The sequence below is a fragment of the Ixodes scapularis genome, unplaced genomic scaffold, assembly GCF_016920785.2.
Source record: "Ixodes scapularis isolate PalLabHiFi unplaced genomic scaffold, ASM1692078v2 PGA_scaffold10__122_contigs__length_95168666, whole genome shotgun sequence".
Classification (NCBI taxonomy): domain Eukaryota; kingdom Metazoa; phylum Arthropoda; class Arachnida; order Ixodida; family Ixodidae; genus Ixodes; species Ixodes scapularis.
The window spans coordinates 63480451-63552539 of record NW_024609836.1 but is presented as its reverse complement, the minus strand read 5'-3'; the positions used below and the strand labels follow the sequence as shown (position 1 = coordinate 63552539).

General features: G+C 43.6%; 1 pseudogene; it reads right to left on the bottom strand.

Moving 5' to 3' along the window:
* Window positions 1–14584: 14584 nt before the first annotated feature.
* On the bottom strand, window positions 14585–62891 carry LOC115310611 (annotated as a pseudogene).
* Window positions 62892–72089: the final 9198 nt, after the last annotated feature.

Genomic DNA, 72089 nt, shown 5'->3' with positions numbered 1-72089 from the left:
ACCATAATCATGCATTTATTTCTGTACCCATGAACAATAATTATCTTTAATATGGCACAACGTAATAAAATAATATTACTTTATTTAAAAATACCATGGAATAAAACAAATAAAGCGCCGTTTTTCTCTTTGACATTCCTAGTATCGTTCGAAATGTCTCTTTTTTAGTCTGGGGCGAATTGAGGGTTTAGGCACAAGGAAAGGGGGGGGGGGGCGGTTCTGCTAAGAGTTTTAACGCCACAAATGAGTCTGACGTGCCGGAAAAAGATTTTCCGTAAAATAAGTTCTTGTTCATATATATATCTCTGTCTCTCTCTCTCTCTCTCTATATATATATATGTATATATCAGATATCTCTCTCTCTCTCTCTCTGTATGTGTATATGTATATATATATATATATATATATATATATATATATATATATATATATATATATATATATATATATATATAGATATATAAGAAGAAAAGAACCCGTAGTGAAAACAGCAACCACGGACGATTTAATCTTCGACGTTTCGGCCGGAGTCCGGCCTTCGTCAGGAAGAACTTTTACAGATGAACGCGGGTGGTAGTTATACAATGCTACGGTCGAGTCCAATTTTCGGCGGGGTGACGGTTGGAGCTTTCGTGAGAGAGAAGCGTATTGCAGTTCTTATCTCTCTCTCACGAAAGCTCCATCTATCATCCATCATCTCTGTCTATGGTTTGTACTATATATGTTCTGCCAACGTACCTCGCTACTATTTGCTTCGATAACCATTAATGTGCGTGTATTTCGTGATGCCTACTTTGTCATACAACCAATTTTATTACTTGTATAAAAAATATTCGTCCCATATATTTTCTACGAAAATAACGATGTTTTACAACCTGAAAACAGGCTCATACAGACACTGGAAACCTTCAGTTTTGTGTTTGTCTTTAATTTGGCAGTCTTCGAGCGCTACATTAAACTGCCGCATCTTGAGCGAATCTTCAGCCATCGACAGTTTGCAATGAAACTCATCCTCCTGCTGGCTTGTCTTTACGGAACATTCGATACAAGTAAGCTCTAACTACGGTTCTAAACGTTTCATTTCCATTATCCTTCTTGACATAATATTGGATAATCCTCCTGTTACGCGAGCATTCTCAAGTGTCGCTGAGCCAACGACGCATGGCTTAATCATGATCAACGGGAAGTACACGGCGGCGCCAGCTGTCATTGAGCCGCTAACGACAGTTGCACTCAGCCTATCATGTCTATATTAGTGAAACTGAACGAACTTGAAATAACTGGATCTAAGATTGGGCCATCGGCATGCCACCGTTAGTGATGCAGTTACTGTTTCAGAACTTAGGCGAAGATATCCAGATACAATCGTAGAAACTTAAAAGCAAAGCAAAACAAAACAAAACAAGAATCTACAATGGACCATTTTCAAGAATCGACAGTTCAGGCAGTTCAGTTGTCAAAACTCGCGAGCACTTGCTCAGTCTGGCGCGGTCACCCTCTCGCTCAAGGAAGCATAATCTTTCTGCCTCCATTAGGCTCCTCCAAAGTCCCTTTCGTCTCTATTGTGGCTTTCTTGCCTCCAACACCGTGCTAAGCCATTTCTCTCTTCTCCTTCCTAAATCCACACATGTTTTTACCGTACGAATCGTCAAATCCTGTTTTCTGCCACGCGGCGCCAGTTATGTCTAAACTGGTCGGCGCCGGCGCCTCCCAGCGTTGATGCGCGTCGCTAGAGGCCACAAATCAAAGTGCGATGTGCGCGAGGCGTCGTTGTCTGCCTTGGCCAGATCTCGGCGTCGCGCCAGAAGTGGCTTGCCGCCAGGCAGCGACCAATCAGAGTCACCCGGGCGGAAGCGAGACAGGGCGCTCCCGGAGCGCCCCCTGCAATTTCCGAGTCAGTTTGCGTGCAGATGCGTGGAGACGCGAGCAGCAAGCTGTACGACAGAATAATCTCTCTGGTAAAATTAAAAGGAACGATGTTTAGTCTCTGAATAAACTTCTTTATGCAGAACTAATATACCCTATGAACAGGTGGTTGTTGCCTGTTGTCCGATCTAGGGAGCCTTCATGTAGGGAGCCTTCATGTGCGCTTTGCTAGGGTGAGGCCACCCTTTGTAATATCACTCGCCGACAAACCAGCAGCCATTTTGGTTCTCGACGATGATCTGTAGGGCTTATAACCCTCCCGGAAACAAGCACCTTATCTCACAAGTTTGGAGCAGTGTTGTGGAACCCACGGAGGGAGGATTAGCGTTTTCCCCCTCGGTTGGGTGGACCGATCGTCACAAAGGCCCCTTTCCGGCGTACGGGGAAACAATGAGAGGAACAAAATGACGGTGGAAGAGGGTGCGGGAAAGGGAAACAGGCAGTTGGCATCACTCTTTGCGAAGCGCACATGAAGGCACCCTAGTCCGATCATTTAGGCGTAGTCGATCTGGCAACACTGCGCAGCGCCCGACCCAGAGCAGTCTCTACAGAGACTTTGGCCCTTCATTGGGAAGTATCTGAGTAAAATAAGGAGACGGCATTGGCCGAAAGCGCGCTGGCCGTGTTCCAGGGCGTCTTCACAAATTCGAATGCGGCCAACCAGAAGCCGAAAATAATGCCCTGGCGGTGGTCGCGAGAAATGACATTAATAACTGCGTCGGCATAACTCTCGGAGACTGAAAATATGGTGCACGTGATGTTTAAATCACGGCCATCAAAAATCATAGTGGAAGAGCACGACTAGCGGAATGATCGACATCATCCATACGCTAGGCGTTGATTGCCCGGAAGCTGCCGTCCGAGCGGTCACACTCTATCAGAGCAAAACAGTTGAGCGGCGTATTCGTTTCTTACATCTTTTCGCATGATCATGATCGAAACATCACGTGCACCCTATTTTCAACCGTAAAGAGTTGCTACATTTGACTCTTACGAGCTTACTAGAATCACATGTCTATGATTAACACTGTTTCTCGATACAATCGCTAGGGTATAGACCTTTTCCACAAGGGCGCCGCCATCTTGAATCGTCGTCACTTCCAGTATGGGCGAAAACATTACTTTGCCGTCGCCACGCCAATAGAAGACATTCAGGATATAAGCCTAACCGTGACACATTCTCGTTTTGGCTCCCCTCTATCTTTTTACTGGTTACAGGTTGAAACGTTTCGCTATTTTGTCGTCGCCCATACTGGAAGTGACGACAATTCAAAATGGCGGCGCCTCTGTGGAAAATGTCTATAATCTTCTACTTCTCGTTGGCCAAGAGAGCATCTCAATCCCTCTTTCTGCGTCTGGTGCACGCCCTGGCTCTGTTCGCTCCTCCCATTGACCAAACTCTCTCAATACACGGCTCTGCGCCCGACCGATGCGGGTTGGCGCCGCGTCCTCATGGCGCTGGTTGCCCTTTCTCTCGTCACTGGCCGCAGACGCGGAGACACGTCGACGCCAGCGAAACGCGTGAAGGACGCGTGGATGTGGTTGGGCCTTAAGGTGAAAGAAGGTTTAGGAAAGAACGGTCAACATTTGTTTTCTTTTTTATGTCGCTTGTACCTTTACTGCTCTTTTCTTTGTCGTTTGTTTTATGGCTTAAAGTTTCTAAAATAAGAAAGCAGTGTGCCCGTCATCGTTCTAAAGTGAAAGTTCCTTTTTTTAAACTTACTTTTTGTTTGTATTATCACAACCTTAATTACTGAACAACGATTTAGATTACCCAGTTTTACTCAGATGTCACAGTGGCAAGACTAGATTAGGCGTATTGCCATTAGACTTCATTTTACTACAGGTAATACTAGAAAAAAAAAAACATTATGACCAGAGCACAGGAGTTAACAGAAATTATTAATTCGTTATTCAGCTGGCGCTTTGGTCTTTTTTTTAAAAAAAATAGGTGAAAGTGCCGTGATGAATGATCCTGGTTGTGGCTATCACAGCATTGTAAGACAAAGCAAATTTATCGTTGGAGGACATCGAGCGAAGATAGGAGAGTTTCCTTGGATGGTAAGTAGAAAGATCGTCGTTTCGGTTTTTTCTGGTTTCGTATGTCAGACAGGTGTCATTAGTCTAAACATTCGGTCCCGCACATAACTCTTAATGACTATATAATCCACTGTGGTGATTAAAAATTCTAATTATTATATTTGAATCGCTGATCACAGTTTTTTTTTTATATGTTCATGCAGCTACATACGTCAAATATTTTTAACAGCATAAAAAGGAGATTTGATTAAAACATTTGATGGTTATGAAATTAATGCTTTTATTAACGTGCGGTTGTAAACTCTATATTAAAAATTGAGTTCAACTTAAAGAATTGCAACCTTTTAGGTATTATAACTGCGAGTGATTAAAATATGATAATTTTTCAAGTTTTTAGGCTCATTCTGAACTGTTACCACCAAGGGGCACGGTCGTATGTAAGTTCCTTAATCGAAGCAGCTTCGTACACCACTAAGAGGGCATTTTGTTTTATAGCAACCAATAACCCGATATACCACTTCCGCATTATTTAGAACAAATTGGTGTTTTTTCCTTGTTTTATTTTGCCAAATTAATTCACATGTAAATTAATTTTCTCTGGTATTTTATGGGACACAACTATAACCATTAGAGGTGCCACGCGCGCCTCTGCATCAGAACAGTACCAACCTTGTACACTTGGTTGATTAGTTTCGTATCCGGTAAAAGAAAAGAAAAAAAAGAAGAAAAACGGGTGCGTGGCGATCCCCCGATCTTTTTTTTTTTAATCCTTTTGCAGCCAATGACGTCGACACCCCATTGAAAATGACAAAAATCATTTATGGTTTGACCAAGAAACATATCAAAACTTATATAAATTACTTAAGGCGCATACAAGACTCGTATAAGTAGACATATTTGGTCTCATAGCAGTATATGTTATCATTACATCGGAAGATCTGTATATATATTTTTTTTCAGAAGCCTATGAACATTGAAGAACTATAGTTACGAGCTGAGTATCATGAAAATCACGCCCTGCATTTAGGTTCTCGCTGACTGTTACACCCTGATCGAGCTCTGTAGTTTTTGACCTCTCGAAAGGCAGTTATATACAAAGAGGAAAAAACAATAATCTTTCAAAGCAAAAAAACAAAACAAAACAAAGTAACTCTGAAAGGTTGCATGGTTAGGACCGTGCGAGGCTCACAATTGATTGCTCACTGCCTTTGGAAAGTGTTAGAAAAATCTTTTCCCGTAAGAAAATATTTTTTGTGTCAATTAGCGCCTTTGCTGGGAGTCCGTCTCGGCCATTTGAGAAGTACAATGTGTCCAAACGAAACATTTCAAGTGTCTTTTTTGCTAGTTAAACTGAACTACGCATCGTTGGACGCTCAGTTTCTGATCAGAATGTAGCACAAACGGGTCCAATCAGGTGTGCCAAAGTTTCGGACCGAACGGTTTTCTCATTCAAAGCGATTATCGGAAATTTGTTTATAGCAAATTGGTTTCAAACAGAGTACGCGGATTTGTGGGGATAAATGGCGAAAACTACCGCGAGAACGGGTCCTTTTTCCCCATTGAAGTTTTTAGATAACCACTCGTAACACTTGAATAATATATCTAATTTTTCACAATTTGGCATTGATTTCGGACCGCTAGCATAAATTCGAACGCAGATTGAGCGTTGAGCGGCGCGTAAATTATTTATTCGCTAAAAAATAAAAAAATAAAATACTGAAAATGTGCATGGACACGCTGTATTAAGAAAAAAGGTTCCAACTATTCTTGCATACATAAGTTTAGTGCCACGTAACCTACAAATAAAGATGGAAAATAATTCATTAATGAACACTGAAAGAAGGGTTAGGGCACAGGCGAGCTGGTGTTTATTAAGCAACATAATAAAACCGGAGACAAGGAAAATTAGAAGGACACACTCAACACCGTCTCAGACACAGTTAAAGCGTTTTAACCACAACACCCTCCCTTTATTGCAGACAATCCTCAGCCGACGCGGAACTGGGGAAAATGCAAATGCTATTATCAGCAAAATGGGAACCACCCATTGCCTATATTTAATCACTTACAACCTACGAAGCCAGCCACAAGGAACAATTGAGACCAAAATCTAAAAACTACAACAGGAAAAACGTGCACACTTGTTTATCAAGAACAATGGAGGGAACGCTAACACGATTGCCTGCTGACGTAACCCTCACTGTTTTCTTCTTAACAGGTCTAAAAGGATTCAATTCTTGGCTAACCATCTCTGTCAATTTCCACTCTGAAACGCAATAGTTACACTCATCTAGATGCTTTACTATTTTGGAGTTGGGTTTCAAAAACGACTTTCGTTGGTAGGGTAAACACCCAAAAAAATCGAACTTTCAATTCTGACACCGCACAACGAAAAGCAAACCCTCGGAAGGGAGACCTCGAGCGTTCGCTCTAAGTGGTTTAAATGTCGCGCCAAGTGTGGCGCGCCCTCTGGCGTTTACAAATGGCGGAGGGAGATCGGAGCCCGGTTTGTTTTTCTTTGTCTTTCGCTGCTTTATTAATGTCGGCAATGTTCTTTTTTTCTTCTTGTGTGTGTGACTAGTAAATGATGTGTACCAAAATATAACTTATTGTTTAAAGTATTTCTTTTTATCGCAGATGAGCCGCCAGTGGTGCTCCTTTAGCGTGTTTCATATTTCTTTGTTATTGGTCCCAACATTTCTGTTGTGGTCGCCTAAGGACTTTTGGTCACCTCTGTTTTGCGTTTCAAGTGTATTACTTGCCCAGAAAAAGCCACGGTCGTCCAGCAAATCGTCCAGAAATAGAACTTTCAAAGGGTATCGGTTCACTTCATAGAAAATAATTAAGAAACTAGCATGACTAAGCGCAAGCTTCACGAAGCTTGGTAGGAGTGTCGGTTTTGAATCCCTCGATGTAGACGGGACGAGTACGACTTGCTTCCGTCTAATCGACTTTGATCTTCTCCGCAGCTTCTTGCAAAATGTTGCTGTGTGTAAAAAGTGCAACCAAGGAGAAATAATTATGGAAGAAGCTATTGACAGGCGAAGCGGTTTGGCATCATGCATAAATGTCATGTGCAGCGAGTGCGATGCTCACAATGTGCTCGAGACATCCAGGCGTACTGCGGCCAACGTCTTTGAACTAAATCAAATGTTCGTTTCTGCCCTTCGCACCTGCGGAAAAGGGCTGACAAATGCTCGCATCATATGTGCTGTGCTCAATCTACCGCCACTGCCAACGAAGTTTGCATCGTAGAACGCGAGGCTTCTCGACGCGACCACGACCGTTGTGAGAAATAGTAAGGCAAAAGCTGCCGAAGAACTGAATAAAGCGGCCTCCGCCTTTCCGGCTTTGATGGGGAGCTGGAATCGGCTGTCACGGTGGACGGCACATGAATGAAGCGGCGTTATTCCTGACTCCGCGGCGTCGTAGCAGCAATATCAGCTGACACAGGACAAGTGCTCGACCTCGAAGAAGAATCCAAGTTTTGCCACATGTGTGCCCGCAACCTTCAAACAGATAACAACTTGAGTGAATCTAAAAAAAGTGAAAGCCGTTTACAACTTTCTGTAACGCCGAATTGGAGCGCAGCTCTTGAGGAGGAGGAGTGGAGGGTATATTCCTCCTCCTCCCTCGTGATCATGCCTGCTGGTCCTCCTCCCCTCCTGCTCCCCCTCCCTCTCCTTTACCACCTTTACCGGGCGGGGGAGGAGGGGGAGGAGGAGGAGCGGAGGGGGAGGAGGAGGAGGGGGAGGGGCGACGCCGACGCCGACGCCGCACAGGCTGGAAACGGGTCATGTGACCCCCTCCCCCCAAGGTCACGTGACCCGCCCGGACCATACTACACAATGAGGGGAGGAGGAGGAGAAGGAGGGGGAGGGGGAGGAGGGGAGGAGGAGGAGAGAGAGGGGCGCGGTTACGCCGACGCCGACGGCGACGCCGACGGCGACGCCAACGGCGACGCCGACGCCGCTCAGGCTGGAAACGGGCCCCTAAGAGCTGCGCTCTAATAACCTACGATGGGCCATCTGGTTGAATGGAATCTGCAGGAGCTGTAAAAATCTTTGCACACTTTGTTGAAAAGCACCAAACGACGTACACAACTTACGTCGGTGAAGGGGACAGCAAAGCGTACATTGCTGTCAGAGACTCACAGACCTTCGAGAGGGTCATAGAAAAGCATGAATGTGTTGGACACGTCTGGAGGCGTAAGGGCACCCGAATAAGGAACATAAAGAAGAATGAGAAGAGGGAGAAGCTGGCAGATGTTCGGCCGCTCTCCGGGGAAGGACACCTCACAGAAAAGGAAATAGATTGTTTGGAGAATATGAGACGAGCTGTATAGGCGATATAGTTTCAAAAGCTATCAACGGATACACAGCCCAATCACGGACTCTGCCCAAAGGGGCCATCTTCATGGTGTGGGTATAACCGCAGCACAGTTGAAGGAAACCTTGAAACATACTCCCACGAAAACCACATTCCTGAGGCTGTGATAAAAGTCATCCAGCCAGTGTTCAACGCGTTGTCAGATCCAGGTTTTCTTACCAAATGTTTGCATGGATGAACACAAAACACGAATGAATCGCTCAAATAACTCATCTGGTGCCGCTGCCCCAAGACCACATTTGTCAGTGCTGACACATTGAAGAGAGCAACTAACGATGCTGTGGCCTGCTACAATGACGGTAATTCTGCACAAAAAGCTGTTCTGGAGCCCCTTGAAATTGTTCCAGGTGTGTTTTGTGACATTGTCCTAAAGAAGATAGACAAAGAGCGTGTTGAAAGGGTATAGCTCTACAACTCTGCCGAGAGCAAGGAAAGACGACTGAAAAAAAGGAACACTAAGAAAGGTTTCAGAGATAGCAGCAAGAGCGCCGGAAGCAAAATGTATTCTCCTGGGGCATTGCAGCATCCCTGTGAACATAAAACTTCACTTTTCTCGAAATTTAATTATTTAGACATTTTTTTAATACAATGTACTTCTCCTTTCAAGCTATTGATCGGAATCCAGTAAAACATTGCCACGCATGTACTTCAACCCCTCATAAATATTCTGACAAAAAAAGAATCACTGAAAACATGCAAGCTAAAATTGAAAAAAAAAAAAAAAAAAAAAGAAAAAGAAAAACTCGGTTGCTTGGTGATTGGAGTGATTTTATTCTTTTGGACATAAACTACAAGGAGGATATGATATCTCTCGAGTTCAGATGTAATCTATGGGAATACAGAATAACATTGCCTAATATCATCACATTCCTCTTTGTGGCTGCTAAGAAAAGGTGCATTGAATAATTAAACACACCTGAAATTTTGGGAGTGGGCCATAGGACGGGTGAACCAACTAGCCACAAAAAATTGTGTCGTATTATACCCAGTGGCTTCCTTTCTTGAACACATGAAATTTGTTGTCAATACATGCAGCAGTCTGAAATGCTACGTTACAACTAACATGTACAATTTACCCTACCATACTCCCTTGAGTCGGTTGACTTCCTCCTTGGGAACACATGAACTGTGTGGAAAAAAGAAGAGACATGACAATTCCTATGACGTGTTACTTTTCTTGTGTTGGGCAGACTGGCCGTTGTGTTAATGAAAGGCTCTAAGAGTAAACAAGGGGGGCAGTGCTATCAAAGTTGGGCAACTCCGATATTGTCGAGCAACTAGATGAGTGTAACAATTTCGTTTCCAAGTGGAAATTGAGACTTGTCTGCGAAGAATTAGATCCATCTAAACGTGTTATGCAGGAAACAATTAGGATTACATCAGCAGGGCATTGTATTAGCGTTCCCCCGGTTTTTCATGATTAATAAGAGCTCACGTTCTTGCTGTTGTAGTTTTTCGATTTTGTTCTTTCAATTTTTTGTTGTGGTTGACTTCATAGGCTGTAGGTGATTAGATATGGGCAATGGATGGCTCCCATTTCGCTGACACTAGTATTTGCTGCTTTTCCACATCCCCGTTGGCTCAGGACTGTTTGCTATAATGGAGGGTGTTGTGATAAAACGTCCTAGCTGCGTCTTTGACGGTGTTGTGTGTGTCCTTGTATTTAATGTCTTCGGTTTTATTATGTTGACTAATAAACACCTTTTTTTTTCGCATGTCTATTCATACTTACCGAGAGTTTAAAAGCCAATCAATCCCTACGGAACTGTCTTCTGCCGGGCAGAAAACCGGTTCCCAGTCTCCTTCTCTCCTCCTCTCCCCTCAGGAGCGGGTATCTGAGCTACTTCTAGCAAAAAGGAGGAGGTCTCCCTTTTCCCCTAATCTAAAGGAGGAATCGAAGAGGAGTTTTCTCCTTTAACTGTGGGGCGGGACTTACTGCGTTCACGTTCTGTTCTTCGCAATTTGTTTTTTGGCGGCCTTACCGGCTAATCTAGTATAATTCTCTCTGAACGCAAGGAAAATGTAGTTGGAGCTTGAAGCACACTTAAAGACCAAACTAAAAAGCCTCAGTAGAAACACGCTTGTAGTGTGAGTAAACTCTTTTATAATCCTAAAAAAAAAAAAAAAAAAACGCAATATTCGGCTTTTATACTGACACGAGCGATATAATTTTTGCTTCATTCGAATCCTTTAGTTTCTCTTTCCTCTCTAACATTCTCTTAGGAGGGAAATAACAATATTAGGGATGGTACGCAGAGACGTTGCTCCTAATTTTTTTTACTGATACTGCCAGCCTCGTTCATGGTGTGGCAGGAGCGGTACAAACACGCAAAAACAACATTAAGAATGTGCCATCGTGCAAGCATCTCGGCATATAGTTTCAATACGCGTGAAAAGTCTGTTTCTATATAAATTGTCACCCATGACATATGATGAGGCGGCGAATAACTGAAGGAACTAAATGTTTAATGCGGCGAACTTGTGACCCAAACAAAAGAGGAGCAGTTTAGCGTCGCAGGCGTCGATATCGACGAAACAGCAGGATCGAGCACTAGGGCGAACTGAGTATGGCTTTCCACGTAGAGCCCCTCTTGTACACGTGTAGGCTTCTGGAACAATCGACCTTAGAATATTCACGGATGCAGCTTTCTAACTTTCCAATCAGCAACACGGCTCTCCAATTTACCGGTACATCACATTCACATTAGTCAACAAAAATATGTACCCGTGGTCAGGAGTCGAACCCTGACTTTTTGCGTGGAAGGCAAGCACGATAACCCTTAAGCCACAAGCGCGCTGCCTGCTTAATCGGCTGCGCGCGTGGCAATATTTTGATTCTTTACATGTCTGAGCACAGTCGAAGGCACGAACGCACACCACCACGAACACAAAATAATAGCGCGAGTCCCTGGGCCGTGCCTGTACACTCTAAGAAAAAGTGAGCACCCCCCGTCGTCATCATGCGTTTTGACGGCTGTAACGACCCCACAGGCTTACTTAACGACCCACTGGGCTCATAGAGATCATACATACTAACCCTAGAGGAAAAGGTCCGCCATTTTCCCATACGTTCTGGCTGCCGCAAGCGGCGGATCATGCAGGCAGACCCTCGGGGTCCCAAACACGGTTACATCATCAGAGCAGTTTCGTGAACTTCAACAATCCACGAACTTACCGGTGGAAAGATATTCGCGTTCCTTTCGAAGCTTTCTTTTTGCATAGCGCGCAGATGTACGGCCTCGCGTTAACGCTAAACTAAACCATATATACCCGGCTTCGCCGGTGGGGCGCGGCTGGGCGCGGTTGAGGAATACGAAACTGCGCAACCACCAGGGCCGGCTTGCTCGAAGCAGAGTCTCAGTTGAGACTGCTCAAAGAAAGCGCTGCCAAGGCTCGGGCGCGCGAGCGTCTGAGACTCGGCTTGAGCTCGAGCGCTAGCCTTGACAGCGCTTTCTTTGAGCAGTCTCAACTGAGACTCTGCTTCGAGCAAGCCGGCCCAGATCTCCGAGATTTCGACAGAAGGGAAGTTAATGCAGCGTAATGACTTTATTGCTTTTTATAAGCGTTAGAATAGCTCAGAATTTAGTTTACAACGTTAAATTATCACTGTTTATATTGGTGAGAGTTTTCACTCTTCGCGTTTACCATGGCAACGTTGCTTTCTTTCTCTCGTGTTCTGTCGCTCTCTTTCACGATCGTTCACTCGGGACCCAGGATGTCGGCGCACGGGATTTGCCACTCCTCCTCACCCACCTTTACCCCCCTGACTGGGCTCGAGCCATCGAGCGTTACTACCCTGTTCGCAGGTGACAAGCATGGGGTTGTCACGTTTTATAAACTCTTGAATTGAACATTCAAGTGCATGCAGTCGTTCAATAGTAAAAGTCACTTCAAAAATCTCAAAAAGTACTTGAAACTTGTTTTCTTTGTGCCGTTGGTCACCATTTATTCAATTTTGAACCGGCCGAAACAGGCGTGGGGATCACTTCGCCTAAACTGGCAGAAAACAAACAAGTACAGGCAACCTTGGTAGGCACCTACTAAAACACGAGACAGATAAAAAGTTTCGCGGTCGCGTTGTCCTTCTTGCTTCCGTCGCGGGTTTTACCCAACGCTTGTTTTGTCAGTGGTTTTTCGGTTTTACCGTGTACGTACTACAACAGAAAACAGCTGGCAGCTGGCGTCGTGCTCAAGGAATTTAATCAAATATCTAGCAAAGCACGGGAAGCTACGCACGGGCGTGAGTTGACTTGAATGTTCGCCGGAACGAGGTAAGGATACCCTTGTCGTCTTTTATTGTACGGTTCAGTAAAGAGCGTCTTCTCATTAAACTTGTGCTCGGTCAGTTCTGCGTGCAGATAAGTTGCAAATGGCCTCCTCGGTTTTGCCGAACTTCCACGCCTGTCATACCCATTATTTTTGCCTTCAAGTGCAGTGAAGTGTGAAGCATTGAACACCACGACTGAGGCCGGACAGGACGAACGTACACAAATATCTGGGATCATGTCCGTGTATTTCAGTATTTCTCTGTCTCGAGATATAGGATTCGCCTTCACTTGCTCATTTGGCACATTTCATCGAGCACATTTGATATGTGCTCAGAGTTTTGGGACGGTTGCACGACAGGCAACATCCCAGCGTGAATGTTCGTTCAACCGGTCGTACGTTCAAGAGGTCTTACGAGAAACTCCCACATGTCTGCCCCGCACATCAATTGAATTTCTCGAGGAGGTTCCATTGAGAAGAGTACCCTATGTCGTGCACCTCGACCGAAAAGGGTGAACCAAATGCTCACGCCATTTGGGTCACCCTTTTCGGACGGCCCGTGTGTCACTGGGGAGCCAGCCCCCCGCCTGCGTTCACGCCGCTTCGCAGCGATAGTGTGCGGCTAGTAATTACAAGACTATTAGGAAGTGTCTATTCTGCCGGCAGCCGGCACAATAACCGGGGGGAAAAAGTGCCGGCAGTAGTCGCCTATTGGGTCTCGTATAAAACGGATTGTAAACACGCCTATTCTAAGCTGTGGATTTGCTCAGTGGGCAAGATGTGCGCCTCATACACATTTCTTCGGAATTTTGTTTTTTGTTGAGGTATTAGGCGATATTTACGACATCTCTCTTTTAGAATTAACACTGAAAAAAGAACACACACAAAAAAAAAACACGAATGTTGTTGACGAAACACTTCCTTTTTGGGGGTGAATGGAGGACAGCGGGGCTTGGGCCGGCCGGCACGTCGCCGCGATGCGGTGGTACTGGTGGGCCAAATAGGTCAATATATTTCTAATGAGCAGCCGCAGACTGTAGCCGCTAAAGGAGGGGGAGGGGGGGGGGGGCTATGTTAACGAGCTCCCCACTGATACACGCGCCGGAGGTGACTGCCGGTAGAATTTCGGAAAAATTATTCTGCCGGCTGCCGGCAGAATAGACACTGCCAAACTATTAACCCACTTGATCAGCAGATTGTACAGGCACTGTAGGCAAAGGGAGTTTCCCACCGCAGGTTAGCGCAATTATTTATACTGCAGTGCTTGTCTCATTTCAAATGTGGACAGCATACCTCGAAAGGAACCATTTACTTTGCCATGTAACACTAATACAATAAGCATATTTACAGGCTCTGAATGGGCACTGGCTGTTTAAAATAATACGTCATAGCGAAGACACACGTGTCCACCATTGTACAGGTCCAAGTGCTGATGTGAGGCCTCCAGTTCAGGACCCAGGGCCGGCCTTAGGGATGGGCGACCTGGGCGGTCGCCCAGGGCGCCATCAAAAGGGGGGCGCCGCCGCCCCCCCCCCCCCTTTTTTTCGAACCTTTTTTTCTGATTTATTTGAACATGGCGCCCGACAGGACGCTATATGCTCGGTCGTCGTTCGTTTTTGGGAATCGGTTCTCGTCTGACAAAATGCTCGTGTTGGCCATACCACGGTGGGCCATACTCACATGTTTACGAACAGCGTGATGTCGATAGCTAGGGGTGTATAAAGAGGGAGTTGGGGGGGGGGGGGCCGCCAGGGTCGCAGTTCGCCCAGAGCGCTTGATGACGTAGGGCCGGCATTGTCAGGACCACATTTCGAGAGTTGAAGCACCCCTGTTTTGGTCACCTCATAGGCACAGATGTGTTGGTGAAAACAGTTTGTAGCAAGTCTCTCAAGCAGTAGGAAAGCATCATTCTTTGAGACATAAATGTTCCGTACCTGTGCAAACTGGGGGATTTCTCCGGTACCTACCACCAGAATGTCTTCACCCTGTAGCCTCCGGCGTCTAGAAATACGCTTTTTGCTTCCAAGAGATCCGCTTTGCAGTCCAAGCTTTGGGCAGCAGCTGGCAAGCTAGCTTTGTCAACAGCTCGGGCACACAGCATTCTCGGGCATAGAGGGAACTTGAGATAGTTCATTTTGTAGCTCTGCAGGAGTTGGTGCCGAGTCTCAAGGGTTTTGCAAATGTTGATGAATTTTTTTACTTTTGAAGCCATGGACTTAAAGTACTGGTGCTTCGCCTCGAAACGAAGGCACCAGTACTGGCAGAGTGGTCCAAGGGCCGCAGTCAGTCTTCCGTAGTGCACCATGTAGTGCATCTTTGGGAGGACTTTAGCCAAATCAGTGAACTCTCAATTTGCCCTTTTTTATGTTTGTATGTCTGCGCACTATTCATGTTCGACGAGGGTGGCATTGATATGTCCGCATAAAGGATAAAATCGATTTCTTGGCAATAAAGTGAGAATCACCAGCACTGCAGATCTAGGTGAAAACATTTGGATGTTGCAAAGGCCCTGTACAAGCAAACAATCAGTACAATTATGAAGAACAAGGGAATCGAACAGAAGCATGTCTCTGGTGACATCTGCAGAAAACACTTGCGACTCTGGGAGGCTAGCTACCTGGCCGTGTGTTGCGATGGTCCCTTTGTTGTGACTGCGAGGTGCATTCGCGCTGAGCATTCCTGTAAATGGATTGCTCCTGAGAAAGCGTGCTGAAGAGCTTGCTGTGATTTTTGGCCTTGGCCTTGTCAATTTCAGGGAGGGCTGACTTGGTCTGTTTAAAATCCGACACACTGTTATCTTTATGCAAATCTACGGAAGAGCTGTTATCATTAACGAAGGCGTCGTCTCCGAGTAGCAGACAAAGTAGTTGCTTTAAATCCTGGCCAGATACGAAGATAGAAACATAATCAGTGAGTACGAAGATGGATCGTTTACACAGCTAAACCAAGTAAAATGTACACTCCTGCATATAGTTAAGATCCAGTGAAAAGTTACTGCATGTTCACTCAGACAATCCCAGCTGCCTCTCATCACACTGTCCTTTCTGAAAGATTTGCAAATAAAGCTTCATGAAGTTGCGCTGTAAGAAATTATCCATTTCTGCTCCTCCCCGTTTTGGATACAGCATAGTTTGGATACAAGGGGGGATGTTTTGCGCTAGGTCATGTTAGTCCGTTGTAATGAATTTTGTCTCTATGATCAACTACACTTCATTTCATACTTAAGCTACAATGTTGCCAAGGCTAGTAGCACGAGAGCTTGACTTTGTCTAGCGTCTCATTTGCATGTGGTCGCATGCGAATGAGGTACTAGACAAAGCCATGTGCTTGCACAACTAGCCATGGCAGCATTTTAGCTTAACTATGAAACGGAGTATAGTAGCAGTCATGTTCCACGTCTGTTGAGGTCTTCACTTCACAACCTGATGTGTTAGCTGCCACTAGCTGTAGCATTTTCTTGAACCATGACAAGTTATCACAATGCCCTTGCTGTACAGCTCAATGGCTGGTTGATTATGGAGGCTGTGAACATGATTATTTTCACAGTAATATACGGTTCAGATTGTTTTTAGCATTCTTACGCTATTTATACATTTAGGTAGAATGATCCAAAAATATTTGAGTGGGAGACATCAATTCCTAATCATTTTGTTTCACGTCTTATAAAAGGCTAGTATAGTCACAACTTGTCTACATATGCCAGTAACTCGGCAGTAATGTAAGTTTCGGCATCAAACAGAGAAATATGATTAATGTTAATGTGCAGCTGAGGAAACTATTATGCAGAACTCCAAACATTGCAAGAAGTCAAAGCTAGATGGTTGAAATAATAGTACTAAAATATATCATTTAGGTAACTCATCTTGTATCTCCGAGAGCAAAAAAGCATGAATAGCCTTAATTGTCATGCTATGTTATTGGACAAAAATCTTTATGAATGTTTTTGTTATGATTTTGACATATTTTAAATAAGTTGAGCAAAGTTTATTATTACAGATTCAGCAGGAGTTCCGACGCCAGACAAGGAGAGATGCCCAGGAGGGTCTCACAGCCTTCCTTGAGAGAAGCACCAAGGCCCTCTATGAGCTTTTCCGTATGAAGTCATCATCAAAACAAAAGGAAAAACAAATATTGGAAGCCGCCGAGAACTACCCGGAAGAGGGTAAAAGTAAGTAGCTGAAGAGAAAGTGCTATACCTCTGCATTAATTTTGTTTACAGGCAGAAATATTTTCTACCCTTCCTTATTTGCCTATGTGTGCCAACAGAACCAGCTGTTGTGATGCTGCTTACATTATAGCTAGGGCTCCGTGTTTTCGAATAAATCCGAAAACCTCCGAAAAACACCCGCCGGTAAAATTTTGGTCAATTCGGATTTATCCGATAAACTCCCAATGTTTATGTGCCCATGCAACCTCCCCCCCCCCCCCCCCCGCAAAAAAAAAAAATGTAAAAAAAAGTGAAAGACAGATATTCTTTTTTTTTTTTTTTACAATTTGATCAGCACGGAGTTAATATGTCCTGAGAAACTGGCACCATAATTATCTTCCAAATCTCAGACCGTTGTCAAAAGGGGTCTTGCCGCTTCTTTCGTCGAGGTTGATTCAGGGCAGCAGGTCATCGTACATTCGGGTCACGACAAAACCCAATCTTTTGGTTTCCATTTTGAGCCAAGCGATTTGTGACTTAGAGAAAGCAGAAGGTATGCTTTTCTAACAGTGAAAGCTATGCACCATAGAGATTCTATTAAATAGAGAAACGGAACAGTTGAAACTTTCTATTACCTCCTTAACCACTCCACCTCGCTCGGCCGCGGGCTAGATTGATGGAATAAGATGGGATGACTACGAGCTTCGTAGTGACTGCCCCCGGGAGTTTATTGATCTTTAAGGTATCGACGTTTATCGAAGGAACACTTTTGTAGTGGGACAAATTAATATTGCCAATGGCAATGGCACGAACGTCAAATTCATCTGAAGCAATTTTAATCGGTACAAGCGCGTTTTATTGTTTATCTGGCATACGTTTACATCCGGTTATTATTTACATGTTTATGTTGAATAGGAAACACTGCGAAATTAAACTCCGAATTTCGGAGAATTGGGAATCAACCAAATATAAACTCCGATAAACTCCGAATCTTCGGCAAAAAATAAACTCCGAAAAACACCCTCCGAATTTGACGAAAAATAAACTCCGAAAACACGGAGCCCTAATTATAACCTATGGCTCGAGCAGAACTCTTTTCAGCAATGGGGTGTATTTAAGCTCAGCTTGGGACCTATGCATTCTGGAAACAGTGCCATCTTTGTGTCCGCGAAACCAGACAACTGTGCTTGTACAGCCCCCCTGCCCAGTGATTCTTGCATGCAACACCACGCACAAGTGACAGCGACGGATGCTCTATGCAGTTGCGGTGGTGCGGTGCAGTGTATAGTCTAGGCAATGTTACGATGCTGTCTACGGCACGGGTTTCTCCATTGCTGGGCCCCTATGGTGGACAGTGGAAAAGAATGCACAGGCTATGAGGAGAAGGTGGAAATCTGCGGCGTGGATCCGTTCGCTCCACAGCCAGACGTCCAAGAGCTTAACTATGGCCACTGGGGGAAATTACTGACATCTCGAATTACCTCCTGAAGACAAATTTTGTCACGCTCAACCAAGTATTTTAAGGGGTCCAGGAGCCGTTGATGAAAGCAGCGAGTGCAGAGAGAGCGATTGTCGTCTCACAGGTGAGGTAGACTTAAGATATTCGCGTAATTCTGGAGCACGTCTGCACCTTTGCTTGATTCACTTTTAGAAGGCTAATCATTCTCCTTAAGAACTGTACAGCACGCTGTAAATTGATACTGTGAATTGTTGGCGCCATGCGAGCAACACGAGGTTGGAGTACGGGCTGTTGCTTGTCACTGGCAAGCAACAGCGACCGAAAGCTTTGAGGTTGCTGCGACTCAAAAGACGAAAACATGCTCAAGAATGGTATAATTTCTTTCAAGGCCGATTTTCCGCCTCCTCCGGTAGGAAGCTTACGTTTGGGTCTTCTCTTGGGAGTCCTTTATAGCGGCTGAACTTGACCAGCACGATAGGCCTAGCCCTCTTGAGATGTCGACATGTCAAAAGAAATAATGTCTGCCAAAAACAAGAAGTGCCACAGACGTACTTGAAAGCAAGTGCCGCGAGTTCAGTCTACTTCGCCAGATCAAAGAATGATTAAACTTGTAAAAGTAAATATTTGTAGGTCTACCTTACCTGCGAGACGACGATCGCGCTTTCCGCCATTACTGCTTTCATCGACAGTGCCTGAACCCATTAATTAGCCTGTAGTTACCGGCATTTAAGACTTCCTTGCACATAACAAAACTTGTTGTTAACATCAAGTACAGTGCTACCCACTTAAGATACGACTAGACTGGAAATGATCAGTTTCTCATTATCGTTTGAAGTGGGTTGCACTGAAGTCCTGGATGTCAGTCATTTCCACCCGCGTCTGCCACCTGTTGCCTTGGACGAGGCCATTCGGCGACAGACCGATGGGATCCACGCTGCAGATTTCCATCTTCTCGTAGTGTACATGTTCCTGTTGGCTGTCTGCCATAAGGGCCCAACGGTGGAAAACTACTTTCCGAAGACAACATCATAATATTGCCGCAACCATCCACTGCACTGTAACAACACAACTGCGTAAAGCGTCCGTCGTTTGTGCGTGGTGTTGGCAGAGAAATCGCCAGGCAGTGCGGGTGTGGCGGTGTGGTTGTCTGCTCTCGCGGACACAAAGGCGGCACTGTTCCCAAGACTCGCGTGAATACATACTATAGGTTGACATGCCAAAGCTAAAACGAGGTAATGTAGTGAACACCTGGTAAAGGTTCTAGATAGTATATGGTGATTGTATAACCATGGCAACATTTGATTGCAAAACATTATTTTCCAAGATGTTATTTTTCTTTTTTTTTTCTCCAGCTCTCCTTGCCAACGGCGCCTTGATCTTGCTGCCATGCCTGCTGAAGGAAAGAAGCAACAACCTCGTGAAGAGTCTAGTATGAATTGCTCGGCATGCCTATTTCAATTAAAATAGATATTTATTATTAGAGAGAAAAGCCCATTAGGATATTAACATCAAATAACTGGGAAAGTGGAAAGTGATAAAACTTGTTTATTAATTTCAAATAATAACAAAAGGGTTCACAGGTATATAATGTACAGAGCACGACATTTTGTGAATGAGTGATGCGCCAGTAGTTTCTTTTTTTCTTACAGAACTGGAAAGCTGTAATCAGAACAATTACTGTGGTGAAAAGTGATAATCAATGCAAAATTTGTCGTCAGCTTAAATGAGAGTAAGGTGCATAACAGGGGTGCTGTTCTGCTTGCAGCAATAGATCTTTTTCACATACCGACGGCACCAGGCGGTGGCTGCACGAACTAAAAATCAAGGAAGTGAAGTACCTGCGCTACCAATCTATAATGGGAGCCACGCTACCAGTTTCTTTGCTCTCTGAGCTGCGGCGCATGCCCAACGCAACTTTAAAGGGCATCCGTGGCGTCCACCAAAGTGTTGCGTTTATCTTTCTGTCCACTTTCTTTTTCTGTGTAACACAATTATAAATATGCTGCAATTACGTGTTCTACTCGCTGATCCACAGCCTCCTTCTGAATTTTCTCAATTTTTCGTGCAGTCTTTTGCTGCTTGGCATCGGGCGCTCGCACGTGCGCAGAATGCTTCTCGGGACAGGTCCATTATGTCGCACCAGGCGCATATTTATTTTGGGGAGAAGAAATCCTACTTTCTCATACCAACAAAAAAGCTAATCTCTAACATTGTAAACCCCGATGTTTGGGGAGGATGGGATGAAAAATAAATGCAGAGCTCCTCCCGAGCGTTGTGATGTAAAACACTACAACAATTGAAGAAATAGTACTTTTTCGCATTTATAGGTACCCTCAGAAAGAGCTTCCAACCTGAAACAAGTGATATGCTTGAGTGAACTGGGTAGATCAGTTGTATAATTATGGTAGTTAATATTTAAAACGAACTGGGTTTTATTTACTGCGAAATGCGAGCATCCGCCCATTCCACAATAAGTGTCTCGCAATTTTGTAACATTTCGAAAATATGCAAAGGCAAGTCCTTTGCATATTGAGGACCTCAGAAGCACCGATCCCCCAATTTTTCGTGATTATCCTCGAATTTTGAGTGGGCGCTTGTGCTTGAGACTACGGTAGACATTGCAAATATTTTTTTTTCCTTTCGAAAGTTGAAGATCAATCCAGCAAGTTTATATGGATACATACAACCTTTTGTGCTTAATCATTTACTTCAAAATAAACTGCAGTGTGGGACTGTTTCCAAAACTCTACTCTTGCGAAAGATATGTGACGACATAACAAACTGAACAATTACCAGGTTGTCTGTAAAGACCTTCTGAGGAATTGTTTTAATGTCATTTGTCTTGCCGAAACAGCAAGTTTTGATTTGCATATTTTTCCCAAAATGTCTGGATAAACTTTAAAAGCACGTTAGCCCAACAGCATTACCAAATTGAAAGAAGTATAAGTTTTACTTTTAATAAGAATGAAATGACTCGGGGAAAGTTTTAATTGTGCAGCGATTTGCATGTTGGTATTTTTATCGAAATGGCCTTTGTCCTTGTCACAAGAGCCGGGCGCCCAGTACATGAACCCAAGTATTCTGTACACTGGTGAGGACGTGCTCCCATCTTCAGTGTATGCGGTCACAGTCGAAGGTTTGACCATTGATGCTGCAAGCCTTACACAAGCAGTGTCGTTGTTGATGTGCCTGTTCTCGGCTTTTAACATCAAATACTCTGCTGAAATCAAAAATACACTCACCCTTCTTGAGCATGCCATCGGGGTTTCGCACACAAAAATGGGCACACTTGCATTGCAAGTCTGGAGCTGCTTGTGATTCAAGACCTGCTTTCGTTAACTTATAGTAAAGGCTGTTCATAGTGTACCATGTGTGCAGTGCCTTATAAAGACTTGTTTTTCAGTTGAACATCGTTTTAAACCTAAATCACATTACTTGATGCTATTTGTTTTTAAACGAAAGCCGTGCGATTTAAATTTGTACTGTATATTTTGAAAATAAACACATTAAAAACAGTGGTGGTTTTTATTGGAACAGGCATCATCTTCTGTATTTTGTTAGAAATTTAGAAAGTTTGCTCATACATTTCCACAAGCATTGATTAAGAAGCATGCTTCACGTTCTCACATATGTCACACTGAGAAGTATGGGATCACAATAAAAAAAAAGTTGCTCTCCTTATGTACAGCATAACTGAAAGCCCGGAAATGCCATCTTGACACCGAGACCCAGGTGCTGTTCCACTATAATTATTGTTTCGATGAAAAGGTGGTTTGTGTAGGAATGAAGATTGTTGCAGAAGGCTGGACTTCTGCTGCGTGAGTTAGTTGTCCTCCACCTCGTCTTCTCCTAAGCAGTATCTTCATCTTGTAATATTACACCCCTTCAAGGAAGCACGTCTCGTCGTGGAGCTACGAGGTCGATGGCTCGATGTTAAGGTTTGAGATGGAGCACGTGAATGGCATCTTTTTGTGTGCGACGTCTGTCATATTGTGGGTTCAGGGCTTCAATGGCATACACTGAGAACATATCAGATAAGATTCTGTTCAAACGGTAGGTAAAGGCGGATTGGGGGGGGGGGGAGGCAGGCTTGCAGAATTTCAGACGCGACTTTGACAGGAAGGCACATCCACAGTCACTCGGGCGTTCTCGAGATGTGCCATATTTCAATAGCTCATCAATGAAGCTGGGTTGGTCACGGCTGAAAGCTTGTGCAGTGCTTGGAAGCACATTGTTGGGGTGGAAGAAGCGTTCCAACAAGGCAATGCCACTAGTGCTCACATCCAGCCGATCATCATCAGGCTGGATATAGATGACACCTCTGAGAGTGACACGTCTGGTGTGGAGCCTCTGGGTAAAACGTGATGTCTTTCGACTAAGCTTTAAAGAGATACTGAACCGAATTTTCGAACTCGCAAAACAAGGCTGGACAGATAAGCGGGACGATGCAAAACCCCAAAACGTCACTCGTACAGCGATATCTCTAACGGATCGCCATATTTTTAGAAAAGAAGTGCCCGACTGAACCCGGTTGACGAGGCCGACAAGACAAGGCACGTCACGATTCGATTCCCCATTCCCTCTTCTCCTCACTACGTCCCGTGTCGAGCTGGTGAATCGAAGCGAGGCCGCTCCCCCTCATGCTCAAATTCTCCCGGAGGACGGTGATGTCAGAGGCCTCGCTTGGTCACGCCCTTCTTTTCCAAAGGTGCGGCCATTCCTTTTGAGATATCGATGTACAAGTAATGTTTTGGAGTTCGTAGAGTTTGGAGTTCAACGCTTCTAGAGCCTTATTTTGCAAAATTCAAAATTCGGTACAGTATCCCTTTAAAGAGGCAAGCACATACCCTGTACGGCTTCAGTGTCTGGATCTTTGGACCCTACAGGCAACACCCCAGACCACAGAATGGTCCTTTTAAAGAGAGAAGATCAAGAACAACTCGTGGAAGCGCCAAAGAGAGCTCCGAACTCTGTTTTGAAGCATAAATAATTCTGAAAGCCATTCGCTTGACTGACAGGCACTTTGACAAGAAGAGAGCATAACCTGTGGTAGCACGTTCCGCCCACCCTCCGAGCCTAAGCACCCTCTGGCTACGTGCCTGTGCCCCCTCAGATTTGGCGTGCCGCATTTTGCAGTTATGTGAAGGTATCCGAGCTAAATTTGTCCCGCGGAAACAATGAAGTGCGGACAGCATCCTCTGGTGCGGAGGTGAAGGGAACATTAATGCAGACAACTGAATTTTATCAGGCCCGCAGAAAATGAGTCGCTGGCAGTCAGCTTCCGAGTGAGTAATTGCAACCAGTCTTCGTCGTTTTTTCTTTCTTTTCCTAAGGTGATGCTACGGCTTGAATATATGTATTGCTTCAAATTTTGTTCAAACTTGGTGACACTCAGGTGGAAACAATTAGAAAAATTCAGCAGGCTTTCGGCGACAATGCCATGGACATTGCACAAATTAACAAGTGGTGCTACCGGATCAAAGATGGCCGCACGTCTGTGGAAAGCGACGGACGTTCCGGAAGGCCTTCAACTAGCCGAAATAACGAGGTGATTAACCAAGTGCGGACTCTTTTTGTGCAGGACCGTCGCAGCACCGTTAAAAAAACCTACAGCTGAGGTGGGAGTATGTTCCAGTTGAGTGCATTCAATTTCGAAGGAGGATTTGGGTCTACGTAGAGTGTCTGTAAAATTCATGCCGACGTTGCTCACTATGGAGCAAAAGGAACTCTGTCTGGAGGTCTCGCAAGACATGTTGGACTCCATAAATGGTGACCCCAGCTTCCTGAACTCCGTCATCACTGGTGATGAGTCATGAGTTAACGCGTACAATCTGGAAACCAAGATGTAGTCATCACAATGGAGACATTCAACATCCCGGTGTGAAAACAAGCATGACAGGTGCATAGCAACATCAAAGTGATGTTGACCATTTTCTTTGACTCTCCTGGGGTAATGCATCCCGAGTATGCACTACAAGGTTAAAACATTACCAAAGAGTACTACCTGAACGTATCTTCTGCTAGTACTCTTCACAATGCCGTGCAGCACGATACACCGGATCTGTGGGTAGCTGGAACACGACAGTGGCACCATGACTGCACCAGCTCGTTCTTTGCATCTGATTGAGTTTCTTGGCCAGACACAGCACGCATCAGGCTCTCTACTTTCCCGACGTCGCTCCTTGTGATTTCTGGCACTTCCCCAAGATAAAAATGCCGCTGAAAGGGACCCTATGTGGGTCACAAGAAGATGTAATGCGGAATATGACGGCCCAGCTGAAGTCCATTTCCAAAATGGCGTTTAAAAAATGCCTCAACAATGGCAGGGCCGCTAGGGCAAGTGTCGGTCATCCCAAATGGATGTGTGTCATCCCAAAAGGACTAGGATTTCAGTCCTTCCGGCGCGCGCTCCTTTTATCTATATAAAAGATTTCAAGTGTATTTTCAAAAATAAGGCGTTGGCAAACATACAAGTGCTATTTGTTTTAGATTTTTGCTTTAGAAAAAGTACTGCTGCAGACGCCAGCAGGTGCGGCGCAGAGAACTATGATCTCGGCGTTCTTTGATGCTTATATAATTTAACATACGTAGGTGAAGGCACGGGCCCGAAAGCGCAATTCTGCACTGTCCTCTTGGCGCGAGCGCTCGCGCATAGAACATACATTTGAAAGAAACGCGCTTGAGCAGAAACAATTGTAGTGGAAAGAAGAAAACAAACAATGCTTCGGGGGGACCGGTGGACGCGCTTCGCCAGAATCGCCACACTCTAAGCCCGGTCCCACTTAGTAAGAGGGACATTTCTTCGATTTTTTCCCACTTAACTTTAAGGGGGGCGACAGACCTCTTAATATTACATGGAGATGCTCCCTCTTAATTAAGTGAGACACCACCCCTCTTAAAGTAAGCGAGGCGGCGTCTCCCTTAAATTTGAGGTCAGAGTCCCTTAATTAAGAGGGACAGTTTTTAGATATTTTCTTCCTTAAATTCGGAGGGACGGTGGCCCGCTTAAAATGCAGGGGCATAGTCCCCCTTAAGTCGGGGTCACGCTGCTTATACTTCATACAAAATACATTCTGCAGACATGTTCCGAAACGAGTCGCCTCGACATCCGCGCTTCGTACGCCACGAGGTAACCAATCAAGAGGTTACTTTGTCACGTGGCATACAAAGCACGGATGTCGCGGTGACTCGTATTGGAACATGTCTGCAGAATGTATTTTGTATGATGTATAAGCAGCGTGACCCCGGCTTTAAGTTACCTCTGTTATTGTATCGTACAATTTCTGCTCCTTCGTGTTTTGAGTGTAAGCTGACATGCTGCACTGCACTTCTCGCACTTTTGCTGATATGGTTTAACCAAAGTATGTGTTAAAGAAAACAGTAACAATCTTTAAGAGTAGACACTGTTTTATTTGCCATGACACAAGAAAATATTTTGATATGTCTTCATCAAAATAATAATTCTATAACGATGTTCTGGTAGCTTTTACGAATAAAAAAAGACTTAGAACGACGCCAGAAATCGGCGTTTCTTGGAAGCTATCACACAAAAAATTTCGTGCTGCAGAGTGACTCATTTTGCCTGTCATAAACAACAACAATACGATCGTGCTGAAAAAAAAAACAAAAAAAAAAACTTTTTTTTAGCGGATAACACAAAAAGAAAAGTACATTCTAAAAAAAAGCCCGTGCGTCTACTTTCCCGCACAACACTTGGAAAGACACTCACCATAACTCTCGGAGGCAGCTCAGCGAATGTAGATGCCGAAACATATGATTATACCAAAAAAATGAGTTGCGACATTAAGCACAACAAGCGTGATGTTTTGCATTGGTTAATGTCACAACTCGGACTGGCTTTTTTGGTCTAATCTTATGTTTCGGCATCGTGATTCGCTGAGCTGCTTCCGTGAGTTACGGTGATTGACTTTCCAAGTGCTGGCTCGGGAAAGTAGATTCCTGTGCTTTTTTTTTTAGAGCGTAGTTACCTACTTCATAGCATTAAAAACTAATTATTCGGCGTCTCTTGCCATCAGCAGAAGCTCAGAATTTCTGTTGTTTCTGAACGGCCATAAGCGATTTTATGAGCTTCTCCGACATAAACTGAATCGAAACACTTTATTTTCAACGAGCAGACCCTAGAGGAGTCCAAGGGTTTGTCCACATGCCACGGGGTAGGAAAGTCCCGTTATGTAATACACCCATAAGCACATGACTAGTGCCCCCTCCATAGTCGTGCTAGCGGTGAGTTTCACTGACCAGTTCCCAGAAACGATCCCAAATTTCTCCGAAACGTAGAAAGTCTTGGGTCTTGGAACTTTTTCGTCAGGGGTAAAATCGTCCTGCAAGCAGCAATTCCTAAAAAAAAAAAAAAAAAATATTGCGTCAGCGTCAAACTTAGATTTCTATTTTTGCATTCGCTTTTTCACATACCATAGGTGATGAAAGAACTTCTGGCCAATCGAGACCGGAGGATGGTCTTAATGTTCAAGAATGTTGTTGGGTTGTCTCCGCAGAAGGCCCCTTTTACCTCCTCCAGGTTTCCCAGTATGGTGACGATCGTGTTATGGAACCGAAGTTGTGCATCCACCTTTAGCTGAATGAAAGACCATATTGTTTTCCTTTAGATACAGAGGGTGGGAATTAGAATAAAGGTAATGAAGCGCTTTCACCTGTTATCAAGCAGGCGATAGGAAACAAATGCGAAAATAAAGTGCAAACAGTTCAAAGATTCGGAACCCAATCTGTATGCGATGAAATAGCGAGTGACATTAGCTTATGACGCAACTTCTGCTACTATTAATTTTTGGTACGAGAATAGACTGCAGTTTTAATTAATTTACGAGAATCAATTGTTTCTGTATTACCAAGACAAAACGAAAACGCATTTTGTAGTAGATGAGCTTTAGAACCCCCATGTGCTTTGGAAAGCATGGATTGCATTTGCGGCTCGAAGCTGTAGAAGTGATCTAGCGCATGTTTTAGAAAGCAACATAATCAAATAAAAAATTACATTTCTATAAATATTTCGCCGCAAGCCATTCATTTTTTTTTCTTTTTTTTTTCAGAAGCAGTGCATATGCCAACAGAACGTAAATAGAGCCTACCTACATACCGGAATACAAAAAGTTAATAATTACCGAGTTCGTTGTGAACCGTGTGCGGGTGGCCGCAGTAGGCTCACCACTCAGGGTGGTGCGTTCCACCGTGCAGAGGGTCCCGGTAGAGCTCTTTACACGAGCAATCCGAGCGGAACCCCCGCCTGATTCCCTTCATGTCAACGTTCGTTGCCATTGCCTCACTCTGAAAACAAGATTGTTAATAACGGTCAGTCATTTAACGCCCACATCAACGCACTAGCCCTAAATCGCATAAGAAAGAAAAGAAAAAAAAAAGCAAACTTCTGTTTATATATTTTTCGCGGATGCACGACACAGAAAAAAAAATATTCAGCCAGCTACAGAAAACAAAGAGCATAATAAACATCATAAATAAAATCTCCAAAAACAAAAACATGGTCGGCGCCAAAAAAAAAAAAAAAAAAAGCCGGTAGCTGTGCCGGCACGACCGTCAAAATATAACGAACAAAACAATACGCCAAAGAAATACAAAAAAAAAAAATGTACTCCCTGGCCGCCGCTACACCCTTCCCCCAGACGCCGCGACGCCGACGCAACGCGAACACGCGAAGAAAAAAAAACCTTTATTTCTTCTTTTTGTTTTGTGCTCGTCCAATCCCCCTGCCCTTTTCACAAACATACACACACATTATGGGTTTTTACTCGCCGCCCACTTGAGAAAAAAATGTTCATAATCACTGCAACGCTAACGATGTCTACAACATAACGTTGCAGTGTAAATTGCTGTAATGAATTGTGAAGGCAAACAAACGCAAAATCGCCAACATTGTTTCTGTCAATCAACGCTCTCGGGCGGTCAACCTCAAGCATTTAGAGTGCACACCGAGAAAGAAATCGGCGAGCCAAGCTTACAAACACTGACTGCCCCAGCTAGGGTGCCTTTATGTTGGCTTTGCCTTAGGGAGGGTGATGCCATCCTTTGTAGTACTCGATGCCGACAGTGTACGCTCATGGATAAAATACCAGGAAATTGCCGGTAATAAAATGCCGGCGTAGTACATGCCAAAGTTAGCAGCTCGAGCTGGGAGAAGAACGATCGCGCGTTCGAAATTGAAAAGTAGACAAGCGTCGGACAGAAAATGGTCTGATATCACCAGCTTAAGACAGACGCGTACACATTGGGACACCCTAACCCGCTAAAAGTGTTTTGTGCGAAAGACAGCCCTGCGGCTCACGGCAGGGCAAACTATTAGCGACGCTTTGTGCTAGCTGAACGAGCAGATCCAGGAAGCGACCGCGTCCGCGGACTACAGCTGAACACTCTCACTCTACATGCAAAGCTCGTGCATCTCACAGCCAGCGTGAAAATATTGATGGCTCGTTATTCCCACCCGCAATGCACCCAAAACAAAAGCGCCAATATGACAGGATTACTCACCCGAAGAAAGTCAAACGAGCAGCATGACGCTTGCGACTCTCCGGCAACGACCGTTTCCAGCTCTCCGTGAATTGGCGCGAAGCCTTAGCACCGTCTGAACTCTTTGCCGTGGATTAGTGCGCCCGCCCCCCTCCTCCTGACCGAACTACATTGGTCCAGTTAAGAGGGACCGGTCCCCTCTTAATATGAAGGGACACGCGTGAATCTTTTTGTCTGTCTTTCCTGTTCAGAGGGACTAACGAAACGGTTTCCTTGGTCTCTCTTAATATGTTGGTGTCCCTCTAGATGTTGCTATTTTATTTTTCAATTTCCCTCTTAAAAAGGGCTGTCCCCCTGAAAGCATTGTTGTCCCCTCTAAAATCAGAGGGACAGCGTTTTTTATGAGGGACCGGTTTTAGAGTGCAGAATCACTTCCGCGTGCTCAGTGTACTCAACGTTACTTTGCGTGTACTCAACCACCGGTGAAGTCATCCGGATATGTAAAAAGAGAAAAGAAAATCCGTCAGCATGTTCAGAAAGTTTGAATTGCAGAAATTAGTTTCGATAATTAATACAACTCATTAAACAGGCTTCTGTATACTAGAAGTGTAGGCTAGCGAGAAAACGAAACCGACGAAAACGTGACGTGCAGCGACTATTCAAATTTATTTATAACCTGCAGTTCACTTTTGCAGTGGATTACATTAGAGATAAGAGCGCTTTCCTAAGGGCGGTAGGAGAAAATATTGTATACGGGTAAATCTTGCACAGTCTTTTTGTATTTATGCAAAATATGACAGTGGTCACCAGCCTAATCGGTTACAAAAAATACAGCAGTATATAAGCTGGTGGTGACGACTTTCCGTGTGTATAGGAATGGAAAGTGTCAGTGTCTTGTGTTATACCTTGTGCTGTTTGTATACGCGTTCATGTACACAATGCATATGTTACCTCTATGTCGCGAATGTGTGAAGTGTGGTGTGAAATAGGTGTGTGTCTGGCGAGGCGCTCACAATGATTGCTAGTTTTTCTTTTTTGTTAGTTTGAACGTTGTTCGTTAGGTGGCGCTTGTCGCCGCCCAATTGAAGGAGCCGCGCGTTTTTATGTCTATTTTTTAGGTGAAAAACATCCGTCAGGTGGCGCTTGTCGCCGCCCAATTCAAGGAGTCGTGCGTTTATGTCTATTTATTTGGGTGAAAAACATGGAGGCATTCCATGGCGCCACGGAGCAGCCTGCGGAGGCTTGGGTTCGGCTCTCGGTCTCTCTCTCGTCCCAGTTGGATCAGTCCAACACCTGATCCGTCCCATAGCAAGTTGAACGGGTGTTCCGTGCGGTGTACAGCTCCAAGTGCGTGCACAGACGCGGTGAGGATTACCAGGGACTTGAAAGTGGATAACGAATGCGAACAGGTGAGCGGGAGCGTTGAACGATCGAAACCGACGCCGCTTGAATCGGTGATGCTTCGCATCGGCGCTGTCAACCGAAAACGCCGAATCACTTACGGCAAGCACAGCAAGCAGATGCTCTGTTCAATAAAGACATCATTCCATTTGTCGCTGTACGATTCCTTCTTTGAATGTTTTCTGGCCGTGAAGCAAATGCAGCCGGCTAACGTCATTCGATCAAGTGAGTGCCTCCCGCGCGAAAGCAGTCTCGGACAAACCCGCGAATCCCCCACTAAGTGCGGTGCCGGTGCTTCGAGGCGCGTTTTGGAGTGCTTTAGTGCGCACGGAAGACAGCGAACGGGCGCGCGCACTTGGGAATCGTATTTTAGAAAAAAAAGCAGTCCAGCTCGCTAGGCCTTACTCGTATCGCTTTCCTGTCGCTTGCCAGCCGCCATGTTTCTTTTGGGGGTGCTCACTGTGATTACCTGTTGATTGCGTGCCGTGCGACTGCCCTTGGGGTTGCTAGTATAACGAAGGGGGGGGTAGCGATATCTGTGACGGCTTCTTACTACCCCAAAGGTCGTACCCTACGACAATCCTTTTGTTGAGAGTGTACGCGATTAGCTCAGCAGTGCCAGTGCTGGGTTAATCGTGCGGAAATATGACAAAACACCAGGACGTTGCCGAATGGGACGCTGCTTGAATGCTCCCATTGGCTGGCAGTGACGGCTGCGTCCGCACTTGGATTGAAACCAACGATAGTTGATTCATTCCATGAACTCACACTGAGGAAAGCATTTCCCGGGTACATCGTGAAAGCTCCCTTACTCAAACTGCTCTGGCTGAATTGACGCGAGATTTCAGGTGCTTCAGGGTAATATATTTTTAACGAGAAAAAATAAACATTTAACTCTGCCAATGATTTTCATAGGTGGCTTTGCGTTTCCGAAGAATGGCAACACACTTCTGTGGTGGCTCTTTAATCAATGCCGACACTGTGCTCACAGCCGCACACTGCCTTGTCCCGTAAGTGCATACTCAAAAATGACGTGGAATTACATAAAAACGTTCACGTATTTTGCTTAAATAATTTTTTTTTTTTAGATTCAAGCCAAGTCAGGTTAGAGTTGACGCCGGAATTATAGACCTACGAAAGGTCGGAGGACCTTACCACCAAGTACGCTATGTGAGTTGGGTTATTTCTGCGAAACTGCGGCCGGCTTATTGCAATGTAACTATGCTTTGTTTACCCATAAGCTGACAGTGTGGTAGAAGCTACGCGCTCGCCAGAGCCATGAGCCACCTCCCTTTCGTTTCCTGACCCCGCCCTTTCTGGGCGGGGCTATGGGGGGGCGGGATTAAGGTTGCGTGGGGGAAGACAGACGTGTGACTCGTCCAACGAGCTCGTGGCTTCCACCACGCTGTCAGCTCAGGACCGGGCCGAGTGTTCACATGAGATTCCAATTAGGCCCTGAAACGCCTGAACAGACGTGTGTCGGAGGCGAGGCGTAACAACGTAAAAACGTGTAAGGAAAACGAAAGTTGCAGACAGTATTGAAACGTTTTGTATTACACATGTACCACCAAATGGCATAGAAAAAATAATATTTTAACGTTACTTTTTTTTTTTTTTTTACACTGCGCGACACTGCAAGCGCTTAGAAGCAATCGCAGGCTATTTCAAATTCGTTTTGGGTGAAATCTCGAAGCTGTCATTGAAATAATATTGGGGGAGGATATTGCTCACTTGGTGCACTAACCTAAGGAAGAACATTCGGTGCTTGACGATAACCTTTCAAAGCAAAACTAAAAAAAAAAAAAAGAAGAAAAAAGAAGAAAAAACGGCCATGTGATTCGCTTCTTTTTTTTTCTTTTTTGTTCACGAATTTTACTTCAATTAAAGAAGCTTAATGAAAGTGTAAACGGATATTAGCTGAAATAAATTTTTACTTTTTCTTGTTCAACCCCAGAAACCTGTGCCATCGCATGCTAGCGCCATCTCTTGGCGGATTATGGCAACGCTCCCATAGAAGCAATGTATTAAATATAGAAATACGGCAATATTTGCTCAACATCACATTTTTTCAGATTTGCCATGCTACCCGTCCAATCTCTGACACGATCCAATCCTTCCGCAAAAAAGTCAAGATTACAGCGCATAAACTGCAGGTTCCTCATTCGAGTAAATTATTTGATGCATAGCCACTATGGGTGGTATCAGGTTTGATCGGTTTTTAAAATATATTATTAGGTGAGTGAAATAAATTTTAATTTTATATTATAAATACAACCCTCCCCCAATCATATGACAAAGTTTCGTGATTTGTATGATATTTTGTAATGCGTAGAAAAAACATCCTTCTGGGGCACCTCTCCCAAACGTGCCACACAAAGTGATTTTCAAACCTCCCTAATTTAAAAATACAGAAAGATACGAGATTTGCCATATAACTGCGACAAGGCAAAAACATCCAGGAAGCGTAGTGTACGCTCTGTCTTCTCTCAAACTTATTTGCTCGGGTTCCTGAGACCAGTTTGTCGAACCAGGCGCATAATCGATCAGCCAGCTGTTCAGAATCGTTTCCTGCATTCTGCTGCTGGGATCACTAAACTACCAAACAAAGAAAGCAACTATTTGTTTTTTTATTTAGAAATTTTATCATGGCTAAGAAAAGGTATAGAAATATTGTTATTAATCATTAAGAAATTATTGACCTTGGCGAAGCTACATTTAGGGCGAATAAAGTGGGAATATTGAGTGATTATTTGGCAAGGAAGCTGACTGTACTTGATGGTCTCTTCATGACACGTCAAGCACATAAATTCAAAATATCAAGTAGAAAACATGTCGATCGATCCAGCGAGGAGAACATTGGAAAATGAGAACTACGTAACGTCCTCGCTCGAACGCCTTTCCCATCGAGGAGGTTTATTTTCAAGGATATGCAGTTGTACCATGATTGATTTGATGGACTTAAATTTTATTATTTTTCCCAGTTAAAGACCCGAATGTTCTAAACAAGTTCCTTGTGGATGAGCGGAGGCCCAAATTTGAAAAGTTGGACGAAGCCGTCAAAACGGAAAAACCAGGTCTGGTTTGAAGCGGTTTTTCTCAAGACAGATTTATTTCCAAGTATTTGCCATGGCACCAGCATGTAGTAGAGGGATGAAAATGATATATCTCGCCCAAAATGGGTGCATGAGCCGTGCTCCAAAAGTTCCCTGTGAAGGCGCGGGTGCTCAAACTTTAAAAATGGGACGAAACCGTCGAAACGGAAAAACCAGGTCCACTTCGGAGCGGTTTTTCTCAAGACAGATTTATTTCCAAGTATTTGCCATGGCACTAGCATGTAGTAGAGGGATGAAAATTATACATATCGCCCAGAATGGGTGCATGAGTCGTGGTCCAAAAGTTCCCTGTGAAGGCGCGGGTGCTCAAACTTTAAAAATGGGACGAAACCGTCGAAACGGAAAAACCAGGTCCACTTCGGAGCGGTTGTTTTCAAGACAGATTTATTTCCAAGTATTTGCCATGGCACTAGCATGTAGTAGAGGGATTAAAATTATATATTTCGCCCAGAATGGGTGCATGAGCCGTGCTCCAAAAGTTCCTTGTGAAGGCGCGGGTGCTCAAACTTTAAAAATGGGACGAAACCGTCGAAACGGAAAAACCAGGTCCACTTCGGAGCGGTTTTTCTCAAGACAGATTTATTTCCAAGTATTTGCCATGGCACTAGCATGTAGTATAGGGATGAAAATTATACATTTCGCCCAGAATGGGTGCATGAGTCGTGGTCCAAAAGTTCCCTGTGAAGGCGCGGGTGCTCAAACTTTAAAAATGGGACGAAACCGTCGAAACGGAAAAACCAGGTCCACTTCGGAGCGGTTTTTCTCAAGACAGATTTATTTCCAAGTATTTGCCATGGCACTAGCATGTAGTAGAGGGATGAAAATTATATATTTCGCCCAGAATGGGTGCATGAGCCGTGCTCCAAAAGTTCCCTGTGAAGGCGCGGGTGCTCAAACTTTAAAAATGGGACGAAACCGTCGAAACGGAAAAACCAGGTCCACTTCGGAGCGGTTTTTCTCAAGACAGATTTATTTCCAAGTATTTGCCATGGCACTAGCATGTAGTAGAGGGATGAAAATTATACATTTCGCCCAGAATGGGTGCATGAGTCGTGGTCCAAAAGTTCCCTGTGAAGGCGCGGGTGCTCAAACTTTAAAAATGGGACGAAACCGTCGAAACGGAAAAACCAGGTCCACTTCGGAGCAGTTTTTCTCAAGACAGATTTTTTTCCAAGTATTTGCCATGGCACTAGCATGTAGTAGAGGGATGAAAATTATATATTTCGCCCAGAATGGGTGCATGAGCCGTGCTCCAAAAGTTCCCTGTGAAGGCGCGGGTGCTCAAACTTTAAAAATGGGACGAAACCGTCGAAACGGAAAAACCAGGTCCACTTCGGAGCGGTTTTTCTCAAGACAGATTTATTTCCAAGTATTTGCCATGGCACTAGCATGTAGTAGAGGGATGAAAATTATACATTTCGCCCAGAATGGGTGCATGAGTCGTGGTCCAAACGTTCCCTGTGAAGGCGCGGGTGCTCAAACTTTAAAAATGGGACGAAACCGTCGAAACGGAAAAACCAGGTCCATTTCGGAGCGGTTTTTCTCAAGACAGATTTATTTCCAAGTATTTGCCATGGCACTAGCATGTAGTAGAGGGATGAAAATTATACATTTCGCCCAGAATGGGTGCATGAGTCGTGGTCCAATAGTTCCCTGTGAAGGCGCGGGTGCTCAAACTTTAAAAATGGGACGAAACCGTCGAAACGGAAAAACCAGGTCCACTTCGGAGCGGTTTTTCTCAAGACAGATTTATTTCCAAGTATTTGCCATGGCACTAGCATGTAGTAGAGGGATGAAAATTATACATTTCGCCCAGAATGTGTGCATGAGTCGTGGTCCAAAAGTTCCCTGTGAAGGCGCGGGTGCTCAAACTTTAAAAATGGGACGAAACCGTCGAAACGGAAAAACCAGGTCCATTTCGGAGCGGTTTTTCTCAAGACAGATTTATTTCCAAGTATTTGCCATGGCACTAGCATGTAGTAGAGGGATGAAAATTATATATTTCGCCCAGAATGGGTGCATGAGCCGTGCTCCAAAAGTTCCCTGTGAAGGCGCGGGTGCTCAAACTTTAAAAATGGGACGAAACCGTCGAAACGGAAAAACCAGGTCCATTTCGGAGCGGTTTTTCTCAAGACAGATTTATTTCCAAGTATTTGCCATGGCACTAGCATGTAGTAGAGGGATGAAAATTATACATTTCGCCCAGAATGGGTGCATGAGTCGTGGTCCAAACGTTCCCTGTGAAGGCGCGGGTGCTCAAACTTTAAAAATGGGACGAAACCGTCGAAACGGAAAAACCAGGTCCATTTCGGAGCGGTTTTTCTCAAGACAGATTTATTTCCAAGTATTTGCCATGGCACTAGCATGTAGTAGAGGGATGAAAATTATACATTTCGCCCAGAATGGGTGCATGAGTCGTGGTCCAAAAGTTCCCTGTGAAGGCGCGGGTGCTCAAACTTTAAAAATGGGACGAAACCGTCGAAACGGAAAAACCAGGTCCACTTCGGAGCGGTTTTTCTCAAGACAGATTTATTTCCAAGTATTTGCCATGGCACTAGCATGTAGTAGAGGGATGAAAATTATACATTTCGCCCAGAATGGGTGCATGAGTCGTGGTCCAAAAGTTCCCTGTGAAGGCGCGGGTGCTCAAACTTTAAAAATGGGACGAAACCGTCGAAACGGAAAAACCAGGTCCATTTCGGAGCGGTTTTTCTCAAGACAGATTTATTTCCAAGTATTTGCCATGGCACTAGCATGTAGTAGAGGGATGAAAATTATATATTTCGCCCAGAATGGGTGCATGAGCCGTGCTCCAAAAGTTCCCTGTGAAGGCGCGGGTGCTCAAACTTTAAAAATGGGACGAAACCGTCGAAACGGAAAAACCAGGTCCATTTCGGAGCGGTTTTTCTCAAGACAGATTTATTTCCAAGTATTTGCCATGGCACTAGCATGTAGTAGAGGGATGAAAATTATATATTTCGCCCAGAATGGGTGCATGAGCCGTGCTCCAAAAGTTCCCTGTGAAGGCGCGGGTGCTCAAACTTTAAAAATGGGACGAAACCGTCGAAACGGAAAAACCAGGTTCACTTCGGAGCGGTTTTTCTCAAGGCAGATTTATTTCCAAGTATTTGCCATGGCACTAGCATGTAGTAGAGGGATGAAAATTATACATTTCGCCCAGAATGGGTGCATTAGTCGTGGTCCAAAAGTTCCCTGTGAAGGCGCGGGTGCTCAAACTTTAAAAATGGGACGAAACCGTCGAAACGGAAAAACCAGGTCCGCTTCGGAGTGGTTTTTCTCAAGACAGATTTATTTCCAAGTATTTGCCATGGCACTAGCATGTAGTAGAGGGATGAAAATTATATATTTCGCCCAGAATGGGTGCATGAGCCGTGCTCCAAAAGTTCCCTGTGAAGGCGCGGGTGCTCAAACTTTAAAAATGGGACGAAACCGTCGAAACGGAAAAGCCAGGTCCACTTCGGAGCGGTTTTTCTCAAGACAGATTTATTTCCAAGTATTTGCCATGGCACTAGCATGTAGTAGAGGGATGAAAAATATATATTTCGCCCAGAATGGGTGCATGAGCCGTGCTCCAAAAGTTCCCTGTGAAGGCGCGGGTGCTCAAACTTTAAAAATGGGACGAAACCGTCGAAACGGAAAAACCAGGTCCATTTCGGAGCGGTTTTTCTCAAGACAGATTTATTTCCAAGTATTTGCCATGGCACTAGCATGTAGTAGAGGGATGAAAATTATATATTTCGCCCAGAATGGGTGCATGAGCCGTGCTCCAAAAGTTCCCTGTGAAGGCGCGGGTGCTCAAACTTTAAAAATGGGACGAAACCGTCGAAACGGAAAAACCAGGTCCATTTCGGAGCGGTTTTTCTCAAGACAGATTTATTTCCAAGTATTTGCCATGGCACTAGCATGTAGTAGAGGGATGAAAGTTATATATTTCGCCCAGAATGGGTGCATGAGTCGTGGTCCAAAAGTTCCCTGTGAAGGCGCGGGTGCTCAAACTTTAAAAATGGGACGAAACCGTCGAAACGGAAAAACCAGGTCCATTTCGGAGCGGTTTTTCTCAAGACAGATTTATTTCCAAGTATTTGCCATGGAATTAGCATGTAGTAGAGGGATGAAAATTATACATTTCGCCCAGAATGGGTGCATGAGTCGTGGTCCAAAAGTTCCCTGTAAAGGCGCGGGTGCTCAAACTTTAAAAATGGGACGAAACCGTCAAAACGGAAAAACCAGGTCCATTTCGGAGCGGTTTTTCTCAAGACAGATTTATTTCCAAGTATTTGCCATGGCACTAGCATGTAGTAGAGGGATGAAAAATATATATTTCGCCCAGAATGGGTGCATGAGTCGTGGTCCAAAAGTTCCCTGTGAAGGCGCGGGTGCTCAAACTTTAAAAATGGGACGAAACCGTCGAAACGGAAAAACCAGGTCCACTTCGGAGCGGTTTTTCTCAAGACAGATTTATTTCCAAGTATTTGCCATGGCACTAGCATGTAGTAGAGTGATGAAAATTATATATTTCGCCCAGAATGGGTGCATGAGTCGTGGTCCAAAAGTTCCCTGTGAAGGCGCGGGTGCTCAAACTTTAAAAATGGGACGAAACCGTCGAAACGGAAAAACCAGGTCCACTTCGGAGCGGTTTTTCTCAAGACAGATTTATTTCCAAGTATTTGCCATGGCACTAGCATGTAGTAGAGGGATGAAAATTATATATTTCGCCCAGAATGGGTGCATGAGTCGTGCTCCAAAAGTTCCCTGTGAAGGCGCGGGTGCTCAAACTTTAAAAATGGGACGAAACCGTCGAAACGGAAAAACCAGGTCCACTTCGGAGCGGTTTTTCTCAAGACAGATTTATTTCCAAGTATTTGCCATGGCACTAGCATGTAGTAGAGGGATGAAAATTATATATTTCGCCCAGAATGGGTGCATGAGTCGTGGTCCAAAAGTTCCCTGTGAAGGCGCGGGTGCTCAAACTTTAAAAATGGGACGAAACCGTCGAAACGGAAAAACCAGGTCCACTTCGGAGCGCTTTTTCTCAAGACAGATTTATTTCCAAGTATTTGCCATGGCACTAGCATGTAGTAGAGGGATGAAAAATATATATTTCGCCCAGAATGGGTGCATGAGTCGTGGTCCAAAAGTTCCCTGTGAAGGCGCGGGTGCTCAAACTTTAAAAATGGGACGAAACCGTCGAAACGGAAAAACCAGGTCCACTTCGGAGCGGTTTTTCTCAAGACAGATTTATTTCCAAGTATTTGCCATGGCACTAGCATGTAGTAGAGTGATGAAAATTATATATTTCGCCCAGAATGGGTGCATGAGTCGTGGTCCAAAAGTTCCCTGTGAAGGCGCGGGTGCTCAAACTTTAAAAATGGGACGAAACCGTCGAAACGGAAAAACCAGGTCCACTTCGGAGCGGTTTTTCTCAAGACAGATTTATTTCCAAGTATTTGCCATGGCACTAGCATGTAGTAGAGGGATGAAAATTATATATTTCGCCCAGAATGGGTGCATGAGTCGTGGTCCAAAAGTTCCCTGTGAAGGCGCGGGTGCTCAAACTTTAAAAATGGGACGAAACCGTCGAAACGGAAAAACCAGGTCCACTTCGGAGCGGTTTTTCTCAAGACAGATTTATTTCCAAGTATTTGCCATGGCACTAGCATGTAGTAGAGGGATGAAAATTATATATTTCGCCCAGAATGGGTGCATGAGCCGTGCTCCAAAAGTTCCCTGTGAAGGCGCGGGTGCTCAAACTTTAAAAATGGGACGAAACCGTCGAAACGGAAAAACCAGGTCCACTTCGGAGCGGTTTTTCTCAAGACAGATTTATTTCCAAGTATTTGCCATGGCACTAGCATGTAGTATAGGGATGAAAGTTATATATTTCGCCCAGAATGGGTGCATGAGCCGTGCTCCAAAAGTTCCCTGTGAAGGCGCGGGTGCTCAAACTTTAAAAATGGGACGAAACCGTCGAAACGGAAAAACCAGGTCCACTTCGGAGCGGTTTTTCTCAAGACAGATTTATTTCCAAGTATTTGCCATGGCACTAGCATGTAGTAGAGGGATGAAAATTATATATTTCGCCCAGAATGGGTGCATGAGCCGTGCTCCAAAAGTTCCCTGTGAAGGCGCGGGTGCTCCAACTTTAAAAATGGGACGAAACCGTCGAAACGGAAAAACCAGGTCCACTTCGGAGCGGTTTTTCTCAAGACAGATTTATTTCCAAGTATTTGCCATGGCACTAGCATGTAGTATAGGGATGAAAGTTATATATTTCGCCCAGAATGGGTGCATGAGCCGTGCTCCAAAAGTTCCCCTGTGAAGGCGCGGGTGCTCAAACTTTAAAAATGGGACGAAACCGTCGAAACGGAAAAACCAGGTCCACTTCGGAGCGGTTTTTCTCAAGACAGATTTATTTCCAAGTATTTGCCATGGCACTAGCATGTAGTAGAGGGATGAAAATTATATATTTCGCCCAGAATGGGTGCATGAGCCGTGCTCCAAAAGTTCCCTGTGAAGGCGCGGGTGCTCAAACTTTAAAAATGGGACGAAACCGTCGAAACGGAAAAACCAGGTTCACTTCGGAGCGGTTTTTCTCAAGGCAGATTTATTTCCAAGTATTTGCCATGGCACTAGCATGTAGTAGAGGGATGAAAATTATACATTTCGCCCAGAATGGGTGCATTAGTCGTGGTCCAAAAGTTCCCTGTGAAGGCGCGGGTGCTCAAACTTTAAAAATGGGACGAAACCGTCGAAACGGAAAAACCAGGTCCGCTTCGGAGCGGTTTTTCTCAAGACAGATTTATTTCCAAGTATTTGCCATGGCACTAGCATGTAGTAGAGGGATGAAAATTATATATTTCGCCCAGAATGGGTGCATGAGCCGTGCTCCAAAAGTTCCCTGTGAAGGCGCGGGTGCTCAAACTTTAAAAATGGGACGAAACCTTCGAAACGGAAAAGCCAGGTCCACTTCGGAGCGGTTTTTCTCAAGACAGATTTATTTCCAAGTATTTGCCATGGCACTAGCATGTAGTAGAGGGATGAAAATTATATATTGCGCCCAGAATGGGTGCATGAGCCGTGCTCCAAAAGTTCCCTGTGAAGGCGCGTGTGCTCAAATTTGAAAAGTAGGGCGAAACCGTCAGTACTGAAAAACCAGGTCCACTTTGAAGCGTTTTTTTTTTTTCAAAATAGAGTTCTTTTCAAGTATTTGCCATGATACCAGCATGTAGTAGAGGGATGAAAATTATATATTTCGCGTCGTCTACCACTTGAGTATAGAGAGACCAAGGTTCGAGGAGATATCATAGAAACAACATCTGAGCGGATGAACACTGAAACCTTTCAGACTCGCCAAACTGCTTGGCCCATGGACAACACGACAACGCCCAACGAGCCTTCAAAGCAATTCTAAAAGCGCAACGTGCGCGCGTGCGTGCATCGTGTATGCGGACGCGAAGTGATAAGCTAAGCTATGTTTTTTTCATTAACACTAACTTTGATCTCCCCTTTCCTAACAAAGTAGCCAGACCCTCAGTCTTTGTTCAATAAAACGGTGGCCGGAAGCGTACTGCTGTAGAAAATTATGTTAGCCCTGGAATAAAGAGCATTGAGAAAGAAACGGGTATTACTCTGTCTCAGTCACAAATGAACAGAAAAATACTTCACGAACCTCGGAACCAAACCAACACAGAGAGTGCGCCACGTGATCAGACGGTATTGCGCAGCAGTGCGAAAAATGTAAAGTCATGTGGCACGCTCACCGGGCTGGGTTGGCTGGGATGAATCGTAACGTTTGCTGCGGTTCATTGAAGAGAAAAATTAGATATAGCTATAAATAAGAAATTATAAACCAAATCGTCTAGGAGATTCTCATGGAACTCGCAGCATTTTGCACCGTCTTTTATGGCGTAAACGCTTCTTCGTTAAAGGGGTGTGGAACTGTTATGGAACCTCCATGAATCTTTGTCGACTTCCGTGAGGTCCTTTATATGGCTTCTTCCGTGAGTGCTTTTTTGGAATTCTGAAGATGCTCCGGAAGGGTACTGCGGGGGGATCACGTAGTGGTCGACGGTCACGCGTGACCCCACGGATCATGGGCACTTGACCGTGCGACCAGCAGGTTCGCTATTTCTAGTGTGGCTACGTGGTGGACGGAAACCGATGGGCCATGGTCACGTGACCCCCACCCACAAACAAACGACGCTTACGCATGAACATGTGGCCAGCAAAAGTGCGCTATTATCAGTATTGTCAGGTTGCTTCCGACTCAGTCACGCGACTATGTGTGGCCATCAAAGGTGCGCTATTTCTTATGTGGTCACCTGGTGGACGGGACCCCACGGACTATGGTCACGTGACCTCAGTGACGATGGACAGGTGATCCCTTATGATCATGATCACGTGTCCGTGCGACCACCGAAGGTGCGATATCTTATGTGGTTGCAACCACCACCCCCTCGACAGACCGACCGACGTGAAAACTGAGAAAGGTTTTTTAACTTTATGATGTGTGAGGGCAGACATTAACATAAGCTCACGACGTTTTTGTTAGAGTATTTGAAGGCCTTGAGGAACACAGGCTCTAATCATTGTAGTGAGGTCATGCTATATGATCAAATTTTAACGACTGTGTCTGTTTAAAGCAATTAACGGAATAGGACCAAAGAATTCCATACTTCAGGAATATATCGCATATTTACTCGAATTAGTTTTTATACTAGACCTCGGCGTTTGGACAAAATCAAAGATTCGGGAGTTCCGCTCGTTTCAGCTGAATTTACTGTGGAGTTATAAAGTCGTTCCTAAATCCTCCGATTTCCTCTTCTTACTAGCAGGAACCAATCTCGCTCGGTGGCCGCTGTGTCAGCGGAGTAGTACTCACGCATTAGAATAAGAACGGCGTTGCATTGCACTTTTGGAACTACCTTTCTGATAGGAGTATCAGAAAGTTACGCTGGAATTATGCGGAAGTGAAAAAGGCAATATCATTCATGTTGTTGACAGAACAACATTTGTATTTTTCCACACTTACGTGTTTTTGATTATATACAACGCACATGCGCAGCAGCCTGTTTCTTGAAATGTGAATAATCTTCACAATCTCGGTGCAGCAGTCCTCACTACTGCTCTTATGTCATGCTCCAAAAACGTGGTGGCGTGTGCAAATTTCTGATAAGTACTAAGAACTCCTGATATGGTCATAACGCCGTTTTGAGCTGAATTGTGGGAGTTTGTCACGTGGGCCTGAAAGCTGAGGTGAGGTATTACATAGCGAGCGAACGTCAAAACAAACGAAGTGTCTGGTTACTCGAAAAGGCAATCTCGAGTCCTCGGCCACATATTTGTGCGAACTTCTCCCCGCCATTTAAATATTAATACCCCAAGGCGAACTGTAGGTAATAAATAAACAAAAATAATAATGCCCCAAGGGCGAACTGTAGGTAATAAATAAACAAAAATGAACAATAAACAAATGTATTTCATGCATTTCCTGACTTTCTCACGGAAAGCGTAGCCACAACTTTATTTATTCTTGAGCGCTGAAAACGTCTGCCGCGGAAGAGGTATGTAGCACTAATGTAAAAAGTGATGACATGTGAATAAGCCCAATAGTGACACACAAAAAACAAAGATACAGTTTAGAATATTCCTTCGACGGCAGACGAACGTTTTGTGATAATCAGAATAAACGTGCTTTGATAAGTAAGCCCTTGGGAGCAAGAACACAATGTAAGGGTTACAATAGCTCAACAACAGAAGAAAAAACTCAGTTTGTTGAGTGCCAGCCTGGTGGAAAGAATCTGTTAACCAGTGCACCGCGCAACTTTTTGCGATCTGATATGGTGTCAATTATTGTCGGAAAGATCGTTTGAGTTCCGGATGGCACGAGGAAGGGCTGAGGTTTTAAAAGGATGGATGCTGAACGAAATATTCGCTGGAAGCTTTCGCTGCTTTTTACGAAAATAATCCGGTGGTTCTTAATAAAATAGAAAGAAAGAGAGGCAGAGAGAGAGAGACAGACAGAGAGAGAGGGGGGGGGGGAGCAACGCTATAAAAAATATCAGAGGACGGACTTAGCCTTGCCGTTGGAGCTGGCATTGCCCCGCTTGGCAGTGGTTCCAAAAGAGGTGAACTGGACTGACCGAAGTTTTGAAGGAACCGATGAAGTAAGCAAAAGAGCGAGATTAGTCGACGAGTCTGGAGAGGATGAATGAACTTACATTGCCTAAGATCTGACACGCTAATAAATCGAGAATGAGACTATATGAATAGCGCGGTACAGTTTTAGACGGGTTCCGAATGCGTAATTCTGTACGTTTGGTGATATCATTAAGTATTGTAGACTAAGAAAAAGAAGGTGCAAGCTTTTGGAGACTAAATAGACACGGAAGAAACTAAGAAAGAGGAAGGAGAGAGCGCTCGCACTGAAAGGATCGAGATGACGATCGGGTACAGTTCAACGATACCTCCAAAATAAATAATTCATTATTTCCTTCTATTTTAACACAGTTCGCATAATTAAACCGGCTTTTTATTTTTATCGTCACCGTGGAGATCCTTCCTCAATTTACTTAATAAAGGCTTCTAAATATATTAGGCGTATTCCGGTTTCTGGGGCGGACGTGAGTACTATAAGTATGCTTCTGTGTTTTCGGACAAATTCGATAAAATCGAAAAAATACTTCCGGTAAAATATTTTAATATTTATATTTACCCAAAAAACTCAGATTTTTCAGGACCGCCAACTGCTATGAATCCTACTGGTCTTAATATTTTCCAGGGACCTTCGAACAAGTTTTGCTCTACTTCTCTATATCTAATATTTATTTATTTATTTGAAAAACTGGAGGACTTTTTCAGGCCCTCGCAGTATCAACTTTCGTTTGTATGATCACAAAGAACTTCCGTTTAGCTTCTATTTTAAAAAAGGGGAATCGTCGAACACATTTCTCATTGAAAAGGATACTTTTACTAAATTCACAAACTGCTGTTTTCAACCTTTCGTTCACTTCACCGAAAAAGCCGAAAAACTCTGTACGATGAAAGAAAGCTCCAAAGAACTCCGAATTTATGGTAAAAAATAAGCACTAAACAACACTCCACGATTTTAAGCAGAAATAAACTCCGAAAACGCAGAATCCTAATTATAAGCTGGATTTCGTATATGTTGCTGCAGCTTTTAGATTTCGTTATAACGTATAGGTAGGGTTCCGTATTTTTGTGTATTCTTTTTTAAATTTAAGGGTGTCTTTGGGTGTTCATTTTTTCAAAGTTCTCTGTTTTCGGTATCTATTTCTGGTGTCGACCAGGAATCAGGGTTTATCAGGGCTTACGTCGTAAAAGCTATTGCACATCTATCGCGTTTTTATAACACACAATGCTATTCGCGCCAGTTATCACTAAGTGGCCCATGCAGAAACAATAATTGCAGCAGAAGGAAGCAGCCTCGCGGAAAAGGGCGGTTTGTTTTCGGGGTCAACAGAAATAAAGCAATTTTTCCGGTTAACCTGGGGTTTCATTTAATTCAAAAATTTCAGTTCGGAGTTTTTCAGTTTTACCAATTTCAAGAAAAATCCCAAGAAAAAAGGAAGCCAGACATCAGCACAGCGAGTGGTCATACCAAAGAGAATATTTCGCTCCTGATGACTTCAGCGGAGGCAGTGTAGCGATACGATGGTTGTGGAGTTCATGAAAGCCTAATTTAGGCAACACAAAATATGGATCCTTTTTGTTGTAGTTTACTCGACACACTCGCCAATCTGCAAACAACTTTCCAAAAATATCGCATATGTATTGTCGGGTAGTTTTTCGAATACTTGTTCAAAATTCTTCCGCAGATCTGACTTTTTTTGCTTCCATATCGCTAGATATGAAAACGCGGAATAAAAGTGTTATCGACTTCTTGCAACCGAGAGGCGCTGATACGGCGTGCTCGTCCGCTCTTTGCGCCCGTCTTGCGTTTGTTTGCCTCAAAATGCGCTCACAGGCTGCTTTTACACTCTCCCCCACCACACGCACACACACACCCGCGCGCGTTCACACGCACACGCGCACGCACGGACGCACGCACACACTGACACACACAAACAACCCGTCTCGTCGAATTAACCACCAACACTGGTGCGGGTTTTACTGCCGCGTCAGCACGCTCTCTGCGTGTTCTTTGTGCTGTCCATCAATTGATCTTCCCCCTTTCTGTAGTACTGTTTGAGAAGCTCTGATAACGTAGCTCTATTTTCTATTTTTCACAATTTTATTCATTGCACGCGGAACGCATTTCAGTTTGGCGGGAATTTGCACACGACGTACAAGTTAAAGGTGAATACGCCACGTGTCGGTAAATAAGTGAACTAGAACAGCTTGTCACAAATTTCTGGCCATGGAAGTGGAATGTATCATAATACTATATTATAATTTATATCTAATGAGTATTATGATGCACTCTGACTTTATTGACAGAAGTGGCTACTTATTATTTCATTTCGTATAGTGGGGGGTCATAGTGTGATCTCTACGACGTTATACTGCACATAATTAAAGAAATAAAAAAATACACGACTCAAACATATGTAGAAATAACACGCGTCTACTTTCAGCATAGTGCTATCCTCTACGTTCAATATATATTGGTGAATTTTTATATCACCGGCATATTGCGGAGATAAAAATTTTAAAATAAAACGGCCGGACGCCGTTTCAGCAATTCTGTATCGAACGGGGACTTGAAGAGATTTACAAAGAACAACGGTGCTTATCATAGTTCATACAAAGAAAAGGCCTCTATTTTCAGAGTAGGTCTAGTTGTATTTTTTTACAGCTAACTTTCAATACAACTGCACACAGAGTCGCATAAACAGTAGGCGAAAGGCTTGAATCACAATTATCGTGCATAATGATGTGAAAATCTACTCTAAGATCAAAGTAGAAAACATCTATGAAACCTTTCTCGCGAACTAGACGATATGACGTAAACATAAAAGATGCGAGATGCGCAGTTGTAAACCTGCAGAACATAAACCCATGCTGTGCCTATATTTAGGAAATTAAGCGACAAAAACTTACGCGTGATATTTTCGAAGCACTTGGAAAATAAGGAAAGAAGGTAAATCGAGTTGGGGAGTGCGTCACCACTGTTTTACGATACCTGGACAGGAAAGACCCAAGGCTAGTTTCCACAGCCCGAAAATTATTATAAACCTTAAAGGAATTGTGCAGTATCGTAAACAGCACAGACGTGACACTTCATATTACGATGGGACAATTGCAGATGGTATTTTGTCGTTACCCACACAGAACATAGTTCTAATTTTCTCGATACGTAATCTCGGTGTGCGCGAAATACAGGGCGCGCTACTCTAGCTATCATCATCATTGTTTGTAACGTCACGGGTAGAACAGATTGGGACAGACCGCGCATACCTTGGATCGTTCGGCTCGTAAACCAGCTTCATGCGCTGTTTGGGTATTGCGCGGCAAATCCTGTTTCATGCGTTGTATTTATTTTGTAAAGTGATATTTGTGATAGGACATTTTACCAAAGTTTTAAGACCCACGTGGCACGTGTAGTCGTGCCAACAAACACTCTTGGCCCTGAGGTGTCGAAGCGCTTGGTTGGTGGTGCCTCAATACAAAAAGCTGGATGATGAAAGCATAATATCCAGCACTTTATTTTACTACAACATCTGCGACGAGGAATAGGAAGTATTTTCTATTATGATTCGGACAAAATAAAACTAAGAAACGCATGTCTCATCACATTGGAAGCAGGAAAGCAAAATCCGAGAACCTCCCGGGTGTGTAGAAAACATTTCAGTGAAAGTGACTCCGTGTTTGCTGTTGGCACCAATGTGTTTTGTGAGTGCTGGTCTCTTATTAGTTTCGAGCTGATTTTTTTTTTTTGATTTTTGTAAACCTGTAAACGAACATTTCCACAGACTAACTGGCAGGAAGAAGCGGTGGCTCGCTTCAGGAGTCGTTTCAAATAAATCGCTTCTTTATTCCCCCAAGTGACGCGAAATTTGTGAGACCCCCTCGCGATCGAAGTCTTAAATCTAGTAAGTCGGTCACGGTAACAATTCACCTACCCTAAAAAATGAGGTATACACCTACTATGAATTACTACCGTTTGTATGTTTAATGTTTGCGGACCCAAATGCGCAGAATGCGTGATGCGCTTGTCAGCGAGCGATTTTAAATTCGTCAGCAATTCTTAGTAAAAATAGGATAGAGCAGATGAACGAATCACCTCGATTTGTCGCGCCATGGGGGACAATTAAAGAACCTATGAAAATTTTTTGTTTTTTTTTTCGAGCAGAAGTCGTGATTTGACAAACGTTTGTGCCGCGTATTCGATTCGGGAGGAGCTAAGCAACAGTTGCTGCGTAGCATTTCTTCGGCAGCAACTGCGGAGTGTCACTTGAATAGAAGCGTCTGTATCGGCAAGCTCAATGTAGCTAAAACAAGTGTGCGGCGCTCTGCAACTCAACTGTGCGCGTGTGCACAGCTAGAAGACAGTGCGTCATTTACTCTGGCGAATGCAAAACCTTTTTTTTTTCTACAGCAGCCCCCACAGATGCAAAAAAAAAAAAAAAACAGTCCGAGGACACTTAGGCATTTCTTATGAGCTGTGAATGGGAAGGCATGCCGCCTGGGATATCTTGCTTCCGCCTCGCGTTGTCCAAAGGCCTCGTCCTCTCGCCGCCTGAGACGCTTTGAGTCGCGATCGGATTTCGCCTTACGCGTTCGAAAGGCTGTGTTCTGTCTCTTAGCGCGTTGCGCGGCTGCTCGTACCGCCCACCGTGTACTCGGAGACTTGTCAACGATAATGGATCTCGCTGCCTGCCTTCTCGCTCGTTGTGCTGCGTTATTCGGCTCCCTTAACTCGCTTGCGGTGTACTTGCGTGGACGGGCAGCTTTCGCTACTGCCGTAGTGGCGGCCGCCGACGATGTAGATGCTAGAGGCACCGCCATGTTCGTCGGCGTCGAGAGGAGCAGAAGCGGCCGACCGAGGGCACGCCACCGTGATCCTTTTACCGGTGTGCATTGCCGGCGTGGGGCCCGCAGCGCCAGGGGGTGGCGTCCTTTGAAACTACGAGAGCACCATCCCGTTGGCGCCTCCGTAAAATCGCTGCTACGGACTACAAGCTTCGCTCCATGAGAGAGCCGAATTTAGGTACCGTTCATCGCGGCTTCAAGAGCTGATAGCGCTGGTTCTCTCCATAAACAATTATTGCTTTCGCATTGCAAAAAAAAAAAAAAAAGTCAGAGAAGTTGTGAATAGTTCCGACGCACGCCGCGCAAGCTGTAATGTAAAGCTCGAAACTTGTTTTTGCACATTTAAAAAAAATCATACAAACCTGTTATTCATTAGAAGCTCACACACACACGCACACACAAAAAAAAAATGCCTCGTACGCGTTTCTTTATTTAATAGAGAGCTTTTTCTCTGCATAGATGGCAACTAACAAAGCCGCTCCGTGCTTGGACATAGCGAGTCGTCTGCTCGTGTCCTACCATGCTACGTCACATGAGGGCGCCCGCGAGGTGGCGCCACCAAAACATCTGGTCGCAATAGTTCGCTTCACAGGAGGTCGAACTGCATTCCACGGCTACACCATCCAATGGAGCCAATCGAGGAGCCATAAAAGTGCTTGGTCACGGCTCTCGTCGGTTTTGTGCGCGTGCTATCGTCGACGAAACCAGTCACGCACATCACAAAGTGCAGGATTATGGGGCATTCACTCTGCGTCATTGGTTCAGCCGGAGAACGCACGAGAACAAAGACCGTGACTATGCACTTTTTGGCGCTGCTTCATAGGCGAAGGCTGGGGTCGTAATTTCAAACAGGGCATATCTCAGCACCTCTCTCATCCATGATCTGTTGGTGTCGTCCGTACCGTCGAAGTCCCGCGATACTTTTTCTTACATATTAAGACAACCAATACAAATGACAAACCACATTCCGCTGGAGCGAAATGAACGTCATTCAGTTCAGTCTTCTGCTGTGCGCCGTCATTCGCTTCCTAAAACCTGCACCGTCACGTATTTGGCGCTTCAAAGAATGTGGCTACTTGTAGAAAGCTCTTATCCAGGAGCTTTCCGTACCGTCGTTGCAGACTCTACTAAAATGACCTGCCAAAAATAAAAAAAGAGCGCTTTTTTTTTAGTATAAACGAAACAAATTTCTACCCATTGTTCTTTTATACAGCAGGATGTATAACGTATATCTCAAGATTTTCTTCGAATAATGGACGAGTATTGACTCTTCAGGATCACGGTATACACCTGGCGATAACGCTTGAAGGTATTCTTGCATTGCTTTCACCGGCTCCTGAGTTCCACCTCGCAATTAAGGAAACCTCGTTCCTAAATATATATATATATATATATATATATAAAACAAAAAAAACCAAACAAGTAGAGGTGAATTTCAGAGTATCCTTACCCGTGAATCTGTTTATCACGTTCGTGTTTGTCCGAAGACGTAACTAAACGCAAGAAAGCACGAAAAACCTCAGACCAATTGTTACGTCATATAAGGATCTTTTGGCCGCCAAGTGCATGTCGTTCGTGTGGGCAGCGCTTGCAATTGCGAGCTTGCCAGGTAGATTCCCCCGCACTGAGACCAGTCGAGACGTATCTTTTTTACCTTTCTGAAGATGGCGAGAGTGCGCCTGCATAGCCTTAATGCGCAGTGAAGATGCTCCAGAGCGAAGATTCCGAAAACTCCTCATATGACGTCCCGCTCCGGGAAGGAGGGGCTTCGGCTGTACTTTTAAACTGACTTTATGCAACCTTCGTGCACCAAATTCGAAAAAAAAAAAAATTAGATGTTTTATATTTGTTAGACTGGAGGTCAAATGTAGGCGATTCAAGTGTTTTTATTCCCGCGCTCCGGGGTTACTATGTCTATCCTTAACCAACTCGCCTGCCTACTTGCTTTAACTTCAATGGTAATGCTTATAATTTAATATTTTGTAATATTATTAATGTTATCAAAGGAATATACGTGTCCTTGTAGCCTATCGTATGCTCCACACGGAATGAAAAAAGACTGGGTCATGGGTATTAAAAAGCCTCAGAGAAAATGCCAAATAAACACCTGAGAAATGGTAGTAGGGAGTTTATTTCCAGACACGCGTATGCCATTGATATTTGACAAATTAAAATCCTAAAGCACTCTCAGGTAGCCTGATGCATTCGGCCAGAATTTAGATTCTATTTTCTAGGAATTTGGGTCTTTGCATGATTAACGAAGCGTAAGTGGTAAAAGACGTAGAGTTCAGTGCCCGGGTATTTCGGACCTAAACCTTCAATCAAGCGCCCGAGTTAGGCTTCAGCGCCTGGTTTCTCGGGTGTCAGCTGGCGTCTTTGAGCCTCAATCTCCGAAGAAGAAAAAAACTGGGCATCGCGGCCGTTTGTTGGATTACCACCCTGCATCGTATGGTGCTAATTCCCGAGCAAATAGAAGAGTGTTTGACTTCAGTAAGAGTGAATTTCATGGTCAACCAACATCTCTGGATCATCTATGGCACTTTGTAGCTCCTGTGGCGGGAACCAGAGGAAAGCCAACTTGTTTTTTTTCTCTGGCAAGTTTGAGCATAGACAAAGTACCTTGGCCCTAACTATAGCGTCTCGGTGCAAAGCAATATTAATTCCAAGTTAGGCTCCTTGAACTAAAGAACTTAGGTGAAATTAGGCAATTTTCTTTCTAGCGAGCGCTGCCTGGGTGATAGATTTAATTGCCCTTGAAACGTCGGAAAAGAGCGTGCAAATATAGTCTCTACATAATCAAACTTATGTAGAAACTACATAATGTTGATTATGTAGTTTCTACTAAAAACTACTGAAAACAGGACCACCAAGCACTAGGAGCTTTAATGTTTCCCACATTGTTAATTTGTTTCGACAAAATGATTCATATCTACTCATTTCCGACAAGGAAGGAGGATTTGTCGCGTTATCCAAACATGTGTACCTTGAAAAAGCTCACAAGCCTATTGATAAAACTTTCAACTGCTTGAAGGGATATAAGGCCAAAACGGTGAAGGCAAAGGCACTCCAGTTATGCCACAGGATGGACTTAGACCAGTCGAGGAAGCAGATTACAGCTGCCAAAAATGGCCAATGGCAAATCTTTTTCACTGCTAAAACATCCAAGGAGGGTTGCACTTTTCGCGTAATAGTTACTGAAAAGGGTTCGTGGCAGGGATCTAAATCTCGTTTTTTGTTACGTAACCTGAGCACCCTTGAATTGAAAGACCCTTTCTTTATTTCCACTTCAGAAGCAGTAATTCAATATCTAACACAAGATGCGATGAAAGTAGAGTTTGGGCTTTCTCTAGACGTGGATGACCTATTTACTCTGTACCACAAAAGGGTATGTTGGAGGCCGTGAGCGCTCGCATCGAGGTTAATGGCAACGTGACCTTTCAAAACCAATGTGGGTTACCAGTAGAGTCCTTTCTGGAATCCTTGAATTTTTACCTTACGTCCACAGTTGTCATGTTCAACAACCTTTCATATATACAAAAGCAAGGCATTTGCATAGGATCCTGTGTTGCCCCAGTACTATGTGACGATTTTCTTTTCCCAGTGTGACCACGACATATCCCAGAACCTTTCCAACAACCTGGTGGCACGTGTCTTTAGATATGTGAATGATTACCTCATACTTCTGCATGAAAGTCCTGCCCAACTTCAGGCAGTGACAGTCAACACCATCCAGTCTAATTTCTGTAAACAGGCCAAGGGAATGAAATTTTCATATGAACTACCAACCGCCAGCAAGCTTCAATTCCTGGACCTCCAACTTCTTTTCGGAGAGAACCGTACGTGTTGGATTTACTCACAATGGTCTAAGAAACGACCTCCTCAGTTTGATTTGGCCCATCCAAAAACCACAGAACGAGGAATTGCGCAGAGCTGTCTAAAAGCCGCCTTCCAAAAGTCCTGCAAACATGCAGCCAAGAATAGCTTTAATCCACAATTTCTAAGACTACAAGAGTCAGGGCATCCGAAATCCTTGTTGTTTGAGGTTGCAGAGAGCTCGGAAACTCCCAATGAAAGAAGACCAAGAAGTACTGAGAGAAGAACACGGCCAGCAGTGGTTCCTTACATCCACAAAATATCGCATAACTTTAAAGGGATAGCTTCAAGATATGACACACAAGTGGTACACTCAGCCCCGGATAAACTTAAGAGGCTTTGACCAAAAAATCAACAGACCTCAACAAACTCATAGCCTATGAACAGTCCATCATAAACATAAGTACGTGAATTGCGACGTCAATATGGTCTACGAAATTCCGTCCTCCTGTGGGAGTGTGTACGTCGGACAAACAGGCCGCCGTGTCAACGTGCGATTACGAGAGCATGCCTTGGCAATTCAATCATCTCCATCAGGACATCTCGCCATCCATGTGAGGAACTGTGCCTGCACCCCTGAGTTCAATCAAACTAGAGTCCTCATGGGCAATCACAACAAGAGGGTAAGCGAGATATGTGAGGCTAAAACTATCATGACTCGCGGGACCAAGCGCATAAGTGCGCCCTCTGTCGCACTGTGCCAAAAAAGCAGCAATATCTAGACAATTTTTCTTAAATCTAGCGGGTAACTGAAAATATTTTTCAATAATTTTTTCTTCTTTTTTAGAGGGGTAATTTAAATCGATCATCAGCGTAGATCGAAGTGTTTTCTTCCTTTTTTCCGAGTTTCATCGCATTTGTCACTTCGTTCGCCTCTTTCACGATCATTCGTGAAGATTCTCATCGCATTTGTCACTTCGTTTACCCCTTCACGATACATACAGTAAATACCTAGTTGTGAGTAGCGTTCTTTCCTATCTCGGTCTCCTTCCTGTGTTGTCTTTGCGCTACATTGTAATTATGCGAAACCCTTACCCGTATCGCTGCTTCGATTACACCAATCACGTTGGTACCATCCAGCGGAAAAAAAAAAAAAGAAAACGTGGAGCAAAGAGCGCTAGACCTCGCAGGGAACGGCGTGTGTGGACGACTTCGGCGCCATCGCCTTCGGAGCCCAAATCTAGTACAATGGAAACGGGACGCTGCGTAGCCGTGTCCTCGGGGCAAAGTCCATGAACCTAACTCGCAGCCAATTGGCCAGCCGCTTCGCCAACCAACCAATACCAATAAGAAACCAATCAATACGTCACGGAACCAGAATGTTTTACTTGTTGACGCAATTAATGCAAAGGTGCAGGCGAGGTGGACACAATTAGCTGTAATGATACCTGGAGAAGGGGAACAAGGGAGACAAAGGACAAACACAACTTTCCTAACACAGCTAGCTGACCCGTGCGCGCTGAAAAATCTGCCTAGACGTCAGTAGAGCAAACGGGTTTTATCAGCTGACGCCAGTCTAACACCAACGCGGATGAACAGTCCGCATTTTAATGTTATGATTTAGTGCAATAAATGCATAGGCGCAGGAGAGATGGACAGAGTAAACGATGATACTCCTTGGAGAAGGGGAACAACGTGGACGAATTTGTGTGGCTTGTTTCGCTTGCTTTTGTAATCTTAATTTGATATAACTCCCAAAATAAGCCTTAACTAAAAAAAAAACAAAAAAAAAACGTTTTTTATGTGCTTTGACGTTCGATAACCTCCGTCGCGAGCAAGTTCCAAATCAGTCCTTACATTTTAGACGTCTCATATAATAAAGAATTTCGTGTAATGCTATTCATCGATAATACATCTAAAAAAGAAATTTAATTGGATGTGTCCCCAATCGCTGACAACCTCAGTCGCTCCTTTGCAGCTGTTTCAGGTGTATTGTATCACGAAACCATTGTGGCTTCAAAATGGATACCTTATTGTGCGTTCAGCGTCCGCCTTCTTTGAACATATCTGCAAATCATCTACGGAGCTGTACTTTTTTAAATGTTGTTTTCTTTGAATAGAGAGCCTGGGGCAGTTAATATTCGGCTCGGCAATTTATGACGCGTGTTTTTGAGGCTTGAATAACCTTCTATAAGTATTAAATGAAACTCAACTCCGCAATCATTTCTTTCAGCTTAAAATGAGCTGCTATAAGATTCCTTCACAAAAGGAATACGCGTGATAGTTAAGAAATTTATATTCCGATATCTATTGTTCTGTGTCGAGCGCTAATATTTCGAAAGCACATTGTGGTACGAATTTCACCATTTCTTAGAAGGTTCAATCTGTTAGTGCCATTCAATCATGGCTTTATTCCGGGGTACGAAACCGATTTCCTAAATGCAGAGCATGTAACAAATTACGCACAAATCGGTATAAAAAAAATTCTGGTGGCTCTTGCCAACGCTGTGAATCACAGGTCGACCAAAATATGTCCACAGAAGCGCGATCGGAGCAAATAGGGGCGCCACCAAACGTTGCGCTGTTTTGCCTGATCGAATTACAATAAGATGCGCTAACATTTCTTGAGTACTAAATGTTCCCCAGTAGCCCGACCCAATTATGAGGAAATGACATAAAAAGTGCAGGAAGCTCAAATACCGTTAGAGGCCCCTTTTTACCTTGTTTTCAAAGGTTTCCAAATTATATTTGATAAAAAAGTTAATTTTTGTTTGTCCTACAGTGGCATGTACACTCTTGAATTGATTTGGTATTGCAATGTAATCTCTTTGTTCTGAGAAAAGATAATGCCATTGTGTTTGTACGCATTTATATATATTTTGTAGCACAAAGAAATATGTGGTCAGCAAAGGTTTATCTCATGGTGTTTCAACAGTTTTTGTTCTAATGAATTTGGAGTCTAGAAAGGCATTGCCTAGCTCTATGTAGGAATCGTGATAGTTTGACTTTTTAATCAGTATATCCGAATAATTGATTGAATCTAACAAACTAAAGTTGCTTTAATGGCACAATTGTTGTTTTGGTGGTGTTATATCTTGTGATAAAACACTGAAGTTAATTGGACACGTAATAAAATAGTGGTCCGGCGTTTTGTAAATACATATTAATATTAATAACAACGAATGAAAAGGTAATAACTTGAAAACATATAACATACATGTAAGGTGTGTCTTTTGCTGAACATAATTCTTTAAAAAAAAGTAACGAAAGAAACTCTATCGAGTGTGTGCAGATGGATTATACGGTCCGTATATCTGTGATTCCTGTGGTTTTTCGTTTGGAGGCTAAAAGAAAAGCGAGAAAAGTTTCAGTAGAGATGTGTATTTTGAGGTTTATGCTTTTAAGCAATACTTGAACGCTTTCTACGACAAAATATCTTGCTATAAACACATCTTAAATGATATAAATGAGAATGGTTTCCTAATATTTCACTTGTTCCTTTTTAAGCGCTCCAACCAGTAATACAATGTTTTGCAGCCACTGCGGTTCATCATTCATGGGAAATTCGGAATGAAGACCTTCGAAAATGACATTGCATTGATAAAGCTGAACGAATCTTTTAACATTTGGAACAGCGGTGGAATGATCGGCACAATTTGCCTCACCAGGAAGTCTGTTTACACCAACCAGTCTTTTGAGGTGGCTGGATGGGGCAGGCTTGCTACACGTAAGAACGGCTATCATTATTACATGGCATTTGTAGCATCTCCTAGGGCTTGTATATCCAAAACTACGCAGGGTCCTTCAGCTAATTGATGAAAAGGATTTAAATAAATGCTGGGAACGCTCTGGCGTCGAACCAGTTCATATAAAGGGCAACTCCGGACAGTATTTTTGAATTTGTGATTACGTCTTTTTTCAGCTCAGTCAGTGTCTTTGAATAATTAATTTTCTTGTGATATTGTGTGTAGCCGTACGAATTTCACGGCTCAAAGTTTGGTTTCGGATGTATCCGGCAGAATCGAAACTACCAGCTAAAGAGGGATTTCAACAGTGATGTCACCTGTACGACCGCGACGTGACGTCACGGTGGTGCTGCGGGTGGCAGTACCACGTGCGGAATCAACCGCAGTACCACAGCAACCTGACGCCACAGGGGTGCTGGATAGATGGATGTATGGATGGATGTTAATGTATTTACCGGTAGCTTGCGCCACCTAGACTATAAGATTCCTCCCGCCCTTCTAAGGCCAATTTTCTCCCACTAACCATTATTAGGCATTGTCGGTTATCACCTGTGTGACCTTAGGTGAATCGGGCAAAAAAACTAAGAAACAACATCTCCCGCCTCTTTGTCCCGGGGGAGGAAGTCGCCAATTTTCGTCTGGTCGAACCTTGTCGGCGTTACCCTAGCACCCCGGACCCACTGGATGACAGTGTTAAGACTTTGAGCCGAAGCCACACAGGAGGGAGTCCCTATTTCCCTCTCTCCCGCCTGTCCCCAGCTGTACTAGTCAGTTGTCCATCATTTCATTTTTCCCTAGATAATTTCCGCCAATCTTCTAATCGCCTGTTTGTGGCTGTTATCCTTTTCTCATGGATGAAGAAAGAATAAAACAATTAAAACAGGGACAACACAACCACATCTCTCAACTAGCAACAGACGAGTAAACTTTCAACAGCGAGCAGCCGACTATACCCAGTAGGAGTAGGGGAGAGAAGGAAAGATACGAAACGCGAAGTGCAAGTCAGGGTGGTAGGGTTATCTCGGATTTTAAAAATTCAACCTCAGTTTTCGTCAGCAGGAGGGAAGGGTTAGACACGTTGTTTTTTGCTGTGGTCATGGCGAATGATTCAATGATTTCCCTGCCGAATCTGCTGTCATGCCCCCCCCCCCCCCCCGGATTTTTGTGTCTTCAAAGAGGGGATGACAACGCAAACACGAACGGGCATGTATGACTATGGGATGATAAGAATCTGGAGAGGCCTTAGAAACTTCGTTGTGATGTTCGCGGAGTCTGTGATTGGTGCATCTGCCGGTCTGTCCTATGTATTGATGGCCGCAGCTCAAGGGGATAGAGTAAACTTTCTTCTCTTTGCATGGAATGAATTTCTTTTCGTGTTTGACAGTGCAGCCAATCGGAATCCGGTTGTTGTTCACTTGTTGACAGAGTTGTTTAAGACGCATGCGGCACAAGAAGGCAACATTCGTGTCGAACTTTGAGGCAATGGATTTTATCCGGTGGGCTGAATTGTGTACGTAAGGAATGACGGCGAATCGGGCTTTCTTTTTTTTGTGGCTGGTGACTGGCGGTCAGGCCCGCGAATCATCCTTTCCATTACAGATCGGAGAAGGTCGACGGGAAACCCTGCCCTGACGAGTCTCATGTGCTGCAATTTGAAGCTATCTTCTGAAAGATGACAGCAAGACTTCGTGAAGGATGAAGTAAACAACATCATCCTTCACGAAGTCTTGCTGTCATCTTTCAGAATATAGCTTCAAATTGCAGCACATGAGGCTTGTCAGGGCAGGCTTTCCCGTCGACCTTCTCCGATCTGTAATGGAAAGGATGATTCGCGGGCCTGATCGCCAGTCACCAGCCACAAAAAAGAAAGCCCGATTCGTCGTCATTTTTTACGTACACAATTCAGCCCACCGGATAAAATCCATTCCCTCAAAGTTCGACACGAATGTTGTCTTCTCGTGCCGCATGCGTCTTAAACAACTCTGTCAACAAGTGAACAACAACCGGGTTCCGATTGGCTGCACTGTCAAACACGAAAAGAAATTGATTCTATGCAAAGAGAAGGAAGTTTACTCCATCCCCTTGAGCTGCGGCCATCAATACATAGGACAGACTGGCAGATGCACCAATCACAGACTCCGCGAACATCATAACGAAGTTTCTAAGGCCTCTCCAGATTCTTATCAACCCATAGTCATATATGCCCGTTCGTGTTGGCGTTGTCATCCCCTCTTTGATGACACAAAAATCCTGGGGGGCATGACAGCAGATTCGGCAGGGAAATCATAGAACTATTCGCCATGACCACAGCAAAAAACAACGTGTCTAACCCTTCCCTCCAGCTGACGAAAACTGAGGTTGAATTTTTAAAATCCGAGATAACCCTACCACCCTGACTTGCACTTCGCGTTTCGTATCTTTCCTTCTCTACCCTACTCCTACTGGGTATAGTCGGCTGCTCGCTGTTGAAAGTTTACTCGTCTGTTGCTAGTTGAAATATGTGGTTGTGTTGTTTCTGTTTTAATTGTTTTATTCTTTCTTCATCCATGACTTAAACCAACACGCTCTTCTCCCAAGTATCCTTTTCTCTTCCATTCTTTCATCGTCGCCAGTAAAACTCAGACTTGTTGAGATTTTGTTTAAAGCTTGAAAGCATTAGACCTACAAAGGGTAGCTTGATGCAAAAGGTGCAATGTGATGTTTCTCAATGCACTCTAAAACGTTTGTTTTGAAAGGCATGCGCAAGAATTAATATTTAACAAGTTGGCAAATAAAATAGTGTCAATTAGACAGTTTGGCAGCAAATATCAAAACTTGCTCAACACGACACTGACAATTCCGCATTCGCTCGACATGCATAGCATAGACCATCATTTCTTTTTTTAAATCTTGGCACAATCTAGCTGAAACACCAGGAATAATTATGCATGGTATGTTTTCTCTCGTACTTCAATTTTTGCCGAAAGCAGAAGTCTATAAAGTTTTCGATATCAGGAACGCCTATTTTTCTAAAATCGCAGCCCGTTCTCGTTAATGATGCTGTAAAGCAATGCCAAAATCACTGACCTTGTAAAGATTTATGCACGTACTTACTAAAGAGGAACGTTTGCCACACGGTTACACCTCAGTAGATGATTTAGGTCTTCTAACATAGTTCTTAAACTTGGATAACACTTTTCTTAAGTGCAGGTGTAGCAGAACGAATTTCGCAGCTCGGATAACCCACGAGTGTTTTTGGGAAAACCACTGGGTCCCTAGGATCCCAAAACCCAAGGTCTATAGATACGGCTAGATGATAAAATATCACAAAAAATATTGTTCAAGTAAATTGCAATTGTAAAAACACGAAACTTCATACTCTTCACAGTCAAATCTTTATATTTTTTTACCATATCTACTCAAAAGTACTACCCGAGCCATTGAGAATTAAATTCTTTATTTTCTTTCTTTACACTTGAACTTTACTAGCTTAATGATTATCGATATGGTTATGGAGTGTGGAGTTTTAATCCAAGGAGCTAAGACAACCGAATGTTGCACACTTGGCTCAAACTGGAATCGAGATGCAGGAACATTTCTAATTCCTAATATTTTAATATATATTTATTTATTTCTGTGTGTTTTTAGCTACACAGTTAAGTCTCCCAGAAATCAAAATTTTCATAACTGACTTCTGTATTTTTGTATTGGGCCCATCCGAAGCGAGCGTATTTGCGGGTGAACTGGCAAAGCATCTTTCCTGCAGCTTGGGAATAAAACGGGTGAGAGAAGCTGCGATGTCGCGCAAGTCTGCGACTCGTTAGTAGGCCGCTTCTCTCCTATTCTCCGTTGCGCGTTATGAAAAGCAGAGCAAGCTCCTTCCTCAAAACGCTCCACTCTTAAGCAGGGCGAAGGCTGGCGAGGAAGAGGAGAGAGAGGAGTTTAGTGGAGTCGCCTCCTCTCCAGCGTCCGCTCTGCTGAACTGGAAAGTGTGGAGGGCATATTTGGAGGGAGCTTGTCCTGGTTCTCTTGTCACCTGCCACAGACTATGCGGAGAGCAAGTCGTCTGCTTCTTGAGCAGGGGTTGCGATGACGTCAGAACATTCCAAGCTCTTATGGGCTGATTGAGAAAAATAAAGTGGGTAGATTTCGATTCTATGAGCTTTGAGGTATGCCCAAAATGTTTCTTTTTTCAATGAACCAATAAGAGCTTGGCGTCGTTCTGACGTCACAGCAACTCCTGCGCAAGAATAATAATATAATAATAATAATATTCTTTATTCAGAGAAGTGTCTAGGAGGAGGGGGCAAAAGGCGATTTAAATTGCCCTGACAGGGCTCCATCCCCCTGTACAGGCAGCAGCAGAACGTACAGAAACATACGAACAGAAACAATCAATTACTCATAGTGGGATTACACAGAGATACAGTGATAAAACAAAAGAAATGCGGCCGGAAACTTTAATAAATCATGTTATACCTGAAAGGTACGTTTTCAGTGTTCGCTTAAATGTGTATATTGTGTTGGAATTATTGATTATGGACAGTATTTCAGGGTGGTTGTTTAATAGCTGTGCGATCTGATCAAGTATCCTTTGTTTACCGTAGTTTGTGCGTACTCTAGACTGAGTGTAGTGAGTATGGCGAAATGAGTATATTGATGCATTGTTGATGTAATTTTCATGTACAAACTGAGGGTGTGCTTTTATTTTGTAAAACATGTAAATTGCCAGTTTTTGAATGAGTGATTGTTCTACCATAGGAAGAGAATACTTGATAAAATATGGGCTAGAGTGCTCCTTATATGAGATAGTGGCAATTGACCGTACTGCTCTTTTCTGTAGAATGAGCAGCTTGGATATACAGGTCTGTGAGCACGCATCCTATACCAAACTGCAGTAATTTAAACGAGAATGAAGAAGAGTAAAGTATAACTGTCGTTTTAACCACACCGGAATGATATATTTGAGCCTATTTATAATGCCTATTGACCGGGAGATGTTGGGCCGGATCTGATCAATGCGATAAGACCAATTAAGGTTTTCTTGAAACTATACACCTAAAAACTTGTGAGCTTTTACATATTGAATTTCACTATTTCTAAATCGCAGGTTAAGTTCTTGATTAATAGTTTTATTTTTTGCTCGAAATATCATATTCTTTGTTTTCTCGGTGTTTAGCTCTAATTCATTACATGTCTACAATGCACTTAACTCTAACATCCAATCATTCGGGAGTGATTGAGGTTCATCTATGTTGGCACCAGAAAAAAATACGTTAGTATCATCGGCATATAGCACAATGTCAGGTGTGTGGGGAATGTTGACAATATCATTAATATACGCCAAAAATAAGAGTGGTCCAAGGATGGACCCCTGGGGAACACCATAATGTATTTTAGCGATCTCTGATTTCTCGCAACTTAAGTCGTATATTGCACACGATCTGATAAGTAATTTTGAACAAGTTCTAGGGCTACTCCTCTAATACCATAGTTATACAACTTCTTCAGAATTATTTCATGCTTAATAGAATCAAACGCTTTCCTGAAATCTAAAAATATCCCTAATGTGTAAAGCTTGGTCTCAAAATTGGTTAAAATTTTGTCCTTGATTTTCAGTAAAGCTTCCTCGGTTGATTTCCCTTTTTGAGATCCATATTGTTGTTCGACAATTAGGTTATTTTTAATGAAATGGTCCGACATCCTGGAGTTTATTATCTTCTCTATTACTTTTGAAAATACTGGCAATACATATATAGGTCTGTAGTTGTTTAAATTATTAAGTGGCCCACCTTTGTGTATTACTGATACTCGGGCTATTTTTAATTGAGCAGGAAATATCCCGGTGCTTAATATTTTATCACAGATTGCTGATAGTGGTTGACATATTATCCCAGCAATTGCTTTTATGGGTTTAACTTTTAGCTCATCATCGCCGCATGCGCCACTGTTTCTTAATGAATTTATTACGTTAAGCACTTCAGTCTCTGTAGTTGGTGACAAAATTATAGACTGTTGTAAACATACGCGGGTATGAAATTCAAAGTTTCTTTCCTGTTGTAAGGAGAAAGTCGGAGCGCCCGAAAGCAAAAAATGAGCATTAAATAGATTTGCAAGTTCTCTACCAGAATAATCCACGTCATCTATTCTAAGGACATTGGGGATGGTACTGCTTGACTTGGACATCAGTTCTTTTGCCGTCTTCCATACTTTCACTGGATTATGTTGACTTGTAATGATATCATTTTTATAATACTTTACTTTCGCCTTTTTTTATGTCAGAGTTTAGCTTGTTCCGTCTCTTTTTGTATTCAGCCAGTATGTCGAGGTCTTTTGTTTTTATAAATGTGTCGTAAAGTTTATTTCGCTCATTTATTCGTTTGAGAAGTGTTACAGTAATCCAGGGTTTCCGTGATTTCTTGTGTCTTTTGGCTTGCCTAAATGGGAACGCATCTTCATAGGCTTCTTTTATCTTCTCTATAAACTTATCGTAGGATTTACTAGGGTTTGGCTCATTGTATATATCATTCCAGTGTATGGCCGATACAAGCGTAACAAAGCGTTCGATACTATAATCGTTTATGTCTCGATAGTAAGGGTTAGTTATATTCGTTTTATTGTAGCCAACGTTTGCGCATGGAAGAAAGCAAAAGAGAGGTAAGTGATCACTTAAATCCACCGTCAGTACACCAGATACTACGTCATTTCTCATTGCATTGATTAAACATAAATCAATTAAAGTTTCCGTCTCAGATGTAACACGGGTAGGACACTCAATTTCATTTTCATAACCATGTGATTGCACGAGGTCTAGCAATTCTAACTGCCATGAGTCAGACAACATAAGATTAATATTAAAATCCCCAACAAGTATCATAGGAAGTTTACTCTCAGATGCATACTGAAAAATTTATTGTAAAAAGTCTAGAAAAACACTAGGTGATCCGGATGGCGGTCTGTACACAACACCTATAATGTAATCACGACAACCTACAAGAAGACGCTCATAATTCGCACAGACACGAGTATATTCAGAGATATATAACACTGCATGCCAAGTAGCTTTTATAGTAAAGGGACGCTCCCCCACCTTTTTTCCCAGTTCGAAATATCTCTGTATGGTAGTAACCGTTAAATTCAGGAGTATGTTAATCATTCGTAATCCATGTCTCAGTGAATGCTAGGATATCAAAGCGTAGTTCTAGGCAGTCAAGTAACTCTTCAATTTTGTCACATTTGTTTCTAATGCTTCTTGTGTTTAAATGAAAAACAGATAATTTATTGTCATTGTGTGCAATGTTTCCATTAACAAGATTTCTGAACGAATTGTTGTTATAATAACCGTGTTCTGTGGAAAAACTTTCCATTATCGAAAAAATAAAAGTAAAAGTGAACTTCGCTTTTCTGATTAACGTATAAGTTCCAGGTCATCTTCGCGTTCTATCCTGATAGGACGGTCACCGGCAGCTTTTCTCACGAACACCTTTCCTTCTTTGTGCCATGCAAATTGATAGCCCTTTTCAGCGGTTTTGGTCCTAATCTGCCAGAATAACTTTTTGTTTTGAGCTGTCAGGTTTTCATAGATGCGCACTGTAGATTTCATCTGCCTTAGGCGCGCATTTCCCTGTAGCCACTTGTCTCGGGTGAGACGTGACGCAAATCGCACTAAGATGACTGGAACTTTGTCGGACTTAGGGGGGAGTCTGTGTGCTGCCTCGACATCTTGCTCGGTCAGCTTTGGTAACTGAAGCTGTTCCGAGAGCGAGTTTAGTTGACTCAGTAAGTTTTCATTTGCGGAAGGCGCCAGCCCGTGTACTTCAATGTTTTGCCTTCTACTGTACTGCTCTAGATCGTTCACTTCGCGCCTGAGCTGTTGGATCTCACTGTCGCCACTTGTTTCCACCCTCTCGATACGCTTTTTTAGCTCTTTGATTTCTTTTTTCTGCTGTTTAACTTTGGTAAGCAGTTCGTCATACTGGTCAGACATGACCTGGACCGAGCGCTCGATTCCATCAACAGTGTACTTGATTTCCATCAATGCGTCAACTTTTGCGTGTAGTGTCATCGAAACAGAGAGTTTTCTACTTATTTCCGCAAGTGTGTTTCCATCATCTTTTTCGTTTGCTTGATTTGGTATCTTCACCTACTGGATCGCTTCTTGCTTTTGCTTTCTCACAAGTTAGACACGTCCAGGCTTCTTTCGAAGCAGCACTTTTCTTTTTGAATGCCCTTTTAGACACTCCCGAACACGCCCCCAAGTGGAAGCTGAACTCACATTCAGCACAACACATAATTGAGTCACTTTTTGGCAAGCAGAGGACTTGCTCTCCGTAGAGACCAACACAGGGCTTAGGCGTGATGCTGATGCGGAGGCGCTGCTATCGGCATGACACCTGCACGGACGCCTTACGGGACTCTGGGTTTTACGCATGCGCGATGCACAAACCCTGCTTTGGGTAAACGCGGAGATGTTTTCTAAACCGCACGTATGCTCATGATACCGGGCACCAATCCAGCGTTGTCCGAAGTCGGCGTTCCGTGCAGCCACGGATGGGCAAAATCATTGCAAATATGGATCGAAATACAAATACAAAATACTTCGTCAAAACATTTCCGAAAAAGCATTTAAATACAAGATACAAATACAACCAAATGTATTTGGTCTCCTCCAAATACTTTTCCAAATACATTCCTCAAAATTTGCGTCAGCGACTTCAGGGCACCTGCAACGGGTTTCTGGGTATCTCATTTTAATTTTGCATCGCGCACTCGGGATTTAGTGTGCGAGGCTCTAGTAACGTAATAGAAATATAATCGCAAAAAAATGTAATCGGCTTGGACGTAATACGTGAAAAAAGTACAGAGCTTCAAGCAGCTTTTTTTGTCGATTAAATTTTGGCATTAGATCAACAAAGAAACGAGACGACCAAGACGCGCAGCGCTAACCAGAGAATTTTTTATTGTTCCAACTCGCGCCAGTTGCGAAAATCTGGACGACCCGCACATTTAGAATGTTCCAGGCAAAAATATGAATGAAAATCAGGCTGGAAAGCATCACAAGTTGTCACAAGCACGTGTTTAGCCAGTCTGCCTGTGAACGTCGATTTCGTCACTATTCTTGCCCTCGACTAGCACCGTAATCACAAAGTCACTAAACGCTTGTGCTTGATCAAAAGACACTGCATTCGGTGCAGAACGTAGTTTTCTTCCTGCTCTGGACAGTGACAATAAATTTGAGGGATGTATTTTCGCCCACAAAATTGTATTTAATTACAATTGTATTTGAAATACCTAGATTTTAGTATTTAAATACACACGTCAAATGCATTACCCAATTTGTAATTAAATACAAATGCAAAATACACAAAGTATTTGAAATACGTATTTCAAATACTTGTATTTGAAATACTGCCCATCCCTGCGTGCAGCCTATACTTTTATTCTTATGGATAAGAAGCACGACCTTTATTGTGTCCTGTGTGAAGAGGTTTTTACGGCCTGCTCGTTTCGCTCCTTAAGCACAGACTTCCAGCTGACTGAATTCTTTTCATTCAAGCTTACATCAAACCTGTACCAGCAGTTTGGCTAAGTTCACAGCTACGCAACAAAAGTATTTTTGTTCTTATCTAACTAGCGCTAAACTTATAAAACAAACAACAGTATAGCTGCTCTCAAAGAATATTAGACTCTTAAAAAGTGTAAACATTAAAAATATCCTTTCTTGGTTTTTAAGGTGGCTGGTATCATCGTCGCGTGTAAAGATATTTTATTACCAATATAAGAAAAATTAACGGTTTGTAATTTATACGCAAAATGCAACACCTAAATTTGTAAAAATCAGCTTGTGGTATGGAAAGTTTCCACAATTCAAGAATAGACAATATTTATTCTCGAATTCGTGCTTTAAAATACCGTTTCCTTTTTGCAATTGTTTTGCTCGTGATACGCATTTTGTTTACCTGCTTCGTTGAACATGATTGTTTTAGAATGCTTATTATTTATGTAGCGTTTTTATTTTGGTGTTTTTCTTTCTTCTTCTTTACTTTGCTATGGTACTCATTCGAATGTGATTATAATGCAGAATAAAATCTGACTTTGTGTTTCAAATATATTTTTTCAACTTCTTTTTTAATACATTTTCTTGACAATGCTTACACTTTCTAAACTCTCCTGTATCATGGTTATGTTTTTATTATGTCAAATATATCCGCTTGCTGCCTGCCCTTAACCAAGAAGTGGCTAAGTCCTTGTCAGGCACATATGCCGTTTACTTTAATTAAGCGCCCTCTACCATGCTGTACCGCAGAAACAAACAGCTTCAGGAACAAACGTCTATCAGAAATGTACGTTACCTATTATTATTATTATTATTCAAATTGCCCATATTCAAATACTTTTGGAGTAATTTTTTACTGATGCGATCTTCGTTTTTATCAAGTAAACGCAAGTGTAACCTCAGTACTTTTGGAAACACTAAAATTATTTGTAGCCGTTACAATCTGTTCTCCTCTTTTTAATGGCGCCCCTGTTTTCACAAGTTTCCCACCAAGGAATCCTCAAAACAAGTTTCCGGCAGAAAGAAGGTTTACCAACATTAGTGAATTAAGGAAACAAGTACTTTACCGTGGCCAGAAGATTTGCGACAGGTGCTTATAGTCCACTTACCCGTCCCCTCGTGGGGTATTCCCCTTTAACTTTTACGCCGTGTGCAAATTTCCGCCAAAACGGAGTGTGTACCAAGTGTAAAGACAGCAACTTCAAATATAAAATAGGATTAGATAATGAGTGTTTCCCAGTTGCAACCTACTGATAACTTTGTCATTCTCCGTTACCATTTCATGGCGATACTGTGATCTAAGAAAGAACATCGAAACTTCTAAACGATTTCGCAGACGTCACCGCACGAATTTCTGTAGTTCTTATAGTTAACTTAAGTGCGATCAAGTTAGGTACTTATAGATATAACTGTGTTCCGAGTGAGTCTATGTAGGACATAAAACGCACGCTACTCCTGTCACGAATGAGTTATGAGGCGGCGAATGACTGAGTACACTAAACGTTTAGTGTGACGAACTCGTTTCCACAAATAACAAGGAAACAGAAGTTAACAGCAGAGCGTCGCAGGCGTAGAAGTCGGCGTAAGACCAGAGTCGGACGCTGGGGCGAGACTGTCTCGACAAGGTCGCGGAGGCGTCTTAATTATCTGTTTGACTCATGGTACTGTGACAAATATTCCAAAATGAATGTAGTTTATTTTAAAAAAAAAACGGTCTTCATGTGGGGGTGGTTCAGCCGTTTTTACACCTTGGTTCATCTCTTGAAATTTGGGCAACCGCGCCTCGCCAGTTTGAACGTTTTGAGGTCCATCGAGTTCATAACTGTTAACGAAATGCACAATTTCGTGCTTTTCGCTACAAGCTGCTGCTATAGCAATTACTTTAGAATGAGCCACCTTTGAGAAACCTTGTTCCGAAGTGAACATGCACGTTTGACTGCTTTCAAGCGTTCGTTCATCATTTCAACTCTGAGGCCTGGAGCTTGTCTGGGAACGTTTAGAAATCGACTGAGTTCTCAACTGGCGACGAGATATAAAATTTAAGGCCGCCGACTACAAGTCGGCGGTATTGTAAAATCTTGGGCTTTTGCCCTCTTCGAGGAATGTGACATCAAGTGGAATATTTCCGTACGCTCTTCTGTCCATTTCTTCTTAATGCGCAAGCATTAGCTCACCCATCGAGCAAAGCCGGCGGCATCTAGCTGTAACCGAAAAAAAAGAAAAACGCAAAAGAAATGCCCATTCTTCCATTGGCTGAGCAAAACAACCCCAAGATATCTATTGGCGGCCGCTTAACGAGAGCGCGCTTTTGGCCGCCGCTCCCATATCAGGCGTTGCCGGAGGAGGGGGGGGGGGGGGGGGGGGGGGGGGGGGGCTGCGGGCGCTTGACGAGAGCGCGCTTGGCAACCTCGTAAATAGCGAATTGTGGCCGTCAACGTGAGTACACCGCAGACGAACTAACCGCTCATTCACACTGGAAGCGGATCCGCGTTCGCAAAGCCGTTGCGAACGCGGTTGTATAAAGATGCATTACAATTGCACGCGCACTCGATGTCATCGAGTGCGCGTGCAATTGTACTGGATCTTTATACAACCGCGTTCGCAACCGCTTTGCGAACGCGGATCCGCTTCCAGTGTGAATGAGCGGTAAGAAGGGGAAGAACGACATTCATGCTCTCGCATTCAAAATTCATTAAAAATGCTTAGGTGTCCCCTAAAGTTTTCTTTTTTGCTGAATGTGTGAAGGCGAATGTAATAATTAATTGTAAGCAAACATTTAGTACCTGTCTAAATATTACTTTTGACATATGAAAGCGAAGTGCAAGGGAACTTTCATCCTCTCATTAATATTTTACTCACCGCAGCGCTCCCATTCCTTTCAATAGAAATCACTTTATTCATGTCGTATAGCATTCTACTTAGAGATAATATTTTGAAAACTTATTTCGTAATTTTACATTCTAACATAAAACAGCTTTTCTTGTTTGCTACTGTATTTATGTCAATAAATAATGGAAATGATCGTAATCGTCTAAACGAAAACAAATCCACCTTATTTGGGAAATACGTCTAAGGAACCCAAGAAAATAATTTTTAAGAAAATACAAATGGTACCCAGCACTCTATTAAATTTTCTGGTAGAGTCCAGTCATTTTACAAATCTTTTATTTTGTTGTATTCCTAAAATGTGCTCGTTTGACCTTCGTTCTTTCTGAAAAAAACCTTGCCGTGAAGTGCCTCCGAAATAAAGTTTTGTACAGATGTAATACGTATATTAGACACAAAAAGCTTTTCATAATATTGAGGAGGGATTCCATTTAATTTAAACATTGATAACGAGTTTCTTTGTAAATAGTAATTAATTGTACAATTCCATTGAGTCGGATAGTATCTGTAGTTGCAAAACATAAAAAAAAAGTTTAAGCGAATGAGAAACCTTCAGTTTACACGTCATCATTTTAAACTTTCAGCATAAGAACAACGGCATACGATATAATGGAGTGGTAGCAGGGCGAATCGTTGAAAACGTAACGTTTCTGTGCTATGGCCAGTGCCGTAACCCGCTGAGAGATGGCCCAAGCATACAATGGTGCATATTTCTGGCTGTGAATGCGGTGCTTCTATTCCAGTAATGGACAGTGCCGAAAACCCGTTTTCAAACCGGGAGAAACTCTTGTCCTTTTGAAAATCTGAAGTGATCGAAAAAGTGACTTACTTTTTCCAGTAACGGCCAATTACGTTTCTTCTTTAAGTAATCAAGTAATATAGTTGAAGATTTTTCACCAGCCGAAAAGTAATTGAAAATATAATAGGTTACTTTATTCTAGAAATGTGTGCAAAGACTTCTATATTTACCACTGTACATCAAGCACCCCCCCCCCCCTTTTTTTTTTATTTCATTTTAGGTGGGAGAAAACCAGACTTCTTGCAGACTGCTGTCGTTCATGTGACACCTAATCTCAAGTGCCACGAAGGGGATAAGTTATTTTCTTCGATAGCCTGGTTTTGCTCTGGCGACCCCGGACGAGACGCCTGCTCGGTAGGCTGATTTCTAGCTGTAATCAAGTACAGCCATTAATTACTATGCGTAGCCATTGCCAGCTTAACAAATAAAAGGCGTGGCTTGTAATGTTCACCATTTCTCGCCTCGTCATTTCTTTTTTGGGCGAACGCAGAGGCTAATGCCGCTATCTGATCGGCAAAAAACTTGAACTCACTGTCCGCATTTCTTTTACTTTCAGTAGCTGTTGTACATTCTGTATTAAAAAAAAGCGTTAAGAGAATATTAAATTTAGCCCTACAAAAACAAAAAGGGAAAATGCGAGATTAGTACGTAAATAGTGAATGGGATACATTCCAGGTCGAGTAAACAAAAAATAATTATTATTATTTGAATGTTGCGGTCCAGAATCGAGAGTACTACCTCACCTTAGTTCGTCTCAACTTAAGTCGCAGACGCAGCCGGCGCTACGTGTTAACGGAGCCAATCCAGCGGCGCCAAAGGCGCAAGTCACTGGGCTTTTCTTTGTTTATAAATAAAGAACGGCAACAAACCAAATCTGAATAAAAAAAAAAGTTCTTACTTTTCGAGGCCTACGCGGCTCCTCTTCAGTTGTGACTATGCAATGGCCGTTGAGGTGCGGTATTTTTTCGATCTTCTTTCAGCGATATGACCGAGCTCGTTGACATAGACTGTTGTTCATGATTGGTTCAGTGATGATACAACACGTAGAGAAACATGACAAACATCACGCTGGAGCGCTTTTGACGCTGCCTGGTTGATGCCATCAGCTCGTAGCGTCGGCTACGTCTGGACTTAAAGGGCGCTCGAGTGGTTTTGTAGTGTAGAAACTGGCTTTTCATATCATATTGTTTGTTTGGAGTGTTGTGTATAAGTATGAAAATTTCTTGATGGGCAAGACGTCCTGATAAAGTCGGAGCAATCTAAATTTGTACAAAGATGCCACTCTCCTCTTTCTTCCGCCCATGGCTTTCACAACACTGCACAGAACAACTATACACCAACTCTACTTTGTTACGTCACGCGGTGGTGGTTGCGTTTCGGACGCACTTCGGCCCTGGGTGTGGGCGGAAGTCGCCATGCGGACACTGCATCTGCTGTTTTTGTTTTGAAAGAAACCAGACTTAAAGGGATACTGAAGCGAAACTTGAAATATACCTATTATGGTCAGAAATAGGTTCAATATGATCAATGATATCCGTAAATTATAATCGCGCGACGACCAACAGACATTTATTTTTCTACGTGATCTTCTCGTGCGTCCCGACTTTAACCAGCAAGAAGAAAGGAAGGGGTACTTGAAACAGACCACGACGATCAAGAACGTAGGATCCACAAACACCCGAGAAGAGTTACAACGGCCACGATTCTACCGACCAAGCGAGCTCGGCAGAATATAGTAGGCCTAGCAGCAACACCGACTCGGCGCACCGTTGCTCCGGCGGTCCTTGGCCAACATTGTCTGCCCATGACCGGCTGGCCTGCTGAATGGAATATGCCCGCGCGACCCTTGTGGACCCTTCCCGGATGAATAGTTTGATCCCTGAACTAAATTTCAGAGGTCAATCTTTTCCCCTCGTCATCTCGATCTTCTTGTTTTCCGAGACAGCGGTGACGAACGCTGTCGTCGAAGAGGGACTCTCATTGATTCTATCTCCTAGTTTTGTGCGATATAGAGCTCAAATAAACGCCGTAGGGATTACCTCCGCAACACGGTATGTGCACTTTGTTATTAGTATGCCATTTTTATTCTGACTCGACGCTACGTCAGTGTCGAGCTATAGCAGTTCGTGGGAGCTACGCTATGTCGGTCCAACCTTTCTTTGCCGAGTGTCATGTCAGTATCGAGTTGCAATCGTAAAAGGTCGGTCCAGAAGCGCTTACCGAAACGCGGTCTAACAGAGCGAATCCAGCACTTCGATCAAACGCGCGTGTCCGCTCCGAGCGTGAACAAGTATTTGCGTGGCTCTTGCTGACAGTCTCGTAGTTCAAACATCTTTTTTAACGTCGGCTCGCAGCTCGCGACTCGCAGCAACTAATACCGGCCGTGCCAGAAGCATGCTCGGGTCGTGTCATGCAAAGAGCCGCAACGAGAACGAGCTCACTGTGGCCAACTGCGCTTTGGCTTTCTCTGCCAAGGCTTTGCAAACGCGTTCAGGCCCAGGCTAATTCTGCCGGCACGCCGTATTGCCGCAGAACGGCGCTGCTCCTATGCCACAAGTGATGTCACGAGAACTTTCCCACCATCCACCAGATGTGAATTTGAAATCGTTTAATTAAGTTTAAAATTAGTTCTCCTGTGTTTTACAGCGCGATATTGATATTTCCGAGGTGGTGCCTGTCACTAGCCCATATTTATGCAGAAAGATCGGCGCTAAAATTTCGTTTCCGTATCACTTCAAACCTGCCCTCTCGACAAAACGCCGCGACTGGGGCTACACCAAAAGAGTCTGAAAAAGAATCAAGATCAGTTTTCACTAGTTTGTTTTGGCCGCCCAGTTCGTCCGAAAACGTAAGTCGGGCCTCGAAAAGGGAAAAACAGACGCCGCCAAGCCACGACCGCTTGCGTGTGAAGCGGGTTGATTTACTGGAGACTTATGGTCGTCAATTTGTTTAATTTTTGCCAACATGAATTCGGAAAAACCGTCAAGTGGTCCGGACCACCCGCAGAACACGTAGTGCGTTTTCACGTTCAACGGTCGTCTGACGGTCCAAAGTGTT